General features: G+C 37.2%; 1 long non-coding RNA gene across 4 annotated transcripts; it reads left to right on the top strand.

Moving 5' to 3' along the window:
• The first annotated feature begins 16,747 nt into the window (after nt 1-16,747).
• LOC104605733 (uncharacterized) lies at nt 16,748-33,373 on the top strand. 4 transcript variants are annotated; one of them, XR_016068566.1, is made up of 8 exons: nt 16,748-17,099; nt 18,266-20,156; nt 20,269-20,337; nt 23,185-23,237; nt 23,335-23,641; nt 23,768-24,035; nt 29,380-29,523; nt 33,106-33,373. It is a non-coding gene; the product is annotated as an uncharacterized LOC104605733 (long non-coding RNA). The 4 variants fall into 4 exon arrangements; XR_016068568.1 differs by lacking the exons at nt 29,380-29,523; nt 33,106-33,373 and adding an exon at nt 24,223-24,466 and having other exon boundaries at nt 16,749-17,099; nt 23,768-23,945; XR_016068567.1 differs by lacking the exons at nt 29,380-29,523; nt 33,106-33,373 and adding an exon at nt 24,228-24,466 and having other exon boundaries at nt 16,749-17,099.
• The last annotated feature ends 18,103 nt before the right edge of the window (nt 33,374-51,476 follow it).

Genomic DNA, 51,476 nt, shown 5'->3' with positions numbered 1-51,476 from the left:
ATATGGGTAAATGCACTTACCCGGGTAAGTGTTTTCTAGGAAAAACTTACCTAGGTAACTGCATTTAGGAAATTGACTAACTCTACCCTCGCTGTTTACATATTGTCTTAAAGTATCCCTATCTTTTCGGACAAGTGTCTAAAACCTCCCTTATTGTTAACTTTCTGACACACTCCATCACATGTGACATCACGTGATTGACATATTTTTCAAAAATTTCTAAAATACCCTTTTACCTCTGTTTGGATGATTGCCTTCCGCATATATCAAAGAGCGATAAAGCTCTCAGAGCACATCCATTCTGTTTGCCAGCTCATAGAGCGGACCTGTGATTTCGGCATTGTTTGCGAGCTTTGGTGAAATTATGGTATGGGTATTGTTTGTTTTCGCTCCAAAATTCCTTTTCGAAATTGATCGTATTTAATCGTTGTTGCCATGGTTTTCAAAATTGAACCGGACCAGACGGTTAGCTAGAAAAATCGGGAACTGGTCAGGTGACCAATTCCATTTTCCTCAAAAACCGGATTTCCCCCCAAAATCATTGATTTTGGTCAACAAACCGCTGAACCAGGCGGTTAACTATTCAAACAGTTTTGACCGTTTTTTAATTTCTTAAATTTTTTTATTTTTTTGTCAGAACGGTCCGAGCATTCGATTCAAATGATCGTTTGAACCGGTAACCTAACCCCAGACCAGTTCGATTTTAAAAACTATGGTTGTTGCCTTGTTGGATTGATGCAATGATATGGGTCCCTATCAAATGGAGGGCACCTCCTTAAGTGCTATAGATCACCACTTACCGGTGTTGGTGGCACATCTATGAAACATAAGGCACATATCCAAACAGCGAAAATAGAAGTACCTGAGAGAAGAGAGGGAGAATGGTAATTATAGCGTGACCACCAACAACGACATTAACCTCTGCAGATGAAAACCCCTTTGAGAAACTCTAAAAGGCAAAGAAAAGAAAATAGAATCTTACTACCAAACGAAGACTAACAAAAAGCTTCCTCTCAACGTAATTCGTAAGTCCCTGCCTTCTTGAAAACCTCGACAACAATAGGCACCGACGAGTTCACGGGGTTGCTAATCATGTTAACCAGTGCCTGATTCCATCAATTTTAATTGTATTTAGAAAACCAGAGAAATAAAAGCAAGACAAAAGGAAAGAGAAATAAGAAGCTTACATTAGGGCAGTACCCCTTAACCCGATTCCTTTGCCTTCTAACTCTTTGAGCCCGTTGTTCTGCTACAAGCAGCATTGGACCAGTGACCTAAACTTGGAGGAAACACATTGATGAAGCCGGTCTAACCCAATTAACCTCCTAAAACCCCCGTTTTGACCTGTACCTGTACAGGTACAACACACTTTCCTTCACCATTTCATTTTGACAGTTTTGGTGAAATTACAATATGGGTATCTTGTACATGTAGGAAGTTGCCATCAGGGCCGGTGGTCCATGCTTGAATAGATACGACAATGCCAGGAAACTAGAGTGAATGAAAAATTTTTAATCAGGTGCATTTTATTTTGAAAATTTGAAAAATAATGGAGTGTAAATTTGATATTTTTTCATTAATATTTAATGACAATGAAAATTATTAGAAAACTTAGGGGTACTTTAAGATAATATGTAAACAATAAGGTTATGATTGGTTTAAAGGAAAAAGTAAGGAAAGGTAGGAAAACCTTTACAAACTTTGTATGGGTTTTCCTATCTTTGTTTTCCTTTCCCTACTTTTTCTTTCAAACCAAACAGAGGGTAAAGGTAAAGTTAATCAATTTTCTAAACTTTAAAGTTATGTTTGGTTTGAAGGAAAAGGTAGGGAAAGGAAGGGAAAGATAGGGAAACCAATACAAGGTTTGTAAAAGTCTCCCTACCTTTCCCTACATTTTCCTTCAAACCAAACGTAACCTTAGGGTACTTTAAGAAATATTACCTAAGCTATATTATTAGGCTCAGTTTGGAAGGAGTACAAATAGGCTTAGTTTGGAAAGAGCACAAATACAAATATAGACAGTATAAATACATAATATTACAAATACAAGGTTATGCATTCTACAAATTTGTATTTATACTCCTTTCAAACTGAGCCTAAGGTTCAATTTGGGAAGAGTGCAAGTACAAATACATAAAAAATAAGGTTTTGTCCTCTACATATTTGTATTTGTACTCATTCTCTCAATTTGGAAGGAATACAAATACAAATATGTATAATACAAATACATACAAAATACAAGATTTGTACTGATGCAACTAGATCTTCATGGCATGCAGAACTTCTTACCACAGACAAAGGCATGCATTTTGTCAACTAATGAAACTGGATCCCACATTGACAATATTCATTCCAAGCAGTTCAACATGCGTCAAAGGATCCGAATTTCTCGTTCCATTGCATTCCTCCTGTTCCCCATAGGATTAGGGAGCCATGTTGCAATTTACAAAATGTATCTTCATGGCATGTAATATTCATCTCTGTGTAAAAGGGTACTGATGTAGGCATAAGGCCCAATGGCATGGGCTTACGTGGTAGGCCTAGGATAGCGACATGTGGCACAAGGCAGATCGCATTCTGGTCGTCCGCTCGTAACTAACTCTAGGCGAATTCAGCTATAAATAAGTGGCATCACAATGAGGTAAGACATCTTAGCATTTATTTCTTTGAGCTCTCTACCTTCCTGATGACCTTGTCTGAGCTATCCTACTTACGCCTCATTCGCCCTTTTTGTTATGCCCTTGTTAACTTGACTGTCGAAGTCTCCGCCCCTGGGATAACACCCGGAGCCTTTGACGTGTTTCCCCCCTTTTGCAGGTCAGATTTATAGGTTGTCGGCTCTATCATCCCTCAGACACATCAGCAAGCCCTTAACTAATGGAAGTGAATTTATACTGTTGCCCTTGGCCCATTCAAAGCAGCAACAGGTACCATATCTGTATGCCAAGTTACTATCCCCTTATAATGGCAGTTGCTAGAAGTGCATAATAAACAGGCTCAATTGGGAACCCAATTCACTCAATCCCATCTTCTTCTCAATCTGGGTTAGGTTGAGGCCATGTGAACTCGAAAATGTCCTAAATAATTAGCATTAGTTACATCATCTCTACTTAGATTACTTTGATCTATCCTTTTCAGGCATGTATCTTTATTTGGCCTCACGTCAGTATGACCACCATCTCCAAATTTTATTTTCTCGCTCCACTTTATTCATGTTTCCTTTCTTCTCTTCTACTTATTCATACATAATTGATATCTAACATGAAGTGACCATGTAGGTTTCTTAGCAAGGGTGAAACATAGGACTATGGATTTTCTGCCCACAAGACTCTATCCCTATACATTGCATACTTGTATGTTGTTATTGATGTGGTCGTAGGTGAGATTTGTTGCTATAGTGTATTGTGAGTAGAGTCTAGCAAGTAGGAAATTTGGATTCAAACTAGAGTATCAATCTCTTGCTATAGTGTTTTTTTTTTCCTTTGCAAAAAGAAGAAAACAACTTCATTGATTAGCTATAAACCGTACATGTGGTAGAGTAGTAGGGTTGTACAATACATGCATTTCCCTTCTTCTCCTTTGCTTATTCATACATAATTGATATCTAACATGAAGTGACCATGTAGGTTTCTTAGCAAGGGTGAAACATAGGACTATGGATTTTTTGCCCACAAGACTCTATCCCTATACATTGCATACTTGTATGTTGTTATTGATTTGGTCATAGGTGAGATTTGTTGCTATAGTGTATTGTGAGTAGAGTCTAGCAAGTAAGAAATCTAGATTCAAACTAGAGTATCAGTCTCTTGCTATAGTGTTTTTTTTTTCTTTTGCAAAAGAAGAAAACAACTTCATTGATCAGCTATAAACCGTACATGTGGTAGAGTAGTAGGTAGGGGTGGCAATGTTGACCCTGACCCTTTTGACCCACCCAACCCACTCGCTTCAAAACCCACCCATATCCAGCCATTTCAACAGTGGGTTATATGGGTCAAGTGACCCATTAGGGTCAAGGAAAAGAGGGTCGAGGGTACCCATTGAGTCAAAAGGGGTTAGGGTCACTTGGGTAAGGAGAGGGTCGAGAGAGGGTAAGACTGTAAGAGGAGAGGGTCAAGAGAGAGTTGCTGCAAGAGTTGAACTGTTGAATAAAGATCTTTGGGTTTTTCTCAGTTCTTAGTCGAACGAACTTCCACCATTGAAGAATAATCCATTATTTAAGTTTCAGATCTTTGCTCTTTGTTCCACTAGTCATTAGATCAAGTGCAAGATCGAAAGGTGTTAGGGTTTCAATCCATTTGCAGTTATTTGTTCCGCCATTGAAGCAAGATTGTCCTCTATGCCATTAAAACAAGTTTGTCCTCTTAGCTTCAACGCTATTGTTTCTCAGAGTTCTCAAATCTCAAGTCGCGTGTACATCAGAGTTTTGGAAAGGTAAATCTTTTAACATTGCTCAACCTTCATTGATTATCTGCCTCCCATAGTCATATTGTTCAATCAAAAAGTTGAACATGAAACATGTCTGAAACTTGTCCCTGTTGCATATATTTTGCGCAAAAAGTGCCCAAAACATATATTTACTCTCCAGTGGACACAAAAAGATCCCCATTGGTTAGGTGGGATGATTCATGGCAAGTTGAGTCATGGGCTCATGGGGATCTCTCTGTGTTGGACGACTGTTGGAAGAAAAAGATAAAACAGAGAAAAGAATGAAACGGCTACAACGCTACTAGACTGGATCAATGAATGTCTCCCTTAACTTGGTGCTTGTAATGGAGCTTCATTTATTAAACACTGCAGATTTATAGTATAGTTTAATGCAAATCGACCCAGCAAGTTTGTCTTCGGTTTGTTATTTTATCAAATATCTAATGGCTGCTTGTCTTCTCCTTATATCTCGTCTAGAGGTGATGGTTCTAATTAAGTTGGGTTGACGTGAGCGTCCCATTCCTAATAACTTCATTTCTTTTATTTTGTTTAAGATTGACGGTGACTTGTCTGAACTTAGATTCTAAGGCTGCCATGCGCCCATGCCCATTGAACATGATCACTATTTTATGAAAATCTTATCTAATATCCAGCACTGAACCCCACATCATTTCTGTAAATTTAAATTAAGGTCCACGACATTGACTAGTTGTTAATTAAATTGGAGCAATGGAGGTCACATCTTCTACTATGCTGCACAAGTCCAAGCTCATAACAATTGTATTATTATCATTTATAGCCTCAAATCTGCCGCTCTATTCATTATAATATGATTTGGTAAAGAAGTTTTCAATCAACACCATGGGATGGTCTCCAATGAATAAAGAATATCGGATAGAACAACAAAGTTTCAGCAGACTGTTTGAGTTTAAACATGACTTCATTTATAAAGAATTATCTTCAGAACTTTAAAGAATATTGATAGAACTTTTCTATGTCATCCAAATTAAATATTTGATACTAGAAACATTCATTTGGAATCATATTCTAGTTAGCTGATTTTTGAGCCTATCACTCTCCATTCTAGGAGGGTGGGACACCTGAGTAGCTTACCCCAGGTTGGAACACATGGCAAGTTATATGGCCCCAAACTATGTTAGAGGTCTTGTGTCTAAATAGCTATGAAAAGTCCTTAGTTGTCATCAATGACCCCTGATCACAATTCACAATATGCCTAATCTTCCAAGCTCATTCTTTTGATTAAAATAACATTAACATTATACATCAGAAATGCCACACTTCAACAACTTCAGCTTTTTAACTACTTTGATACTTATGGTTTATAACTTTAACCCAGTACAGACATGACAAGACTTGATCATGCCCAATCTAGCTTCTAAAATAAACATTCCAAATATTTCCTCAAAAACTCTATGTTCTTTTTAATTAAATAAGGTCTATTACTTTCCTTCTTGTTTTTCTTTTGTTAGAAATAGCAAGGCATGAGTTTTTGCTAGTATACTGTCACTAATTTAGAAAGTATAATTTAATAAAATGAACATTTTCACCAATCTACTAGACCAACCCATAGTTTCCTGATTCAGCTTTCTGCTTGTGTGGTACTAATTGGCCTTGATTCATAATGAAGGAAAATTACAAATTGGGGTAAACAATGCACAAGCCATAATCTTTTATTTATTTTGTTTATAATTAAGGAACAGGTTAATTACTTGCTTTTGTAAAATAGAAAAATAAGTAAGTTGGTTGACAAAAATGGATCTTTTTTGTCTGAAACTTGTCTCTGTGTCCCTGTTCCACATTGCTTACTTGGTTTTGGTAGCAAATATATAAATGTTCAAGGTTACTGATCATAATAAGGCAAAGCTTTTCTAAACTTGGTGCTAAAGATATCGGGAATGTAGGATCTGATGACCATCTCAGTATTTACAGAACGAAAACTCAAATCAGTGGTCTATTGGTTGAAAGTAGAGTTCACCCATCTGGAATTTTGTATGCCTAGAAATTCATGTGATATTTAGCTAAAATGATTAAACATATGTTTCAGTTTCCTTGAAGCAACAAATTATTATTCCATCTAGGGGAGCATCCTTGAATTAGCAACAAACTATTATAGGCATGAACAAAGTATTGTTCCATGCCATACTCTAATATATAGCATCTATAGGCATGGTCAAAGTATGTACTTAATTTTGCTCATGGCTAAATATAATGAATGTTATTTTTGTATTATTTCTCTTATTTCTCATACACTTACAATATGAAATATGTGATTTTTCTCTTTGTCATACACCTAAATTGTATGTTTGCATGTTTTTTTTCTAGATTTTGTTCAAAATGTCAGAAAGTTATACATTTTTTCTGATTTTTTTCTGCAAAAGTTATACACTTTTTTTTATAATTTTCTACTTTTTTTTCATTTTCTACAATTTTCTGCTATTTGTCTGCATAATTTTTTCAATATTCTGGTATTCTCTGCTATTTGTCTACAATTTTCTGGTGTTTTATGCATTTTCTGTAATTTTCTGCATTTTTCTTGCATTTTCTGCAAATTTTTGGTCATTTTCGGCTATTTTCTGCAACTTCCTAGTATTTTCTGGTATTTTTCTGCAATTTTCTTGTATTTCCTACATTTCTGCAATTTACTGGTATTTACTGCAATTTATGCTGTTTTTCTGCAATTTTCTACAATTTTTTGGTATTTTCTGCAATTTCTTTTTGTATTTTCTGCATTTTCTGTTATTTCCTGATTTTTTTTATAATTTCTGCTATTTTCTATAATTTTCCGCTATTTTCTACTATTTTTCTGCATTTTCTACAATTCTCTGTTATTTTTTTTTTGCATTTTTCTGCATTTTCTGCTATGTTTTGCTATTTTCTGAAATTTTCTACTATTTTTCTGCATTTTCTGCAATTTTCTGCAATTTTCTTGTATTTTTTGAAAATTTTTCAATTTTCTGGTATTTTTCTACAATTTCTTGTATTTGTTTTTGCAATTTCTACATTTTTTTTGTGAATTTTCTGCAATTTTTTTTGATTAATTTCTGCATTTTCTGTTATTTCAGCTATACAGGTCAACCCAACTCGTTTATACTACGTTGCAATCTCAAGAGAGTTGTTTCTCTCAAAAAGTTGTTATTTTTCAGGTATTACGGGCGAACACGACCCGTTTCTACCATGTGGCATCATTTAGAGGTGCTTCATAAAAAATGTTATTTTTGGGTGCATGGGTCGATCTGACCCGTTTATACCACTTGACAATCTCGGGAGAGTTGATTCTCTCAAAATTTGTTGTTTAGGGTATGCGGGTTGACCCGACCCGTTTATGTATTTATATGCAATGGTAGGTGGGTTAGTATGGGTGAGGGTGGGCAAGGGTCATGAATGGGTCAAGTGGGTTAATATGGGTGGGTCAGGGTTAGGGTGGGTTGTGACCCTTTAACAAGCATCGATGATGGGTCATGGTGGGTTGGTGGGTCAGGATGGGTGGGTTGGTATTCAACCCTTACCCGACCCAACCCAACCCACCCATTTGCCACCCCTAGTAGTAGGGTTGTATAATACATGCATTTGCCTTTACATGCCAAATAAGCCAGAGTGTGGACCGCTTTGTTACTATTTCTATATATATGATGGAAGTTTATACATTCAAAAAGGAGAGAAAGTTTCTTAAGTCTATCTCTATGGAATTGCTTGGTCCAGGTAGGGATTAAGCTGTTAAACAAAAAGTTCACTAGTTGCTAAGAGTCTAAGATAATATGTAGTCTCTTGGTATTTCTTTGTGAAGTTGCTTCCAATCCATCGATTAGTGCTTGAAGCTCAGAGTCATAGTTGTTGACAACCTAGCAAGGTTTGCCTTTGGCTTGGAGAGGACCTGTTGAGGAGCATTGGATGATGAAAGCCCTGACGAGTGATCATAAGAACCATCAATATAAAGAGTTGTTTCTATATGGGTACTATAAGGGGTGTTGATCACATTAGTAGACTCCTCTATTTGCAGACTTGTCAATAATAATATGTATGATATTTTTTTACTATGTCCAGTGGGTGACTATGGTTTGTGAATCCCCTAATAAACTGCTTTATTCTGTGCTTCCTAGATGAGGTAAAGAATAATACAAATTCTACCTAGGGAGGGATTGTGTAGCTTCCTCTTTGGATAGAAGAGTTGATAATCTTCGAAAGCATTGGTTTATGGCCTAGTGAGGGGCACATTGAGAGACTAGTTTAGGTATTAAACCAGTTTGGATGGCACACCAAATTGCTCTTGATGAATAAGAGCAGGCGAAAAATAGATGATTAACATCCTCATATTTGTGGTTAAAGAGGATGCAAGTTGTACCTTGTGAGGATAACCATTTGCAACATTTATCCCTTGTAAGAACTTCATCCCCTGCGGAGATGAATTCGGGCTCCTAGGTATTTTGTCTTGAGTAGTGACTTTTTGACTCGGAGTGCATGAGAGATAATTATTTGGTGGTGCCTAGGCATGTTTTTTTTTGCTGAACATTGCACATGACTTGATCTTCATTCCATTAAGTGAGCCTTGATTGGAAGGATGACTTAGAAGACTAGTGAGCACTTCCATCCCTATAATGAATAGGTATGGTGATATACAATCTCCTTGCCTCAATCCTCTATTGAGTTTAAAATGTTCAAATGCTTCACTACTTATTTTGATGGAGTAATTTGTAAAGGAAATGCATTGTTGAATCAGAGAACACCATTTAGGTGAGAAACCCATGGTTTGTAGTGTATCATGTAAGAAGGCCCATCCCATTCTATCAAAAGATTTGGACATGTCTAATTTTAGAGCAATATATCCCCTACCTCTTTTTTGGGTGATCACCATGTAGATAATTTCTCTGACTAGCAAGATGTTGTCTATGATTTGCTTTGATTTCAAGAAGCCTGACTGGTGAAGAGAAATTGCTTCATGAAGGATGAGTTGTAATCTTGATACCAACCATTTGGAGATGATTTTGTAAATGACATTATATAGAGGCTGATAAGTTTGTAATTTGAGGGGCTAGTTGTAATTTTGTGTTTGGGGATGAAAACAATTTGGTATTGTTCATTTCCTTGGGTAAGTTTTCTGAATGGAAAAAGTAAGAGGCCTTCCAAAAAACACTCGAGCTTACTATGCTCCAAAATTTTTTATAAAAGAATGTTGTATAGCCATCCCACCCGAGTATTTTATGTGGGCTCATTTGATGAATTATTTGTTGTAATTCTTTTAGGGTGGGAGGTTGTAACAAAGAGCTTAACTAATCATCATTGAGTCGAGGAAGATGGATGGTATTTAGGACACTTGCGTTGTATGTTTCTAGAGCACCACTTATTGAGAGCATGTGTTGCTTGAATAATGTTGCAATTTGACTTGTTGAAGATATCCATTGTCCCTTTGAGTTTTTCATCCAAGAAATGTCATTTTTCATATTGTTCTTGTTGGCTATGTGGTGGAATAACTTTGTATTCTCATCGCCACTCTTAAGCCATAGTTCCCGTGATTTAAGCCTCCATAATTCTTCTTCTTTAGGCAGCTAGTAGGAGCTGATGAGGGGAGGTGCTAACTAGATCTGAAATTTGGATTTGGGTGATGGAGGTTGAGAAATGGTTTAAGTGGTATTGGATAATACTAAAAGTATTTGTGTTCCACTATTTTAATTTTTCTTTGCAGATTGCTAACTTGGTTTTTATTTGGTGGTAGGGGGAGCCTTGGACATGGACATTCCGTGCAGAGGATATAATATTTTTGCAATCCTAGTGTTCTGTCCAAAAGGGAAATAAGTGGAACTGTGATTTCTTTTGAATCTGACAGGATTGTGTAACTAGTTTGATTGGTCCATAATTTGAACGAATTATGGGAAGATGGCAGACTCTTGATTTTGGAAAGATTTGTAGCCAATTTGTTGTGGACTATCAAGTCTCTCTAGAATTTTGGAGTTCCCTGATTGGTCATTTGTCCAAGTGTAACCCATACTACATAATCCAAATCAATTAAGTGAAAATGCTAGAAAAAATCTGCCATATGTTTGGATAATTTTGAGTGAGATTGATGGAAATTTTGTTGGTCTTCCTTTACTAGGAGGCCATTCATGTCCCCAATTAGCTGGATTGGTTGCAGGATGGTTTTGATATGAACCCACAATATTGTTTTCCCTTTGGCTTTGTTGTGGATGGCCATAATAAAACAAGATTAGCCATGGATGATGTAGGGAGTTATTATTAACTTGGGCTAGTATGAAATGAGAATTCATTTACAGGACTTGTAGTGATACATGGCGATTCCAACAACAGAGAAGTCATCTTGGAGACTTGAGAGTCCTACAGCTAGCTTCATAGTGGGCTTGGTGACCAAACTTGAGTCTTTTGGCTAGGTTAATGAACTTTGTAGAAGAGAGTTTGGTTTCATGCACAAAGAATAGAAAGAGACTATTTGATTGTTATTTGGTGCATATGTGCTGTAAGTGTTGAATTTTCTTGGGGTTGTTTTCCCCTCTGATGTTCCATGAGATGATCATAGACATAGAGGGTGTAATTGATGATATAATAAAAATAATAGTGAAAATAAAAGTTGTCAAGATAAGAAGTATTTGATTCGTGAAGAGTAGAAAGTATTATTCAAGGGAAATCCAAGTTTGGATGTGTCCACGTACGCAGGGTTCACTTGGCACATGCCCACCATTTGAAACAGGTTGTCCATTGGTGCTAGATATGAGAAGGAAGCATTCGGCATGACCATGTCCTCATTTTGAACTACATACAACGTGGACATTTGTTGGATTATTTCTCCACGTGAAGCTAGAGTGACATGACATGTTTACGCTTTCTGGTTAGTGTGTTGAAGGCACCAATGTGTCCTTACTTGGTTACGTACTAGATGTATATGTTTGTGGCAACAGTGGGACTTTCTATCCACTTGTTCCAGGACTTACTTGCATGAAGGATACACGTCTTCTCTTTGTGGACACCCGTTGCATGTTGCATTGTCGTGTTAACAACCGGGCTAAGGTGACTCAACGTGTGGTGATTTTGCTGTAGTCATGAAGCAGTAGTGATGCCCATCGTTTTTGCCTTTGGAGTTCTAGACTTGTCGATGTGGCACCATTTATGTAAGCTTGAATCATCTTCACTGTCCTTGTCTGAGCCGAATTTGCTATGTCTAATCCTACATGGCTCCGACTAGGACTTTGAAAATACATAGATTAGGAGGTTGAAAGGTTTCTCTGGCCTACGTTCCCCTTTAAGCCAGTCTCTGGGGTGATCTATTGTATGACCCTTTAAGAATTTTTTATAGTCTATTGTCTTAAGATTTATTCGTTTACAGTTGGACCATGCATGGCTTATTAAGCCACAATTGATACAGAGGTAGGGAAGTTGTTCATAATAGTAACAAAGTTAGATGGGTTTTAGTATAGGACAAACCTTCTAGTGCAGAGTGATTTTTAGAGGTTGACTATTATTTTTTTTCCTAACATGGAGCCCTCTAGTTAGCCCTCTGGTGGGAATTTTTCTTGGTTTGGTATAACTTCACCTGCATAACTAGCTAGGAAACAAATATGAATATCATTAACCATTCCTAACTATCATGTGGATCTGTAACCAGACAGTTGCTTCCACACTTTATCTACCAGGCCTGATTGTGAATCTTGCCATTCTTTAAGACGAATCCAACTCGATCGTAGTACGAAAGAACTAGGGTCCTTCATTTAACATTGTGAGTTTGTAAACTTTTGCTTTGACTTTGACTTTTGTATTTATTTTCCAAAGAGACTTGATGTGGCTTGGCTTTCTAGAGTTTCTTCACTCACTTGTTGCCTAGGGAATATTATTTTTCATTTTAAGATGAGTTCAAGGCTTTAGGCTATGTTTGGTGAATAAGAGGTTGTCAAAAGAAATATTTCTTTTAACAATCACTTAAGGTTGTTTGGTGATCTACTCGCTAAATCACTTATTGTAATTTTTAAGCACTTATTGAGTGGGGATGTTTGTGGAGCTACTTTCCCCACAAGTGTTTATATTGGCATAAATGACACTTTTAGCCTTCACTTCATTCATACATATAAACAATGCTTTCCATATAATTATTAATATAAATTTTAGTGAAAATTCACCACATCACCACACCATGACACATGAGAGCCCACATGGGCCCACACATTGAATGCAACATGGATAATAATAATAATAATAATAATAATAATAATAATAATAAGGATAAAATACAAAAACCTCCCATATAGTTTAGCTTTAGCAAAACCCTCCCTTCTATTTTCAAAAAAAAATCAACAAAAACCTCCCTTCTGTCAATGACCAAGACAGAAAACGTTAAACCAATGATATTTTTTTTCAAAATACCTATTTTACCCCATCAAAACAAATTTCAAGCAAGGCCACCATTAAAGCTTCCTTCAAGGTCGGTAAAGCAATGACTTGAGTGGAGGAGGAGTAGCCATTGACTTCCTGAACATGAAACCAGGGCGTTGTTTCAGCTTGCCTTCGAATATCCCCGTTGTTGGGAAATCGTGTGTGCTGAAGGCATATTCGACGCCATGTACTATAGGAAGAAAACAACAAACAGATGGTTAGTTTAACAAATTTAACAAATTTCAGAGCGACCCAAAACCAGTTCAGGTTCATCGACCCAAAACCAGATGGCTAATTTAACAAATTTAACGTTTATGTCTACTACTACTCTTTGCGGAAGCAGACGTTGATGAAGATGTAGACGTAACGGAATTTGACGAAGATGTAGCAGACGTTGATGAAGATGTAAACAGTAAGGATAGAATTTGAGAAGATGTATCAGATCTATGAAAACCCCAAGAGAACTAGACTAAAGTAGAATAAATAGAAAGATGATTCCTTGATTTTCATAACTAATATTCACCTGTAGAATCCAGATCTGTTAAATTAGCCATCGACTTCCTGAACATGAAACCGGGACATTGTTTCAGCTCACCTTCGAATATCCCTATTGTTGGGAAATCATGCACGCCGAAGGCATATTTGATGCCATGTACTACAGGAAGCAAAGAGATGGTTAGTTTAACAAATTTAGCAGATTTCAGAGCGACCAAAATCAATTTAGATTCATCGTAATCCCTTTGATTCGTCGACCCAAAACCAGTTCAGATTTCAAAGTGAATTAAAAAAATAAAATTTTGTTGCATATGCAATAAAAAAACAAAAAGAAATCGATCCATTTGTCAAATTTCGTTACGTCTACATCTTCATCAACGTCTGCTTCTGCAAAGAGAAGTAGTAATAGACATAAATGTTCTACTCCTCCTCCACTTGAGTCCTTGCTTTACTGACCTTGAAGGAAGCTTTAATGGCAGTTGTGCTTTAAATTTGTTTTGATGGGGTAAAATAGGTATTTTGACATCAATTTAACGTTTTTCATCTTGGTCATTAACGAAAGGGAGGTTTTTGTATTTTACCCTAATAATAATAATAATAAATATTTTCAAAAAGCATTTTAATGATCAATTTTCACAAAGTACTTCCAGAAAGTGTTTTTAAGGAGCAATTTTTACAAACTACTTTCAGAAACAAGGTGTCTAAAACAAAATCCACAATAAAGTACTTCCAGAAAGTACCTATGCCTCTTGTTGTTGATCCACACTACTAAAATCAACCTCATCAATATCTTCTTCATTTGTTTAAGACAGATATTGAATTTCAAACTCTTCATCATTCTCAAACTCTTGAAACAAGGTGTCTATGTCTTGGTTGTCCCTGATAAAGTTGTGTGTTGCCATGCAAGCCACAACTATCAGTTGTTGTGTTCTTAGTGGATAGCATGGCATACACTTTAGTATAGGGAATCAAGCCTTCAATACACCGAAACTCCACTCAATGACACTTCTCAATGAGGCATGGGCATTGTTAAAGAACTCTTCTTTTTGTAGAAGACTCCCCTCCGAAAATTAGGCAAATGGTATCGTGTATTATGGAACGGTGCTATATAGCTAGTCATGTTGGGTTATGTAGAATCAACAACATAATACTTACCTGAGAATGTGTATGGGACATGAATATTATTTTTTGCACAAATTTAGATAATACATGAAAAAATTGCAATGTATGCATGATGTGGGAAATTATATTTCAGATTACGTACGACTTTTGCAAATATGCGGTAGTCATATGTGGTCCCCTCCCATCCAGCAAGGACAAATATAAACCACATGTTGAAATCACACGCGGCCATTACATTTTTTGTATAAGGCCCTTTTCTATGTTGATATGGTGTCTACTTATCAGTGTAGGGACCCACGGAGATATGTGTGTCCCATTAATAGTCCCTATGAAGTTCTACCAAAAAAAACCTTAACAACTTTCAGTGTCCATTTATAATGTAGTTTCAAAATGGTCTCATAGTGTGCGAATGTTACCTTGAAATATGGCCAGTATTTTGGATTCTGGTTGATGTATGGATGGGGCATATTATTGACAATGATAATTTTACTATTTTTATCAACATGTCATTGAAAAAATGACTAATCATCTCATCGGAATGTTGGAATGTTCTTGCATCATCAGCTTCCTCTCATTATGTCCAACAATATGAAGGAAAATGGCTAGTTGTTCCTCCACCGAAACATCCTGACTGTTTGCAATGAGGCCTCGTTCTTTCAATGTATTGCATAGTCGTATAAACACATGCTTGTCTATACGACAATCGATCGTCATGCCCTTCGAGGAGAGATTGTTTATACACAGCTCCAGTGCAGTCCATGGTGTGTTTGGATTCTTTGTGAATTCATGTATTATAGTAAAACTCACCACAGAGGCAACCTCCATAATGCACTCCATCTCCTCATCGGTGTCCATCACCCCGTTGAAAGGTAAGCTACTATTAGAACCTGACTCGATATCCGATTCTACCTTAGTCTCTAATCCAATTTCCTTTTTAATAGCCATCTCTTACACTACCATGCAATTTAATAAACACAAACAAAACTTATAATCATAGAATGGAAGGCATAAATGCAAAAAAATATAAACAACACACTTGAGTAATATTAAAATGTAAATCAAGTCCACCGATAATAATCCTAACACAGTGCAATCAAAACAAAGAGTACTTAAGTTTTGAAGTCTATGCAACAAAAAACAGAATTCAGATTGGTGCAAACATGTTTCACACTCCATCGGGACGTTCGTATAATTCTCTAATCATCTTTAATCATAAGGTAGGAGACTTGATCACAATAATTAAGTCACAGAATTCACTCTTCATAAACTGGAGGCTAGCAAACATGAATATAAGACTCCCCCTCTTCAATGTCAGGGATCTCATTTAGGAGGTTCATGCAACGTTCCATAGATGTTAACCTCGTGTCCTTGCCAACTATGCAACATCCCATAGTTGTTATCTCAAATGCAAAAGCAATTCTTTCTAGTTCTTGCTAATCCGTGTAACACCCGTTGTCTTCTTTCTCCTAGTAGAGATGCTACTCTCCCCTATGTCTCTAGGGGTAACCCTATGTGTGTAAGAGCTAGTTGGGACCACTCCAACCTCCTGCATTGTTTTGGATGCATCAATGGGTGTCTTTAACTCATGGTATAATTCCTCATCCATTTGGTCATCATCCAGAATCGGTTGGGTTAACGGTACCACCTCCGGTAGTGCACCCTCAATTGGCCAACTATTGTAATCGTGATCAACCGTGCCACCAAATATGATGTCCAAATATGCTGTATGGGAAAGACCCTTGTATCTAAACTATGTCGCATAATGATATGTCTATCACACAAGGACATATCTATATAAGGTTCTACCTAACAAATTAATTAACCTACAAGTACTATTGTATTAACCTACATACCTTCAGATAGTCATCACAAAAGTCATCCCCAGTAGTGAATATTTCGTTCACTGGATCCCAACCCGAACTGGTATAATTGATAGTTTATGAAATATCTTCCACTCATTCTTTATTAAATCCTAGTGATTCTTCATTTGTTTTTGGGTGTAGTTTTTCCCCGTTATTTTGTTGAACTCCTGAATCAAATTTGTCCATCATTTTCTATTTAGTATAGTATTGGTTTGATGACTGGCAATTATTTATTGTAAATATATATCCATCCAAATTTTTTGTAGTTCAGGAGTCCGAGCTAGGGCTGCCAATTAGACAGTTATGGGATGGATCTAAACCGATTCAAATCTTATCGAATCGGTTTTAGACAATCTATTATACTTATTGGGTTGGGCCAACCCAAAATAAAACCATCCGTATTATTATCGGTTTGAGTCGGTCTAAAACCAAAACCCAATATCTCGCCAAACCCTACAGATTTGATTCAAGGCCAAAATCGAATCCTAACTCTGAAATTCAAAGCAACCTTCGAAGGCTCATAGCTCTGAAAAACTTGTTCGTTCTTTTTCTCCTTTCTCTTCTCCCTCTCCCTCTCTATCCTTCTCTGCCGTCGTTTCTTCTCATCTTCTCATTGGTGCATCAGTAGAGTTACAGCGATGAAGGTCCTTCTGGTTATCACTCCATTTCAAGTCGGCAGTAGTTTCGAATTCTCATCGTTATCATCTGTTGAAGCTCAGTCATCATCGTCGTCCAAGACGAACTGACAGAAACCAAAGAAGCCTCCCCTGTTGCATTGACAGACCTCAGGCAAAAATTCCGAACCAGGTAAGTTCTAGTATATCTTGTAGTCCTTTTATTCTCTATATTGGATTGCCGGACTGGTGTCACTGTCACTGGTGTGGGTCATGGTCATGTACTCATGTCATGGCCCATGGTGGTGTAGAGAGAACTAGTGATTTTGCTTTGCTTGGTCTCTGTGAGTGACTAAAGATATCGTTGTATTGTATGTGTGAATCCAATAAATCCAAAAGAAACCACAGAATTGCTGGATTTGGGTCGGGGAAAAGCGGATTGATCTAGATTGGATTCTGAAGCAACAAAAACCAACATGCCCTTCTCTCCCAAAATGTGGCCAAAATTTTTTTCCATTACCACTCTACCTCACGAAATACGAATTAATAATTTTATTAAATTCTAGATCCATGAATGATTTTTTAACATAATTAAATTTCTTAGTTGGAACTTGGAAGTGTTTTTGGTTTTGAATTATTGTAAGCATACGATGAAGTTAGAATTTCTGAGATGGTTTTCAGTTTTCAGTGAGATATTTTAGTGAGCCATATTCCCCTTTTTATTTTTGTATGTATTTGTACTGTACATATTTGTATGTATTTGTATTGTATATATTTGTATTTTATATTATTTTGTATTTGTAAGAATTTATGTCCTATTATTTTTGTCCACATTTTGAAAACAAGGGTCTGTTTGATTTGCAGTCGGAATTGGAATCGAAATTGAAATCGAAATCCTCCGGAATTGGAATTGGAATGGTCCATTCCCATAATCTGTTTTGGTTCAGACAAGAGTGGGGATGGGAATTAAAATCATCAGGAATGGGATTTGATTCCCAAGGGAGGGGCATGGAATGGCCATTCCCTCAAATGGGGGAATGCCATTCCAGCAGGAATGGGAATGGGATTCTGATTCCACCCAACCAAACAGTTAGAATCCAAGTAGCACATTCCGGTTCCGATTCCAGACCCCTATTCCCGCGAACCAAATGGGGCCTAAGTTCTCTTTTAGTTTATAGTAGAAGTGAACTTTTCCTTGACTGGTATAATGGCAGAGGGGGAAAGGGGCTATTAGAAATGTGCTGTTACAATTTTGTGAATATTTGTTTTCATTCTCATTTTCATCTTCTTAGTTGAATATTTAGCTATTGCAATTATGTATCTTATTCTTTTTGCTGTTTTTTGTCTTTATGCATCAAGGATGAACGAACCTAGCAATGAAAATGCAAGCAATTCCAAAGATGTCAATGAAACATCTATGGCGTCAAGTTCTAGTCGAAGGAGGACTAGATCTAAAGCTTGGGAACACTTCAAAAAAATAAGATTGGATTTTGGGGAGGAGAAAGCTATTTGTATATATTGTGGAAAACAATATATGGGTGGAAGTAGTAAAGGGACAAGCCACTTGTTGAGTCATCTACCAAGATGACCTAAAATGAAGGAAATGTGCACTAGTAAACAACAAGCTGAAGTGGAGTTTAAATTTGACCAAGATAGGAGAGAAATGGATTCAGCGGAGATGATAATGAAGCATGAGCATCCATTTAGCATAGTCGAAGAAGAATTTTTTCAGATATTTGTCAATAATCTTCAGCCATCATTTAGGTTTGTTTCTAGAAATACAATAAAGAATGATGTCATGAAGATTTACATGGATGAAAAGGTGAGGTTGTACAAGTACTTTGATAATTTGGTTGTCGGATTAGCTTAACTACTAATATGTGGACTTCAGAACAGAATTTGAGGTGTTGTTGTTTAACATCACATTTTATAGATGATGGGTGGGAGCTGAAGAAGAAAGTTATTGCATTTATGACTGTTGAGTGTCCCCATGATGGAAACACTCTATATGAAGTTGTTATGGAGAGGTTGTTGACTTGGAACATTGACAAAAAAATATGTTCTATAATAGTTGACAATGCCTCTAACAACGATGTTATGGTTAGGGAGCTTAGGAACCGGCTCTGTGTTAAATGTTCGCTTCTATTGAATGGTGACCTATTTCATGTGAGATGTGCTGCTCACATCTTGAACTTTATTGTGCAAGATGAGTTGAGAGAAATGTTACCATTGTTGCATAAGATTCGAGAAAGTGCTAAATATGTAAGACTGACACCCCATAAGAAGCAAAAATTTGACAATGCAAGAAGCCAAGCAAAAGTATAGCATAAGAGAGGGATGGTTGTTGATTGTCCAACGCGATGGAACTCTACATATGATATGTTGGACATAGCTTTAGAGTTGAAGGAAGCATTTTGTCGACTAGCCGAGCTTGACCGTGACTATAAGTATCTACCGTTTGATGAGGAATGGGAGATGGGGGCAGTGTTACGAGATTGTTTGCAAGTTTCTTACATTTGCACAAAAAACTTTTCAAGTACTACTTCCCCAACCTCAAATGTATATTTTCCTGATATTTGCACAATCAAGTTTCTGTTGCTTCAGTGGCTAGATAGTGAACATGAGTATGTTCGTTCAATGGCAAATAGAATGAAGCAAAAATATGATAAATATTGGGATGAATGTTCTTTGGTGTTTGCGATTGCCGTTGTACTTGATCCTAAGTTCAAGATGGAGATTGTAACGTATTACTACAATCTCATTTACGGAGAGACTGCTGAGAAACATGTTACAAGAGTTAGAGAAGCAATGCATGACCTATATTCAGAGTATGTGGGTTTTGATACAGAGGATAGGTCACTTGTATGCTCTAGTATTGCATCTCAACCATTGATGATTCGTGGTGTTTTAGATATTTTGAGCGGTTTTGATCGGTGGTTGATTGTAGAGCGTCCGAAATGTTGTCTAGGGACTCAAAAGTTAGAGTTGGATCTTTATCTTGAAGAAAAACTATTTCCTAGAGGTGAAGAGTTTGATATTTTGAGATTCTGGCGAGTTGATGGTCTGAAGTTTCCGAAGCTCTCTAGATTGGCACACAATATTTTGGCATTTCCAGTACCAACTGTATCATATGAGGGAACATTCAGTACTGGGGGTAGAATAGTGGATTAGTATCGTACTTCATTACTTCCAGAAACAGTGGAGGCTCTACTTTGTGGGCAAGATTGGTTAGAAGCTCCAACAACAAAAAGTAAGTTAAAAATTGGATCTTGAAGCAGTCGTTCTCTTTCCTATATGTTTATGTTTATTTATATGTTTTTGCTTCTAATATGTGTTTTTGGTTGTGCATTATTATGTTTTAGAATTGGATCTTGAAGCCATTGCTACCTCTCTTGTATGTGTGGCTTCTACAACTGACACTAACCGAACATGTAAGTTATGAAAAATGGTCTACAATTAGCTTATTTGATTTGAAAAACGTTCATGTTTATCTAACTTGACTAAGCAAATGATTTGTTTCAAGATATTGGAGCATATGCCTTGCATCTAGGTTGGACATTTTTGCTTTAAATTTGGGTGTAAGGATTTCCACTAGTGTAAATGAATGGGAGTTCAAATATTCCGAGTGTAAATTCTGGTTAATTTTGCTTTAAATTTGATCTCTGATTAACAATTTGTCAAAAATAGTTTGTGGACAATTGCTGCACAGCCTGCACCCACAACACCCATCTAATGTTACTATGCTTTGTTGGATTTAAGCTTTCTCTGAAATTTCTGCATGTAAATTATGATTTTTGAAGCAGAATGTCCATGAGTTTTAATTTATTTATCACCTCTGCAAACTTCACTATTTCTGTAGTCATCTGTGATAAAAAATAGTTTGTGGGCAATATTCTTTCCTTGACTATGGTCAGTCATGTTCATTTGGTGTAGAAGTTTGTCAAAGTGTCTGCAAGCCCTTGCATCGAAACTCTATTTGGCTTGTGTTTGTCTAGTTTAATAATGTGCTTTCTAATTGTGTGTGGCCGTATGAAACTAGTATCCTTCCAGTCCAAATTCTCCCTCCACATACTTCTGGAACTGTCACATACTTTTCTGGTCTGGTAGTAAACAAACTAGTGGATTATGATTAAGATTTAAGATAGGATGTTGATGACTAGCTAAGATATGAGTATTGCTGCTGGAGCTACACAGATTAGGTTAAGTAAAACAACTACACAAACCATGATATGGTCAGTACTGAGTAGAGCACGAACACTACGGTATTCAAATGACATTTGTCTGATGTATAAATTAAAAGTAATTTCCTCAAATGTTTGGTTCATTAAAAGTGAATGTTGATCTGCTATGGGTGCTATGAATGGGGCAGTTGGTAGTCAGAGATCATGTGGGGTCCTTTTTATTTGCAAGAGCTACTCTGATCACTTCTCAATTCTGTTATTGAGATGGAAACAGGAGCTTTCTATGAGGATTTGGTGTTTGCACAGTCTATGGCGTTCTCAGATGTTATTCTGGAAATTGATGCACAGGTTTATGTAAATCCTGTTAGTGGGTGACTCCACACCACTGTGGCGACTCTGTTTGTTGCTGACTGAATGCAGAAGTATCTTAGACAACTTTCTCACTTGGTTCGGTACACTCATCGAGAAGCTAATCATGCAGCTCGCAAAATAGCATGGTTTGGCCTTTCACTTGCTAGACCTCAAACTTGGTCATCAGTGCCTGACTTTCTATCTTCAACTATCTGATTTACACCGAGTTAGTGAATGATTCTCCCTTTAGAGTTTGGGCCTTAAAAGAATGTTGGGTTCATTTGGGAGTATAATTGTAAATACTATCTTAGTTCATTTAGATGAAAGAAGAAAGAGGGCTTCTTACAGTTTGGTTATTGAGGTAGGTCACATTTGACTTGGTCTAGCATTATGACGTGGGATGAGGAAATGTCTGAAACAGTAGTGCAATTTTTTCTCTTATTAGTAGTGATAAGTTGTAGGAACAATTTGTTCTGCATCAAGTGTACCGATATTGAGCAGATGCTTATTAGTGGTCCAATAGGAACAAGAATTTACTGGAATCATGGTTATCAAGGTATCGCCTAGGTGACAAGAATTTACTGCATCAAGTGCATTGATATCAAAGAAAGCACCTTACTGATTCTAAAAGAGCTAATCATGAGTTATATGCAGCTGCTGCCTTCCAGACAAATTCTATTACCAAGGAAATTCCCCTTAAGTAGGACACTATGATTTAGAAGGCATGGAAATTTTGAGGATATCATGCCTGGTGTCAGGCTGCAAACCCTGTCCTTAGTCTTTAGTCTTTACAAATAAATATGGTAAGACCCATCCCACTATCTCATAGGAAATCCCACCGGGACACAAAATTCTAATTTCTTTTGAAACAGCTTCCAGAAAAACCATAATTTTATAACACTGATCTTGGAAAGGAAAACCATGGCCAAAGTTATGAGGTAGAAAACTAATTCTAAAAACATCCCACAGCCACTACAATTTTTTTAGAAAACTAATTATATAAAAAAGCACTAGAAGTTATGTAAATAGGAAGTTTGAGCTACAAAGTCATATGCTGGAAATTATGAACACCTAAAAGCGATGCTTGTCTGTTAATACAGATAAATTACTTCAAATAGGAATGGGTCTGAATAGGGTTAAGATGCTATCCTCTACTTGCATGGATTGCATAGTCATATCTAACAACAAAAAAATCTTGTTATTGGATTCTGTAATATAAGATAATCCTCTCCTTAAATGTTGCCACTATGGCACCATAGAAGATCATCTATGGCACCTGTTAGAAAAAGTGATCTATTAAAGTTGAAGGGACTAGAAGAGCTAGGGCTGACTGAAAAGGACTTGGATGGAAGTAACAAGAAAGTATTTAAATGCCTATATTTAACAAGGGATATGAACCTAAACAGAACAGAATAGCAGAACAGGATTCATCTAGCCAACTGGCCCAACCCCATATAGTTAGGACAAGGCTTAGTAGATGATGATGATGATGATATGAATGACTTACAAATAGCATCCTCTTGTAGGCACTAGAAATTACAAAATATAACTGTAGCAATCACTTAATTATGTGAATGACAATATGCTCTTTGGTCATGTTTCCAGTTATTAAAAGACAGATTTGGTAGAGAAGTATGTTTTCAGAAATTCTTTACATGCATTCATGAGCTTTTTTCTCTCTCTATTTCCTGCTAGTATGCTTAGGTGCTTGTAATATTTATGTGACATTTGTGTTTCTTTTTCTAGATTTCGTTTGAAAGACAACCTTGTTTGTCTCAACAGTATCAAGGCACCTTCTTGTAGGTTTCTCACCTTGTTTTTGTATATATTGGTTCTTAGATACATGAACTCAAAGAAATGAAACTAGTACTAATGGAACATGCATTTTTTTTGCAGGGATCAGAGCATTCATTGTTTGTGTTCTGTTTGTACATCAAATTCCTTTGAGCACTACAAGAAAAATGATCAAAGCTGGCGGTTTATAGATGGTGGTCTTTTAAGACCGCCACTACAACGAGATTTGAAGTGGGGGTCTTTCTCTTGAAAAACCTAAATAAAATAAAAAATTTTAAAAGTGGCGGTCTTTGCGAAATGATACGACGGTTTTAATCTTTTAACTGGTCTAACCAAAAAACCTCTTCAAACTCTCGCATTCTCTGCTATTTGATTTTGACGGAGAGCTCCAAAACTAGTTTAACCAAAGGTGAGTCCTGCATATTTTTATTTTGTTTTTCTATAATTCCTTTCTCTCGAGTCTCGTTTCAATGATAGCTTAAGCATTTTTTCTGTTTATAAATTTTTATCTTTCTTTGTTTCTACTTTTTTTCAGGTTTGCTTGGTTTTGTTGACCCTGGAAACCCTACATTTGCAGTCGAGGATAAATCCCGTGAACATGGCGATCAAATCTTACCGGCCAAGTTTATTTGCTAAGTTTGCAGAGGTGAAATAATGGAGATCTCATCATGAATGTTGGAAGATGTGCTTCCCCTCTTCATAGCTGATACAAAGTTAGAATCTTGCTTCTGATTGATAGTTCAGATCTGCGGTGATGTTTGAGATTTCAAAGCTGACAAAGCTATACCTATAGAAGAAGCTTTGTGAGTTTTGTCAATTCTCTTTCCTCTCTGTTCTGTTTAGTTTGCTTTTTTTTTTTCCACTTTAGTTTCTCTTTTCTTTTTTTTTTTGAGTTCTGTCTACAATTTTCAATCTTTTGTGCTCAAATGTTTAAACATATTTGGTTTTTGCTTTTTAATTAATACTACTATTTTCCTGATACTTTCGAAGGCTAGGGCTTGACGCCTCCAGAGTCCAGAGATTCAACAAACTGCTGATACATTTCACCGACGATATTCTCTTAACTCTGATGATAACACAATCTCCCTTGTAAATGTATTTCTTGTGGCTTGATTGGTGTTAGATGTTCAATGCATAATTACCACAGTATAGACTGTCAAAATGGATCCTTAAAACACCTTCTCCACTTACAGCTCTCCATTAATTGATGATATTGCAGAGGATGAATTAGTTATTTTTGTCTTTGAAAGTAGCACAGTTCGTGTCCAAACCACACATTCATGGGAAGTTTTAGGAGTTAATTCCATTTATCAATATAACCAATTGCCTCCAAATCTGGCATAATAATAGGTGTCATCGATACTGGTATGTGTTCAATTTGTTTGTTTATATTTGTATCCCTTAATTAATTATCTAATTAACAATATTACTAGATCATCATTATTATCTATAATGATCATTGGTTTCAATGAAACGAGCAGAAACTACTCATTTGGCCTGAATCAAAGAGCTTCAATGATGAAGGATTAGGACTAGTGCCCAAGAGATTTAAGGGAGTGTGTTACTGGCAAAATTTTTCAGAGGGAGATCTTGTACTAATGCAAAACAAAATTTGCACTTTTTACATTTACACTCATTAATGCAAATAAATTTACACTGCAACCAAACATAGTCTTAATCTCAACATCAAATAACCTGCACTTAATCCTTTATCTATGTTGGATGATGGCCTTTTCCCATGTCTTTAATGGTTGTTAATGGTTTAATTGAGAAAACAAGCAAGAGAAGACAAAAAAGCTAGGGGGCCATGCACCCTTTCCACACCCCTCCATCTTTGAAATTTGGAATGAAAAGGGAACCTTATGTTGTGTGGATCAACACTATTCTGAATCTTGCCGGCTTGCCTACAGGGACTGAAAAGAAAAACAAATTAGTTAAGTTGGTCTCAGCACTTAAAGCTACAACATGTAAAAACCTTGCACTAGTGAGAATTTAAAATTACATAGGAGAACAATACGTAAGACATTTATCATAATACATTAACTCTAACCATCATTTATCATTTGGTTTACTTCAACTACTTCAATAGATGAACTGGAATATGACCAAGAGATCAATACCTGATGAATTGGGCTCAGTAGTGAAAAGAAAAACAAATTAGTTAAGTTGGTCTCAGCACTTAAAGCTACAACATGTAAAAACTTTGCACTAGTGAGAATTCAAAATTACATAGGAGAACAATACGTAAGACATTTCTCATAATACATTAACTCTAAGCATCATTTATCATTTGGTTTACTTCAACTACTTCAATAGATGAACTGGAATATGACCAAGAGATCAATACCTGATGAATTGGGCTCAATTGGAGAAACTTTATGAGAACAATCCCCTACAAGGGAACGTTCTGCTATTGACTCCACAGGTAGTATCCTTTCAACTATCTTTGGCTTTTTTTTTTTTTTTAATGAGTGATAGGTTCCATTAGTTCCCCGCTATTTGGCTCAATATAGTGGTTAATATCCAAGTCTGGAACAGAGGAACTACCAATAAATTCCAGTTCCAGTTTCTTCATCTTAGATGCATACCAGGAATGTGAAATACCTCTTTCTTATTACAGATTAGGCATGGATAACATCACTCTATATAGTCAATAAAAGCTAAGACTCATTTAGTATTTTTATCAGAAAGGTAGAAATTTATTCATTAAAATCAGTGGGAAACAACTAAGTCACCACTCCCCATGACAAGAGTAGGAGAGGAGAAACAGTAAGGGTGATGTACAACACAGTATAGTTACAATTGAAGAAATTTATTCATATTTTTCTTTATCATTAATAAATAATCTTTGGTCATCACTCATCACTATTGATTATAAAAGTTAATATATCTATATGGAAATTGGTTGACATGCATAATACAACTTGATTTACCATGGTCCATACTTCAAAAATGATTCTTCATCATATTCTGTAAATATTCAGTTTCAAACCAACTTGCTTGGGGTCTTCTTTTAGTTTAATCAAAGAGTCTCCCCTAAATTTTTTTTTTCAATGATGATTGTCCAGGTTTCTACTTTCATTAATTACTTTTGACAATGATTGATTTATTGGATTATGTTATAATTTGTATATGATATTTGCTTTTGCTTAGAATTTGCTAAAATTAGTATAAATTTCCATCAATCACTTATAAAGAATTTGCTTTTTTAAGTACCGTTGTCATTTTATTTGAGGTATGTGTGATATGAGCAATGCTATCCTCATTTTGAAAATTTTCATGGTTACTTGGCTTTGATATTCCTTAGGAAGTAAATCCTTAATATGCCAGATTTGTTAAGAAATGCAGAACTTGAAGAAAATACACTGCTTGAAGTTATTTTTATTGCTTATTGTTAGAAGAAATGCAGAACCTTGATATTCCTTAGGTTCACTGATATTCCTTAGGTCCCATGGGGGGTATGGGACCATGGCCTGAATTCCAAAGCAATTGGAAAATTTTGAGTCTTCTGATTGCCAGATTATTGGCATTTCAAACATATTCAAATATGACTAGTTCGTTCCATGGAGAAATAGAAGAAACAAAATGTTAGACAGTTTTGTATGCCCTTAGCTTCAATCAGAATGATGTACTTTATGAGTTTATTGTAAATGAATAAAGATACATATTTGATTCATGTTCCCTTGGTATGTTTCTGTGTAATACCCTTAAACTGAAGACTTAATGAGACTCGTGTTAGTTTAGAATGTTCACAGCCAGTGGGTCGGTCTGGGGAGACCTATCCTGACAAGGCTGACACTATAGTGCCACCAAGTCGGTTGGGGTGGCTTGTCTCAGCTGCCAAGGTGAGACCCTAAGCACATACAGTGTAGGATTAATTGAATCTTTGAACTGGACCAGATTTCCAGTATTGCCCTAGACCTTGGAGATTGATGGGCAAAACTGGAAAGTTACACCCGACCCCTAGACTCGATTATGATACTGCACTAGGTGTCGGATTGGGCTATCTTTGATGTACCAATCAATGAGATCCTTAGCGGGGGTCAAAACCTGGGTATGTTGGAACAGTCCGAGAATTCATCTGAGTGGGTGATCATAGTGACAGGATCAGCCCCTTTGTCGGACAAAGGTAATGATCGGGGATGCACTCTCACTGATGGAAACCAAGACTGCCGGCAGCCGATTTCAACCGTTGAGATTTGTTTTGCAAAATATATTTTATATAAGATATAAAAGTATATATATATGGTTTCTAAATTGTTTGCAAGAAGGTTTTAATTCTTGGGATCTATGTGAGTGGAGAGTGCAACACTGTTCCTTGCAGCCGAGGGAGAGGTCCTCTCTTGTCGAGCAGTGTATGATCATTATGGGCTGAGAGGTTAAGTGTAAGACCATTGAGGTTAATACCTGATGGGCTAATCTTGCATCTGCCCACAGTCCCTGGGTGTTACAAGGTGGCTTGGCCCAGGGACCTCTTAGGGTAAGTGTTGGGCCCGTAGAGCCCATTTGATGGGTTTCAGGGGGTGCACTGTCTTTAACAGTGTATTCGGCCAGGCCTTGTAACAAAGGCTGGGCCGAACCCATGTGGTTGATGTGTAGATCAATGCTTGGGTCCCACGCCATACAAGGAAGCCCAACTGGGCAGTAGTTAAGAGGGTTAAGTGAGCACATAAGCTTAATGGGCCTAAAGCCCATTTCGAACCGGGCTGTTTATTTAGTTAATAAAGGGGCAGAATCTGAAGTGGATCAGCTAATAGGATTGGGCTTAGACCCTATCCACTTAGAGAGTCCAAGATCTAAATAAGATTTAGATCTGGAAACCTCCTAATCAGATTAGGAGATGGCTGATCTGATCTCCAGATAAGATAAGGATTATCCTTTATCACTTAAAGGGACTTCTAACCCAAATATGATTTGGATTAGCAACTCCTAATCTGATTAGGAGCTGATCCCTTTAAGATTATAAAAGAAGAAGGGGGCGGCAGCCTAAAAGCACACAGATCATCAGGTTTTCTTTAGTGCTGAAATCAAGAAGAGAGAATTCTGCTCCCTGCAAATACTCTCTTGCCGCCTCCTTGTTCTTGCCGCCCTGTTTGCCAGTTCGATCTCCACTTGTGGGAGAAGTCAAGATTGGATCTTGACATCAGTCCTTTGAGAAAGGATTGAAAGGAAGCTGTGCTCATGTACCATCTTGTTGATTCTTGCGAATGACAAAGTTCTTGGAGAAGAACACTGCTGATTCTGCTCCACCTGCACTGCGCCATCTTCAGTGGGAGCAGTCTTTGGATCCTTCCTTGGGCGTGAACACCTTCGTTGGGAGATATTATTTCTCCATATCAGGTATAATCCTTCCCACTCCTTTTTGGTTCAGATCTGGTTCAGTTTATGGTTAAGAATTGATCATTGAAAATATGATTTTCTAAATGGGGAATACGATTCCCAGTTGAAGGGAGAGAAAAATTTTTTTTTTCGCCCCTTATTCCGCAATCTTCTGGGCGTCCATAGGATGGATCTCTCATCCCTTCACAAAAAGGATTCATTGATAATGAACTTATATTTAAAGATGTTTCTATATTTTTTAATATTTTTTGGGCTTTTTCATGTGATTTTAGTGTTTCATTCACTTTGGATTGGATTGGACCCAATTCAATCCATTTGCATTTTTAATTGGATTCAATTGGATTGCAGATGTTGTAGGTTTTTTTTCATATATTTTCTAGGTTTTTATGTAATTTTTAAGTTTCATTTAGTTTGGATTGGATTGGACCCAATCTAGTCCATTTGCATTTCAATTGTAGGTTTTTTTCATATATTTTCTGGGTTTTTATGTAATTTTTAAGTTTCATTTAGTTTGAATTGGATTGGACCCAATCTAGTCCATTTGCATTTCAATTGGATACAAACAAGATAGGTTAGTAGGTCTTGGTATGAATGAACAAGAGCTTAAATCCTGTATGTTAACATTCTCCACCGTGCCCTTTCCCCACCCTTGAGTCCCTTGTAATGTGTACAAGACCTGGAATTAAATCTTATCTTCATTGTTGCTTATTTATCTCTCTCTAAAATACACACAAACAAGCAAGTATATATGCTGAATTGTTTTATGTTCACTTCCATGTTCTAAAACACACTTTCCTATTATTGCAGATTGGCCCTTTCCAAGTTTCCAAGTTGACCCTGAGTATGTTTTTGGGCCTTCTCAAATGGTGCTAAAGATGGTTTCTTTTCATAGCCTGAAACTTTGCCCATGCCTGTTGTTAGTTTTGTTGGGGGTCGCCATGAAGCTAATGGGTAATTTGGATTTTTTCTTCATATATTTGTTTCTTTGAACACTTACAAAACAAACTTTATTAATTATAATCCCAAGAACTTTTTTCTATGCATGGTATGTGATGAGGGCAAATTTGGCCCTTCACTGACATCATGACACATGGCATATCAGAACAGTTGGACTACATCCCAGCATCACCTAGGCGACAACTTGCCTTAGCCAAAATGGGGTCCCAGCTAGTGACTTGCCTCTACCGCTGACCTGGTGACCTACTTTTACTGCCAACCTGGTGACCCGTCTCTACTACTGACCTAGCGACCTACTTCTGCTATCGACCTAGAGACTTGCCTCTGCCGTCGACCTGGCGATCTACTTCTATCACCGACCTGGCGACCTACCTTTGCCGCTGACCTGGCGACCTGCCTCTGTCGCCGACTTGGCAACCTAGCGATCTGCCTCTGTCGCCAACCAGGCGACGTACCTTTCTAGAAGCTTGCCAGTTGTCTTCGAACCTTTCGGGATCACGTTGCGTAACCGTAGGCCTTATCCTCATCCCGCCCGAATTGGAGGGAAACGGTAAGCTTTATTAACTAGCACGCTATCCTCCTTCCAAAGTGGAATGGACCTCTACGTCGTGGGCCAAGGATTCCGGGAGTGTTTCGCGAGACCCACAACAACCCAACAATATAAGGGCATCAGCCTATGAGACCCATGTAGATGCGCAATTTTTAGTTCTTGCAGCTCTCCAGCTCTATAACATTTAGCTATCTTAAAATCTCTGATTCGCTAACTTAAGCATCGGAGTGCCCACCCCGAGTAAAGCAACCCGGGTACTCTGACACTGTTTCCTTGCATGTCGCATCAGAGTCACCTCTCCAGCTCATCACCATTCAGTTAGGCATCAGAGCCACCTCTCCGGCTCGTCACCATTCAGCTAGGCATCAGAGCCACCTCTCCAGCTCGTCACCACTCAATTAGGCATCAAAGCCACCTCTCTAGCTCGTCACCATTTATCTAGGCATCAGAGCCACCTCTCCATCTTGTCAACATTTAGCTAGGCATTAGAGCCACCTCTCCAGTTCGTCACCACTCAGTTAGGCATCAAAGCCACCTCTCTAGCTCGTCACCATTCAACTAGGCATCAGAGCCACCTCTCCAGCTTGTCACCATTCAGCTAGGCGTCCAAGCCACCTTCCAGGTAGGGATTATTCAACTAGGAATTTGAGTCACTAGTTAGCCAGGAGCTGCTAAAATGCACATCATCAATTGGGAAATGTTACAAAAGGCTATGTTCTCACCCGATTCTCTGAGCCTCAAGTAATAACATCTTCAAGCAACAACAACAACGCTTGATCGAAAGAACCCCCTAGGGGGGCAGAAACAAAATGATTAGCCTAGACGAGTTCTCGCAGTCTTGCCCGAACAGAGTCTCCCTAACTGTGAGGCCACCCCCATATGTCGAGCACTACGTGCTTTCAGCGAGAGTTGGCGGCCAACAGAATGTGAGGTCATCCCATAGGTCGAGCCCTCCATGGTTCCTGTGGGAGTTGATAGCCAACAAACTGTGAGGTCGCACCGTAGATTGAGCCCTCCATGCTTTACGTGGGAGTTGATGGCCAGTTGGTTGTGGAGTCACCCTCGCAGGTCAGTCCTACCGAGGTGACAAGGTGCTTATAGGCCTAGGTGCTAAGAGCAAAGCTAGACTGTCAAAATTCCGATGACCTGGCGACTTGGAGACTTGCCTCCGAACTGGCGACCTGCTTCCGCTGACCTAGCAATGTACTTCTATCGACCTAGCGATCTGCCTCTGCCATCGAGATGGCGACCTACCTCCGTTGACCTAGCAACACACAATCAGCCCGGACGAGCCTTGTCAGCCCTGTTCGCGAGGTCGCCCCTACAGGTCAAGCCATCCATGTCTCCCGTGGGAGTTGACGACCAACGGACTGCAGTCACCCTTGTGGGTTGAGCCTTTCAAGGTTCCCATGCGAGCTGGCAACCTGCAGTTAGTAAAGCTGCCCCTGCAGGCTGAGCTCCTTGTGGCTTGTCGTAGGAGTAGACGACCAACACGTTAGAGGACTGTCACAATGCAGTCGTGACATCGACCCGCTATTTAAATTTCAACATCGACGCACATATCGCAAGAAGAAGCCAAACCGCTTTCAACATCAATGACCCCTAAGCCGACCTCGAAATATGTTGGTAATAGGCCAAAGGACCTACGGCGAAGCACGAATCTAGTCCTTTCGCTGAGCTGATCTCAACTCGGGAGTGGGGGGTAATTGATGAGGGTAGATTTAGCCCTCCACTGACATCATGACACATGTCATATCAGAGCAACTGGACTACATCCTAGCATCACCTAGGTGACAACTTGCCATAGCCAAAATGGGATCCCAACTGGCGACCCGCCTTTGACGTCGACCTGGTTGACCTACTTCTGCTGTCGACCTGCCGACCTAGCAACCTACTTCTACTGCCGACCTAGAGACCTGCCTCTGCCATCGACCTGGCGATCTACTTCTATCGCCGACTTGGCGACCTACCTCTGCCACCGACCTGCCGATCTGCCTCTGTTGCTGACTTGGCAACCTAGCGATCTGCCTCTGTCGCCAACCTGGCGACGTACCTTTCTAGAAGCTTGCCAGTTGTCTCCGAACCTTTCGGGATCACGCCGCGTAACCGTAAGGCCTTATCCTCATCCCGCCCGAATTGGAGGGAAACGGTAAGCCTTATTAACTGGCATGTTATCCTCCTTCCAAAGCGGAATGGACCTCTACGTCGTGGGCCGAGAATTCTGGGAGCGTTTCACAAGACCCACGACAACCCAACAATATAAGGGCATCAACCCCTGAGACCCATGTAGATGCACAATTTTTAGTTCTCACAACTCTCCAGCTCTATCACATTTAGCTATCTTAAAATCTCTGATTCGCTAACTTAAGCATCGGAGTGCCCACCCCGGGTAAAGCAACCCGGGCACTCTGACGCTGTTTCCTTGCAGGTCGTATCAGAGCCACCTCTCCAGCTCGTCACCATTCAGTTAGGCATCAGGGCCACCTCTCTAGCTTGTCACCATTTAGCTAGGCATCAGAGCCACCTCTCCAGCTCCTCACCACTCAATTAGGCATCAAAGCCACCTCTCCAGTTTGTCACCATTTAGTTAGGCATCAGAGCCACCTCTCCAGCTTGTCACCATTTAGCTAGGCATTAGAGCCATCTCTCCAGCTCGTCACCACTCAGTTAGGCATCAAAGCCACCTCTAGCTCGTCACCACTCAGTTAGGCATCAAAGCCATCTCTCTAGCTCGTCACCGTTCAGCTAGGCATCAGAGCCACCTCTCCAGCTCGCCACCATTCAGCTAAGCGTCTAAGCCACCTTCCAAGTAGGGATTATTCAACCAGGCATCTGAGTCATTAGCCAGCCGGTAGCTGCCAAAATGCGCATCATCAATATGCTAAAGAGAAGCATTGTCTAGCCAACTATATATTGGGATTAGCATTCTGCATTCAAGTCTACTTCAAAGATATCAACACTTGTGTTCTACTTAGTTTTAACCCCCCCTTCAAATGCTTATTTGATTTTGTTCCCTTTCATTTCAGGTCCTCCAACAATTGTCTTATTGCACATGGACATGGCTATTCACACCCATTAAGCGCCTTAACACTCAATATCAACACAACTTAAGAGAGTTTGAGCTTGCAAACCGTATATTCACGGAAACCTCCTCTTCTATGATTACATGGAAAATGGACATTGTATTGTTGAGAATTTTATTCTTTTCTATTTGAACAATTGGGCATTGTATTTGAACAATTTGTTTTGGATATTATAATAATTAATTATGAAATTAATAAATTTTATTTTAAATTGCATTTTTCTACATGTTTAAGTTTTATGTATAATTGTTATGGAATTTGCATTAAGCAAGAATTAAAGTAGTAAATCAATAAAATTGCACGTACAAAAGATATATAAAAAAAGAAAAATAGGATCTAAGCTGGCGGTCATAAAGATCTAAAAACCGCCGCCTAAAATGTGGGAAGAATGTTTGGCGGACTCAAAGGTGGTGGTCATAAAAATCTAAGGCGGCGGTGCTTCTAAGAGGCGCATGGGCCTGAGTGGCGAAGTCTGAGGTGGCGGTCCAGTCCGCCGCTTTTAACATATCTAAGTCGGCGGTCCTGACAAACCACCACTTTAGAGATACTCAAACCATTTTTGGACCGGCCACCAAAGGCGGTGGTCATTCTTATCTAAGCCGGCAGTCCTGACCTAAGGCAGCACTCGCTCAGATGGCGGATGGAAGACCGCCGCCTTAGATCTAAGCCGGCGGTCTCTGGTCCGCCAGCTTTGACCGTTTTTCTTGTAGTGGAGTAGAATGCTGTTAAAGTTGTACGTGTACAAAATTGGTTGTTTTTCAGTGGTGACCAAGTTGAAAACAATTGGGAGGGTCCGAAGTTTACTGGTTTGTGAACCAAATCATCTTGTTGCTGTTGAAGAGAGTGGAAGATTGGATGTTTTGGTCATGAATTCAACATGTAGGTGATTTGTTGTCAAACATATGAAGTTCATAGTTTGCTTGTTCTTTATGCGCTTCAATATTACCAGGAGCTAGGCCTATCAAGCCATACAGATCACACTTCTAGCTTCTTGTGGCTATATATTTCTATTGTCAAACACTCAAATTTTCTAATTGATCTTTGGGCAAGATCTTGGTAATTGATTTTATATGTTAGAATGTTGTAGGTTCTTTAGGCACATGGATATTAGTAGATGATGTTAATTATGTCTACAACATAATTCCCCGTTAGTTAAGACGAAAGATGTATCCTTCAAACAGGGGTTCATATGGTGCCAACTACAGATGGCCATATTGGTTTCTCCACACATGAACATAATTCTGAAATAAAAAAGGCTTGCTGATTTGTTCCTTTCCTTGCAGTGGAGATTGCTCAGTTTCATTAGTTCGGTTTGTCGATATAGGACAATTAGTAGGGACGAGAAAACAATATGGATAGATAAATCAATAAGGGCTGAAACTTGAGATACGGATTTTATATATTTGTGGAAATTTTAGTATATTTTTTGGGCTTTCATGTAAATTTTAAAGTTTAGTTTGGACTGGATTGGGTCAAATCCGATCCATTTGTATTTCAATTGGACTGGATTGGATCCAGTGTGATTTGGATCGGATTTGGTCCAATCAATTTGGAAATGGATCAATGATGGACTGGATCGGATTGGACCAAAACCGTCCAATTGACAGCCCTTCTAGGAGCTGCCCCCATTTTTTCCCTTGACTACTAGCCATAACCTACAAGTTATAAATAATAAGTCTATACATGAAAATTCAGATTATTCAAAAAACAAAAAAGATAAGGAATATCAATGAGAATTTAAAAAAAATAAAGTAAGATACAATTTATTATACATATTAATATTCAAATTATTCAAAAAAATAGGATAATATTAACTATACATATAAATCAACAAATGGAGATTCAGATTATTCAAGAAAAAAACATAAAAAAGATAACCAATACCAATGGGAATTAAAAAATATAAAGTAGGATATAATTTTTTATACGTATTAATATTCAGATTATTCAAAAAAAGGATAATATTAACTATACATATAAATCAACAAATGAAGATTCAGATTATTAAAAAAAACATAAAAAAGATAACCAATAACAATGAGAATTTAAAAAAAAATAAAATAGGATACAATTTATTATACATATTAATATTCAGATTATTCAAAAAAACATACAATTATGATAAAATTTATTGTACAAACTAATAATAATGCAATAAGTGAATATTTGTATTATTCAAAAAAATAAAACATAACAATATTAACTATACATAAATCAAGGATAAAATTTATTATACATATAAAGTTTATTATGCATAATAACAATAGTAATAATAATAATAATAATAATAATAATAATAATAATAATAATAATAATAACAATAATAATAATAAAGTTTATTATGCATAATAACAATAGTAATAATAATAATAATAATAACAATAATAATAATAATAGTAATAATAATAATAATAATAATAATAATAATAATAATAATAATAATAATAATAATAATAATAATAATAATGAAATAGTTAGAAATTCAGATTATTCAAGAAAATAAAAAAATACCTAAAAAATAAAATAGGATGATTAAATTCAGATTATACAAAGGAAAATGAAAATTTGGGTCATTCAAAAAAATATTAAAATCATAACCAACAAAAATTCATAAAATAATGCAAAGTGAATTTATTATTACAAAACAATATTTACCAACAAATGAAATTAACAAATATTCATATAAAAATTCATGAGAAAATGCAATCACAATTTTGAAAAATTTAAACATTTAACTAATATTAATCACAACAACATATATAAAACATTACAAATATTAAACATTTAATGAAAAATTAATCAAAAGAAAAAAATAAAACATGACAAAAATTCAAACATCAAAATGCAATGTTTAACACCACCAAATATTCATCCAAATTCAACAGTTTTTTTGCATGATTTTTAAGAAAAAAATTGGATTTCTCATATGAAACCAAAATATTTTCGAATCAAACAAAAAAACCAAAAAAAAAAAAAAAACAACACCAAACATGGAGGGGAGGTGTTGGGCGAACTAATCTCCTTGTCACTAGCGGTTGGATGGTGAGATTGTCACTATATAACTCTTCTAAATTGTAGATTTGCAAACACATCAAATAGGGGAGTTTTAGGTTTAAAAAACCCTAAGAAAAATGGCTTAATATGAAGAAAAATTTCACAAAATGTGAGAGAATGGCAAAACAACAAGTCTGTCATCATTTTTCCTCATCGCTAGTCAACATTGGTGGACCTGTAACTGGGTGCACCGCTACCTAGTTCACTATGTTTGAATGAGGAGAGGGAGGTAAAACTCTCGTTTTAGGGTATTTTGGGCATTAAAAAATACTATGGATTGATTCATCCCATTCCATTAGAAGAAACACTTCTCCAAGAAGTGCTGGAAAAAAAGCCAATTTAAGTGCTTCTTTTAACAAAAAGTACTTTTTTCCTATTTTTTTACCAAACACATAAAAGCATTTAATAACCAATTAATGTGTGGTCGTAATTTTTAGAAGTGAAATCAATCAGGGCCTTAATGGCCTCATAAATTGGATAAAAGGAGTAATCTCTAGCTGCAGTGAGTGCGATTACATTAGAGAAGTAGCCAAAGTTCCCTAGTTGAGTGCGATTTGCTGTGAAAAACTAGTGAGTGCAATTCACCGTGAGTGCTTTTTGGAGCGCAACCTTAGACTCTTCACGAGACCGAAGGCGGAGCTTCAAAGAAATATCTCAAGAAAGTGAGCTTCACAAAGGAAAAGACGTACATCAAAGAAAATAGAGTCGAATCAAGAAGAACTTTCAGATGACGGAAAAATCAGAGAAAAGCAAAGGAAGCTAGAGGAACGATGGAAAAGAGCGATATATGGGAAAGTAATAGCGGATAAACAAATGAATGCCTTTGGTGTCCTTCAAAAAGTCAAAAATTTCTAGCCAAACTGTAAATATGAAGTATAGTGGCTGAAGGACGAACTACTGTGGATCGTCTTCAAGAAGAAAGCAGATATGGAACTATTTTTATCGCAGGAACCATGGCGGATCCAAGGGTATCCACTAATTCTATAGAAGTGGGAACCCAATGCCATTCCAAGATCCTTGGCATTTTCAGAGTTAAGAATCTTCATAAGGATTGTCGATGCCCCAATGGAGAAGTGATTCTGGTCTTGGGGGGCAAAAATGATGAGTGTTGCAGGCCAACCGATTCCGAAAGAAAATTGGGAGTCAGACTCTGATGAAGAAAATCCACAATGGGAGAAAGTTTTCAAGATAAGGGTTGCCATAGACATCAGAAAACCCATAGTGGTGGGGAACTAGGATCAAGATGAAGAAGGCACAGAATAGTGGTATTCATTCCAATATGAGATACTACCGATATTTTGCAGCAGATGTGGAGTAATAGGACATAGAGATAACAAGTGTACCAAGGTATCGGAGGAACAATTCATGGAGCAAATAATAGGTAGACTGGCCGATCAATCCATCAACAGGCAGGTAGGCAACAACTATTATGCAATTGGCTAAGAGTAAGTCCTGAATATGATGAGTTCAAAGTAATTAACAGGGAGAAGAGCGAAGATAGAGCAGGAAGAGCCCCAGTCAGTGGGCATGCACCCCCAACAGACGCAGAAGAAAGTGAAGCGAAGAAACTTCGCCCTTAAAATCAAAATGCTTTGCTAGAAAGGGTAACAGAAAGATCGAACCCCTAATCGATCAACTTACCTGTAAGAAGAAAATTATTCCAGGAAAGGCTCGGAGCCAAAACGAACTAGAGCCTCACCTTCCATGTGACGCTCTCACCAGTGGGGAAAGACAACCGGAGAAGACGTGCTGGAGAAGAGAGTACGGCAGACGATGATAGACTTCAATAAAGTCAAATCCAAATTCAAATCAGGCTGACATGGAAAATATTTTGGCAAGGGAAGCCCACCGAATCAAAAAAGGAAAAAATATTAAATATGCCAGCGAACAATGTGACATGGCCTTCCAACTAGTGGTAAAGAAAAAACTAAAGGCCTCGGGTATAGTAATCAGAGAAATCCAATCCAAAGCCCGATGGATAATATAGAATATGGATTGAAAGAGAAACGGGAAAAATTTACCCAGCCCAGAAGCCTGAACCGAAGCAAGGAAGATCAGTACCTGACCCGACAAACGATGAGCCCTTTACCGGAATTTACTCTAACTCGGGAACATATCAGCATGCAGAGCTTACTCAAAATTGGGTGAGACAGGATTGATGATGAACCAGCGGACATGGAAGAAGAACAACAGTCGGAAAGCCAATCTGAAGGAATGGAACTGGAAGATGAACCTGAGCAAGGGAGCATGGGAAAAACAAATGGAAACAACTTAACAAGCCAGGAAGAAGAGGTAAGTTTATCTCAAAGCTTATTTCAATTACCTCCTTATAATGATGCAGTTTGGCATGTTTCCTGTGTTTGCAATAAACTGTATGATTATTGTGTAGTAAATAATAAGAAAAATAGAAAATTAAAACCCACAAAATGGAAAAAAGTAAAGAATGAGAGAAAATTCTTAACTAAGTAGGAATGGGGGTACTAGAAAAAAAAGAAAAAGGAAAACATTAGGGAAAAAGAAAAAAATTCAAGGCAATTCTTATGGACTTGCAAAAGAAAAGAGAAACAAGGAAACAATAATAGGGTGGGAGCAACATTGGCTGACTTCTAATCTTACAAGGAGTCAAAAACTGGGTGAGGGATCAGTAGAAATGGAAGAGTTAAATGTGATCCTCCTAAAAAAAGTATCTTGACTAGTAGATGTCAATTAAAAAATAAGTGGGTTGGGGGTGCTGTCCCGGAACAGGCCCTAGGGAACAAATGAGAATCCCAAGCTGTAATTGTCATGGAATTGGGTCTCCACTAACAATTCAAGCTTTAAAGGAGACCACCAATAAAATTAAATCGGATATTATTTTCCTTATGAAAACCAAACAGTCTCTACTAAATTGTAGGAAAAAGCTTAGTTCCCTGAAGGATTGGAATTGTTGGGAAACTAATGCAGAGGGCTTGAAAGGAAACCATAAAAAAGATCCTCTTTGATGGTAACAACTTCATTCATGCTGAAATCTATGGAGATAAAGGAATCAACTGGTCATGTACCTTTATTTATGGGGAACCAAAGAGACACAGAAGAAGAAGGTTCCTGAAAAAATGGAGCTTCCTGGTGACCTTAATATGCTTTTTAATAGAGAGGATTAGGAAGGAGGGAATCCTTGCAATCATGCCACCCTAACCCTAAACAAGAATTTCCTGAGCAATTGTGGTTTATTTGAAATCATAAGCTGTGGAATTAAATTCACTTGGTCAAATAAAGAGAAGGCAACGAAAAAGTAGAAGCAAAACTAGATAGAGCAGTAAGTAACCAAATTTGGAGAGAAATTCAAAGGAGCCCATGTTAAAGTTTTGGTCTCACTGGGTTACACCATTATCCAATCCTGGTGAACACGGAAGATATAATGAGTTAAAAGAAAAGACCCTTCAGCATAGAACAAATGTGGTTAACCCATGAGAACTTTAAAGAAACTGTCCAAAAAAGCTGGGGGTAACAATCTCCTGGGTTACCACAAGATAATTTCAATAGTAACTTATATAGTCTGTAGCAAAACCTTAAATAATGGAATAGGTTGGCCTTAGAAGCTGAGCTGAATCTAAGGAGCAAAAAAAGTGAGACAAGGATCAAAGGATTAGAATCTGAATTGGAAATTTGATTATCTAGAGAGGAACAAATGTGGGCTCAAAAGTTTCGAGTGACTTGGCTGTAGCATGGAGACAAAAATACAAAATATTTCTACGCCCAAACTCTTTAAAGAATAAGCAGAAATAGAATTCTAAGTCTCGAAAAGGAACCAGGGGTCTGGATTGAAGGGGAAGATCAAATAGAAGAAGTTCTAAACCAACACTTTGAGAGCATCTTCAAATCATCAATTGTCCACTATCTGGATGAGATACCGGAAAGTATGAGTAGGAAAATATCTGAAGAAGAGAGTAGGTGGACAGAGAAGGATATAGAGGAGGAAGAAAACAAAGAAGCTCTATTCCAGATGGCACCTCTTAAAGCTCCTGGCCCAGATGGATTTCAGAACATTTTTTCCAAAAATACTGAAAAATTGTAGGGCCTAACATATGCAAAGCTATTTCAAACTTTTTCAGCTCTACCCATTTAAATAAAGACATGAACAAGACTTTCATTGCTTTGATTCCCAAGGTTAAGCACCCAACGGAGGCAAGCCACTTCAGACCCATCAGTCTTTGCAACACCAATTATAGGGTCATAGCCAAAATCTTAGTAAATAGGATTAAACCTCTGTTGCACAAAATAATTAGTGAAAACCAGAGCGCTTTTGTCCTAGGTAGACAAATCCATGATAATATACTCATAGCTCATGAAATAGTTGATTTCATGAGGAAATCTAGGGGTAAGAAAGCTTGGATGGCGCTCAAATTAGATATGAGCAAGGCCTATGATAGAGTGGAATTGAGTTTCTTAGAAAAGGTTCTTAAAAAGCTAGGTTTTGGAAACAAATGGGTAGAATGGATCATGGAATGCATATCAACAATGTCGTACCAAATTTTGATAAATGGTGCTCCGAGTAGAACCTTTCATCCAGAAAGGGGAATCAGACAAGGAGACCCTTTATCTCCTTATTTATTCCTCTTTGTGTCTGAAGCTCTCTCATCATACCTTTATCACCTTGTTTTGCAGAAAAGAATTTCAGGAGTGAAACTAAATAGGGAATGTCTAGTAATCTCCCACCTTTTTTTTTTTTTGCAAATGACAACTACTTCTTCACGAGGACAACCCCATTTGAAAGTCAAAATCTAGTGGAGGCAATCAAATTATATGAAAAGTCTTTTGGTCAACAAGTAAATTTCTCAAAATCTAAGGTATTTTTTGGTAAAAATTTACACCCAAGACTTCAAAAGATTATGGCTAGAAAACTAAAAATTAAAAAGGTTGACCACCCTGGAATATATTTAGGTTTATTCGCAGCAGTTAGAAGATCAAAGAAAGAAATATTCAACCAATTGATAAGGAGGATTTAGTCCAAAACTTTCAAATGGCATGAACCGCTCCTATCGAATGGAAGAAAAGAAGTTCTTCTAAAATCTGTTGTTGTAGCCATACCAAACTACACAATGTCTTGCTTTCTGATTCCAAAATCCATTTGTCATGATATGGAAAAAGCCCAAAGGAAATTTTGGTGGGGTTTCCAAGAAAAGAAGAAAATCAATTGGGCCAATTGGGGTATTATAAGCAAGAACAAAAATGATGGTGGATTGGGTTTTAAAGATCCACATTGTTTCAACAAGGCCCTCCTGGCAAAACATGCATAGAGACTTTGCACAAAAGAGCAAAATTTGTGGTGTAAAGTGATACAAGCTAGATACTTAAAAGGAAAAAATTTCTTAGATGACAATTTACAACACAGAGGTTCTTGGGGATGGCAAAGTCTACTAGTTGGGAAGAAAATTCTAAAAAAAGGGGCTTTTGGGAAGTCAACTCAGGAGAAAAGGTTAAAATATGGGGTGACCCTTGGATAAAGGGCTTGCCAGACTTCAGACTAATGGGGCCCAAACCCTGGAAACAATGGCCCTATCTGGGTCAAAGATCTAATAGACTAGGAGAGAAGAAGTTGGAACCTTGTCACTTTAAGGGAAAGCTTCACAAAAGAAATGGAAACCAAATAAAAAAAATCCCCCTAGCCTCTAGTAACTGGGGGGACAGATTAATCTAGAAGGGAAGCTCATCTAGGACTTTTACTGTAAAATCAATATATTTTCTAGCAATTAGGGAAAGGTCAGAATCCCCATCTACGGAACAAGCATCTCCTAGAGTCGACTTTCAAAACAGAGCAAATTGGAAGGAGCTATGGAAATTAGAAATAGATATGAAGATTAAACATTTCATCTAGAGATGTTTGTGGAATGCAATATCTGTCAAAACTAATTTAGCCAAAAGGAAGCTGACTCAATCCATAACCTGTCCAATCTATGCAAAGGAGCCGGAATCAATAATGCATGCTCTTTTCAAATGTGACCTTGCTAAGATAATTTGCTTTGGTTCTTTGTTTGGGTATAATTCAGATATGGTTCCAAATGAATTTAATAGTTGGTTCTTAGGTTGGATAGGTAACTGCAGTTAGTCGAAGGATAGGAAAGAAGAGCTCCTAAACTACTCGGCCTTATTGTTGTGGACAATTTGGAAAAAAAGAAATAAATTTGTTTTTGATAATAAAGTGCCTAACCCGTATATATCTCTTCTATCTCTCAATAATGGTTAGGTACTTCGCAAGTGCCTAAAGAAGAAATGTTAGTTTTTTTATGGAAACCCCCAAAGCCAAATGCTTTGAAATTCAATGTGGATGACAAATTTATAAGTGAGGGCAAAGCAGGTTTTGGAGTGGTTGCCAGAAACCATTTTGGATTCTGTGGAGCCATTAACTTTGGCCCTTTGATAGTTGCTTCATCACTCAAAGCAGAAGCTTATGCTTGTCTCCAAGGTGTTAGGTTAGCAAAGGCCGTTAGTAGGGCCCCTTTTGTGGTTGAAAGCGACAACAAAACTCTAGGGCAAGCTTTGGTTTCTAAGAATCCTCAGCTTTTTATGCTTTTTTTTTATTATTTGTAAAGATATTTTGGACGAATGTAAAGACTTGGACTGTTTCTTTGCTTTCTCTAGGTGGGAGAGCAATTTGCTAGCTCACAATCTTACAGAAAAAGGGCTATCGAAAACAGGTGTCTATACTATAGTGATTCCCCTTTGGCTAGCAAATTGGGTGGATTCACCACCTTCGTTGTAATCTCCTTTGTTTTAATAGTATAGTCTCCTTACCAAAAAATAAATTGGATCAAAAGGAAGGTAGTGGTTGTTCACCGCCCATGTGATAGTTGGTGTGTCCGGAAGTACATCGTTAAATGCTCTGGAACACCATTTTAAACAATTATAATTTTTATCGTTTCTCAAACAACTACTAACGTAGTAAATGGGTGAGAATGAGTCGTATCTACAAGGAAGCAAGTGAAAAATTAATATATACTTAGATCCGGGCAAGAGAATGCAATCGGGAATGGTAGAAAATACGAAAATAAAATCTATTATTGCTGAAGTTAAATGTTTCGAATTTAAAAAGACAATAAATAAAAATCAGAATTTAATAAAGTATGGGAATCAATAAAGGAAATAAAAGAAATAAATAAAAAAATGATATAGAATCCAAATCTGGTGGCAGTAGTTGCAGATCGGTCAGACAACTTGTAGAAACCCCTCTTGACAAGAACCAGACGTTCGTCATTTCTACAACCCTCGAACCCCTCGAGACACCTTAGCCTTGAATCAAATGAATTCAGATATGCATAACATAGAAACAAATAAGAATTAAATCTAAAAGATTATAGAAATAAAAATAACAAAAGAGAAAATAAAGAATGGTTGATCAGATCCAGTGGCGGTAGTTGCAGATTGGTTGAATAGTTTGCAGGAACCCCTCCTGACAAGAACTGGGCGCCCTCCCCTTCCACAACCCTTAAACTCCTCAAGAAACCTTAGCCTTGTTAACTAGGTGAATTGACCAACCCCTTCTATAGGGCTCCTAGGGTCCTTTTTATAGAGAATGATGGACAAAACTGAGAATAGAGAGAAAGAGGGGTGGCAGCTGGGTTTTAGAAAAATTATGGGTGCCCTAGGGTTTAGAATGAAGGGTTAGGATGGTTCTAGGGTAATCCTAAGGTTGAGAATAAAAGGAGAAAGCACCCAATATTATGTAAGGTTGAGATTTAGTGGCTAAAGACTGAATGGTGAAGATTAGAAGTTAAGTGGCTCCTAGGGTTAGAATGCTAAAAAGAGAGTGCCCTAGAATGGATGGTGGAGATTAAAAGGGATAGAAGGTGAGGATTTAGTAGTTAAGGGCGGCTAGGGTTTGTTAAGAGTGAAAAGAATGGATTAAAAGGCGCTCTAGGGTTTGCTAAGGCATGGGGAACATGTTAATACAATAGGAGGGGCACCAAACTAGGTTTAGTAGATAGGAAGCGCCCTCCTGCTTTCAGTTTTTCACAAAAACACCATCTCTCTTAGCTGGACTTCACACCAGCTTCCCAAAATCTGCATTTCAGCAATGAAAATTTCTTAGTTTTCCCCAGAATTTGCACAGAGACCCTCAGAAGTCAACAATTAATTTAATTGGGAAAATGACATACTTTGACTATTCTAAGGCCGAAAATACCCCTGAAATGATGCCCTTAAGGCACCAAAATGCAAAATTATCAATAGTTAAGATGAAACACTTTGCAATGTTTTGGATTGCATGTGGGGAGGAGGGTGGAGAAATCACTTGTTTGCCCTTGTCCCTTGTTTCCATGGATATTGTGTTTTACGTGTTAAATAGTAGATAGATCCGACACCAATGAGCTTTTCAGGGAACTTGTTGTTGCTGGTGGAATGCACTAGTGAACCTTACAGACACTTTTAGGAAGATGGCAGACAAAAAGCCATGTATTAAAGTGAAAAGGAAGGCTATGCAAAGACAAAGTAAGGAGGACTTAGGGTCGTTCAAGCTTACAAGCTAAGGGTTGTCACGCCAAAGTCTATAACATGAGGATGATTGAGAGAGTTGAATTTGTTGTAGTGGAAAGGGTTGTCACGCCAAAGTCTATAACATGAGGATGATTGAGAGTTAAATTTATTGTAGTGGAACTTATATAATAAGGGGGGGGGGGGGGGGTACTGTAGCATAAGTGGGGGTTAGGATCCAAATTCTATTGTTTGGACAATTGTTGCGTCAACATCTTGCACATTTTGACACTAGGTATTGAGTGGTGTTGTTCTGGTATCGATGTTATCTTCAACTTGCTTTCTTTCGGAAACTTTGTATCAATTTTGAGTCTTGAGATGAGTTTTCCTTTTTCTACAAAAAAAATATTGACTTGTGGCCTTGCTTAATACTTTTGATCAAGGTGTGGCTGATGACATGTGGTTGTAGTGTCTGGTGAAGTGGTGTGTAGGGTGTGGGTAGTGTCTTGTAGGAATTCAGATATGCTCTTCACTGTATTCCTCACATCACGTCTCAGTCATATTGGGAATATTTCCTGTACTTGAATGTAAACGTGTTCATGGGTCGGGCCGGGTTCGGGTCGGGCTTTGTTTATGTATCAATAGAATACAATCAGGCTTGGGCCTGAGTCCGAGCCCGGTCCGACCACTAGGCCTAGGTCTTGAGTCCAATCCTGGCCCTCATATAAAGCCCAAAGCTCAGGCCCAACCAGAAATTTGAAAACAGATTTTTTTTTCTTTTTTATTCAATAAAAAGTGTTTCATTTAAATTAAAAACCTTCAAAACTCAAAAATAATAAACATCTCACTATTACTTGAAGAAAAAAAGAAGAGTAAAGAAAAAATGTTGTATATATATTTTATTATATAAAATATATTTTTATTATTTAATATATAGTATGAAGTCGGGCTTGGGCTTGAGTTGGGCTTTTTTGAGAAAGTCCGAGCCTAACTCGGAAAAGTCAGGCCCGGTGCTTTAGGCCTGAGCCCAAGCCCACAGGCCTAAAATTATGACCAAGCTCGACTTATAACGGGCTGGGCCGGGCTAACCTGTCAAGCTACCTGGCCCATGAACAGGTCTACTTGTATGTTGTTATTCATAGGGAAATGTTCCCAATACACAGTGAGATGTGTTGTGAGGTCAGTGTGAAGAGCATATCCCGATTTATCTTGTAGGTAGCATATCAGGATTCGTAACTGATTCCCGCAATTTTTTACTATGTGAGTCTTGGTTTAAATAAATTTGGGCATTCTTTTAACAAAAACTATAGAAGCAAAAATTTAATGTTTCATTTGAAGCCAAAATAAAAGGTTTCATATCCATTAATTGGCTCTAGGTGAGGCACCAATGAACCCTCCCGCACCCACCAATTCACTTTTTTGGTTGGAAAAGGGGTTGAATGATCTGTTGGGTGGAGTAAAATGGGTTGGTTTAGATTTGGTTATGGGTACCCCTTCAACATTGAAACAAACCACTTTCCTATTTAAGTGGTGGGTCAATGATTCAAATTTTCAAGTCATAAGAGGTAACTTGTGATGTTATAATTAAATATTATAAATATAAAATAATATAAAATACAAAGAATATAGAAATTTTATAAAAATAGACATGTCTCCGATATTATATAATCATCATATTAAATAAAATTATGTGCAATAAAAAGGATTATTTTTGCTAATGATGAAAATGACATCAAATGCAAAAAACAAAAAAAAAGAAAAAAAAAGATATTCAAATATCTAACTTGTGACAAGCCAATTGAGTCAATGGTTCAATGGATGGTTTATAAGGCAGTTAATTGGTTCCAAGGAAAGAACTTGGAACCCCCCCTGTCTAGGTTTTCGGAACTAGGACCTACCTTGTCAAGATCAGTTCCAAGGTTGGTTGTGGCCTTGGTGATTCCAAGGTTTGTTCATGGATCTACCCGTGGAACCTATTCTTAAAAAAAAAATAATAATATGCTATTTTTTTCCTTCCAAAGCTTTGACATTGGATAACAAACTATCATAAACATTCTACATTTCATTAAATCTCAAAGAAAATAAAACATAATCTATAAACAACCTAAATAATATCACATAATTATTACTAATCCATGCTCCCACTTCACGCATATTCCACAATATACTTAGATGCAATTTCAATGAAAATAGAATATAATTCACAACCAACCAAAAATAAAACAACATAATTAATAAATAATCCATTATTCAAACAAATACACTAAGTTCAAATTACATCAAAATCCAAATATCAAACTATCATTATATATGATTGATTATAAATCATAATCATAAAATATTTAATCTTGATTTTTAATAATGATGATTTACATAATTATTTTTTATGATAGTATAATAGAATGTCTAAATTTGTTACCACCAAAATGTCAAATTATACTTATAATAGATGAATACTATATAGTATATATATTTTTGAGTTTAATATGATAGTATATATTAATTATTAAATTGTATTAATATAACATTAGGAGTTGTTAATATGACAGTGACATTTAGAATTATCAATATTACTCAGTACTCACTAAAATAATTGAATGGAAATTTGTTAGAACTTTATCTATGTTACTTAATTGAGCAATTTAAATATGTAAAACATCATAATATATAATTCAAAACTTACCATTATAATTTAAACTAGGCAAACATTACCTTTATTGATTTACATTATTTATCCAAATATTCAAATATTAAATTGAAGAAAAATCACCAATTCACTTAAGTATCTCAATGGTTAAGTGAGCTTTTTTACCAAGGCTAATCAAAGCCAGTTCTCCCAATTGATTTGGGTTGGATATATAAACCCCTAGACCCTATAATTGGTCTGGGTGGGAGTTGTTTCCAAGAATTTTAGCCAGACCCAATCTGATTAATGATTGGGTAGGGTTGGTTCGAGATTAGTTTCATTCTGTTATGTGTAGAATTGAACTATTTGTTTAGCCCCAGTTGACAATATTAATGGGTCGTCTAACCAATTGGTTCAACATGTGATCATCATTGGTTCCGTCCAACTAGGCAAGGCATTAAGACGGTGGTGAAGGTGATTGGTCCAAACAGGCTGGCTTGTTAACCCATTGGTAAGGACAACTAGTTGAGTTAACTGGTCAAACCAACTGGTTCAACATATGGCCATACTGATCCAACCGGATAGACTACTATGGTTATGGAGTTGATCGATCTGCATCGACTGGTTTGCCGAACTGTTGGCAAGGTTAGCTGACCCAGACATGGGTTGAAAACATCTCTATTAATGTAAAAAATTAATGCTTGCAATATGACTTGAACCTCAAAGCATCTAAATGAAAGAGAATCACTTTTACCATTAGGTTATAACTTGATAAATTAATTAAAATAGGTTGGTTTTAACTTCTATGCCATGTTTTTTGTGAAAGTGGGTTGGCTCAAGGCTGGTTTGGGTTGAATAGTTGAATTCAATCTATTTTAATTTCATTTAAATGGGTTAGATGGTTTGAATTGAAGCTTGATCTAAATCTCTTCTGTCCAAACACACCCAACATTTGTTCCTTCATATTGAGAACATCTCTTGTACCTCTTTTTAGATGTACTATTTGTTTAACGTGGTTGATTCTTGTTCCAAATTAAACAGTGTTTTAAAAGCCGATCTGAAGGTTGAAACATGCCACAAGTTTAATTCATATTTGTATTTTAGTTTTTAAATTTTTATTTACAAAAATTGCTAAAAATTGGGATTTGTGATTAAAAGGTTTTTTTTTGGCAAAAAAAAGTGGGACAAGATACCTCTGCCACCTTGAATCATGTAGATATTGAAAAGTTATCCAAAATAAAGAAAAACATCACCCCAATTGGAACTAAATGCAAACATATGACCTCCAAAAGTTTTCAATATATTATGAGTTATATCTTGTACCTGATGACCAGGTCAAATGGGTCAACGATTCAACTGCTCAGGTCGATTGGTTTTGACCAAATCAATAGTTTTAGTGAATTTTTGAATTTTAAGAAAACCAAACCCAAAAATGGGATCAGATGATGGTTTGAATGGTTTGACCATTTGATCAACAGTGATAAGTTGAACATATTAGTTTATGACCTATTATTCTGGATCTACTAACCACAAGGTGCTGGTTATTGTTGCACATAGAAAACATTTTTTAGTACATTCTTTTGTCATATATATTCTGTTGGATTTTAATCTTATAAGAGATTAAATCCAATGGGTTTGATTGGTCAATTACATGAGAAATTGCACCTGCACACTTGATTGAAAAATTAGCTTTTCTCTTACAAAATCCAGTTTTGAACTTGTCTCACATTGGAAAATTATAAGCTTTGTTTTCAGTATTTTAACAGGAGCTGATTTACACTCCTAAGAGATAGTAGAGGAGAGTATGGGGGTTTGATACTGTGCACACGCGTGTGTGCGGCGCAATGAGGCGCTTTAGATGCGCACTTTGCTCGCACTTCGTAGTCACAATGTTTGAAATTATGACTGTTCAAGGTGCCTTCTCTGAACCAGCACCTACCTTTTCTTCATACATCTTCATAAACTATTTAAGGAGCATGAATCAGACTTTAAAAACACACAATTTTCGAAATTCACTTTCTCTTTCTCTCTCTCTCAGTCCAGTCTGCTAGGGCAAATAACGTTCTAAAGACAGTGCCTTCAGACACGTCTCAAAGCTTCTCCTCCAAAGTTACAGTGACCCCATTTTCCAACAATTTTAGAACATTATTCTGCAATGGAGGCGGAAGCAAGCATTACTTCGATCAAAATGATGAACCAAGATCTTGTTCAACTAGATTAGTTCGATGGAGCAAACTTTAGCCGATGGCAAGACAAGATGATCTTCTTTATGACTACACTAAAACTATACTATCTGTTGGACCCAAATCTGCAATCACTTCCTGAACCCACTGACAAAGACTCAGAAAAACTAAAGAAGGAAAGAGCAAAACGAGAAGATGACTCACTTCTGTGCCAAGGACACATACTGAATGCCTTATCAAACCGACTCTACAACTTCTACAAGGAACTTACATCTCCAAAAGAAATCTGGAAGGCCCTGGAATTCAAATACAAGGTGCAAAAAGCAGGTACAAATAAGTATCTTATTGCAGAATACTTTGACTTCACCATAAACGACCATAAACCCATACTGGAGCAAGTTCATGAACTACAGGTGATAGTCAACAAAATTCGATCCCTTGACATCATCATTCCTGAATCTTTCCAAGTGGGAGCAATCATTGCCAAACTTCCACCCTCTTGGAAGGATTACAGGAAGAAGTTTCTACACAAGGTTGAAGAACTTACATTAGAGCAAATTTAGCAACACCTTTGTATTGAAGAAGAGTCTCGGATTAGAAACAGTAGGGATAAGACCCTGGCTAGTATTCTAAATTCTAAGGTCAATTTTGTGGAAAACGGATCGAAAAGACTAACCCTGCATTACAAGTAAAGAAGAAGGATGGGAACTTCAAGAAGAACAACAATAAGAAATGATCCTGCTATGTTTGTGGAAAGAAGGGGGATATGCCCGAATCTACCGACATCAGAAAGACGGAACCAAGTCTACAAACATGGTAAAAGACAATCTAGTGGCCATGATTACTGCAGTCAACATGGCAGAATCGTCTTCTTGATAGTGGTTTGATTCAGGCGCCACAATCCATGTTTGCAAGGACAAGTCATTGTTCAAGACATATGAAGAAGTGACTGATGGCCATGAGGTACAGATGGGAAACCAAACATGTGCCAAAGTTGCTAGAAGAGGCAGCGTAGAGTTTAACTTCACATCCGGAAAGACACTGACTCTCTTGAATGTTCTCCATGTTCCTGACATTAGAAAGAAATTTGTCTCTGTAAATCTTGTTTATAAGAGGGGATTCAAAATTGTCTTTGAATCCGACAAACTAATCCTATCCAAGAATGGGATGTTTGTTGGAAAAGGATATGGTTGTAATGGTATGTTCAAATTAAGTATTAATAAAGGAAAAATTTTTGCTTATATTGTTGATTCATTCTCTTTATGGCATGATAGATTAGCACACTTGAATTTTAAATCCATAAAGAACATAAGTAAACTTGATATAATTGCTTACATTAATGAATTAATTGAAAAATGTGAGATATGTGTAAAATCTAAAATGACTAAGAAACATTTCCCTAGTGTTGAGAGAAATTCTCAACTTCTAGAACTAATCCATTTTGACATCTGTGAACTCAATGATATATTAGCTAGAGGAGGTAAGAGATACTTCATAACATTTATAGATGACTTTTCTAGGTACACCTATGTCCACCTTATGAGAACTAAGGAAGAAGCCTTTGATATGTTTAAGACCGAAGTTGAAAATCAACTAGAAAAGAAAATTAAAATCCTTAGAAGTGATAGGGGTGTTGAATACTTTAAAAATGAGTTTAATTCTTTCTGTGAAGAATTTGAAATAATACATCAATGTTTTGCTCCCTATACCCCTCAACAAAATGGCCTGACTGAAAGGAAAAATAGAACACTTACAGAAATGATAAACTGCATGTTGTTAAAAGCTAATGCACCCTTAAACCTGTGGGGGGAAGCACTCCTAACAGCCTGCCATTTACATAACAGAATTGTTTCTAGAGTTAATAACAAATGTCCATATGAATTATGGACAGGAAGAAAGCCTAATTTAGCATATCTAAAAGTGTGGGGGTGCTTAACATATTATAGAGTTCCAGATCTTAAAAGAACCAAGTTAGAACTTAGAACTAAGAGAAGTATGTTTGTTGG

This window comes from Nelumbo nucifera, chromosome 1 (genome assembly GCF_055504915.1).
Source record: "Nelumbo nucifera cultivar China Antique chromosome 1, China Antique-T2T, whole genome shotgun sequence".
Taxonomy (NCBI): Eukaryota; Viridiplantae; Streptophyta; class Magnoliopsida; order Proteales; family Nelumbonaceae; genus Nelumbo; species Nelumbo nucifera.
Note: the sequence above shows the minus strand (reverse complement) of the source record. Positions and strands in the feature narration are given on the sequence as shown.